Source organism: Coturnix japonica, chromosome Z, assembly GCF_001577835.2.
Source record: "Coturnix japonica isolate 7356 chromosome Z, Coturnix japonica 2.1, whole genome shotgun sequence".
NCBI classification, from domain to species: Eukaryota; Metazoa; Chordata; class Aves; order Galliformes; family Phasianidae; genus Coturnix; species Coturnix japonica.
In genome coordinates this window covers 60,180,360-60,252,448 of record NC_029547.1, presented here as the reverse complement: position 1 = coordinate 60,252,448, position 72,089 = coordinate 60,180,360, and the positions used below count along the sequence as shown (strand labels likewise).

The following is a 72,089-nucleotide window of genomic DNA, read 5'->3' as shown; positions in this document are numbered from 1 at the left end:
CAAAATATCAATGCATTCCTCTGGCATTTGTTAATGAAAAAACAAAAACAAAAATAACAACAACAACAAAAACCAACAAAAAATTGACTAAAAACTTGGTTCCTAAATAGATATTTCAAGGGAACTCACCATGGTTTTAAATATATTTCTTCCATTTGAAGAGCAATACTTGTCACTAATACAAATTATGGTATACCTTCTCAGCTCTTAGATGAAAACTATGTAGCTTAAATCTCCATCTTTCACTACACATAATTTACTGTAGTGCTGAAGCCCATATACAGATTTCACAGTCCACTGTGTAATTGACTTCAGCCTCTTTCCTCACATAATAAATAAATTAGATAATATTGGAGCCTTTAAATTAACAAAAGGTTAAATAACATTTTATGAGTTCCCCTGTTAATTTTCTGGCCAGCACCGCATTTTCCATAATACATCATTACACCAGCAGCACTCTGCAGTACTGCGGCTGTATTAATGCAGTATTATAATGGGAGAACTGCTGCTTTGAGATGCCCATAATGAAAGCTTCAACACCCCAGGAGCCTCCAGTCAATAAATTGCATGCTATCCAGCATCGCTTACTGTAGTATAGCACAGCTGCATGACCTAGAGCAGCTAATGATCCAAACAATATTGGTGGGCAAAGACTGACTCTCAAATATTACCTTTGAAATCATAGAAGAGGTGCCCAGCTCTCCATACTTCTAAACTGATTGTCAAGAGAAAAAAAAAAGTGTTTGCAGCTGCTTTTATTTTTCTTACACCTTATGGAGGCACACATTTTTTTGAATGACAGCCAAAATAGATTCCAAAGGGCAAAGAGAAATATGTTCAAAACACACACATACAAAAATAAACTATCAGAGTACAGAAGAGCAACCTGTAACCAAAATAACATGTTCAGCATAATATCAAGAAGGTGAGATGGCTGCCTGAAGAACTTTTTCTTTTGTTCATGCCCTGGCTTGATTTTAATTGTTATTCGTTTTCATCTCTGATGTTGTCTCTGTATTCCACCTACAGCTCATCAGTCCCAGTGATGAAGAGGAACACCTCCATTTGGGATGAGATACTGAATTTCAAGGGTTTGAAGAAACCAATATTTAGCAGACAATGAAAATCTAAATTTCACTAAATAGCAGTGCATAACAGTATTTTGTGATGGTGGCTTCACCTACCTCTGTGAAATTTTGTGATATTACACATAAAGAACAACTCCCACACAGTAAGCTTCCAATAGCCATTTATAATCAAGTGACATGAAGTGTCAATTACAGGCTTAGATTTCCAGCAGTTGCTTGACTAGTTAATATTTGAACACATAGAATTTCATGCCGCAGTGTTGCTCACTATAGACCATTTAGATCAAATATATATTCCTGCTTTGAACATTAATTTCCCTTTCTTATCCCACTGATCAAATAGTGCTGTGTTCAGACAATTAGAGAAAAAGAGAGAAAACTGCAAGGATATCTAAGAGAGGCTAACCTACCAGGAGCTATAATCCATGCAATGACTCAAATACAAAGACGTCACTGACTGCAAATATAAATGGTAATATTCTCCCTTCCTATGCTGACAAGAATACCATCAAACTCCACTTTTCCTCAGGCAAGATCCTGGCATGTCAAAGTTCTTTAACAACTCTAAACAAAGTACGAACGTGGATGTCAATTAATAATAAATTGCTCTCGTGGAGTTTAATCTCCACTTGAAACTCTCATCTTTTTGTTCAAGTAAAGATATACTAAATTACTCGTAAGCCACTGGAGATTTGTTTAGGCCATCACAAATGGTGTAAGCCACCACTTATCCTTTATGTTACAGAAAAAGTGATTATTCTCATTTCTGCTCATGCATAACAAATCTATTTCATGCTGAACAAGAGATAATAAGTATGAAATAAGCAAAGGAAATTTATCGTGCATCTCTCCTGTTTAAGGAACGACTTACTTGTAAACATATCTCCGAATTTCCTAATATCCTCTGAATCCTCAATTTTAAAGAGTTACACTGATTACTTATTCTACTAACTAATTAGGAGAGTAGGAAAACCATGTTTCTACTTCTGTGTGGGCAAAACCACACCATTTTCACTGCAACCAGAAAAAAAGGCATCAGACTTTGGCCAGCCGACTGTCACTGCAACATTTGGATTCTTCAGCTAAATATGGTCCCTAATGTACTTGTGGAGAAAAAAAATAGCGGACATGTTAAGGGTTAAATGATGCGCTACAAATTCAAATGGACTACTCCTGCCCATATATGAATACCCAAACCAATATATTAATGGAGAAATAAAAATGGTCAAACGACACCTTCTACATAGACTACTCCAAAAGTAATGCCTCCTATTTTATTACATCAGCCCACAACATCAGAGGCAGATGTGGGTGGTGTGGCATTAGAACCTGAACCTTCTCAACAACATTCAGCTAAATTTTCTTGCCATGAGACAGCTAACAGCAGATGGGCAGTCTGACACAATGGCATCTGACACGGAAGTGCGTATGGAGCAAAGGTGTGTCACTGAATTCCTCCATTTGCAAAAATTTATGCCTACTGACATTCATTGATGTTTGCTGAACATTTATGGAGACCAAACATTGTATGTGACCACAGAGAGGTAGCAGATGCTGTCTTTTTGAAGAGGTGACAGTGAGTCACCTCCACTGGTTCAGATTTTTACAAGTGTGATGTGCAGCTCTTATTCATTGCTGGTGAAAATGCCCAGCTAATGGTGGTGACTGCGTAGAACATCTATGTTTTGTAGCTGAGGATTTTCTCCACCAAGTAGTGCTCTTTGTATCTGTTGCAGTTTTCAGTGAAATAAACAGGAGGCATTACTTTTGGACTGATCCCTGTACTTCCACAAAATGCATATTAAAACTTAATCTTGTATCAGTACATACTGAAGATAAAGGCCATTGCTGACAGAAATGAGAAAGAACAGCTTTGACACAACTATGAGCAGAGATTTTAACTGGGTGTCTTCAGTACAGCATGGAAATTTAGTTGAAATCTTTCATGTTTGCCAATCACACATTAGATTTCCTTCAATAGAACTGAATATATGCTGCATAGAAGTTACTGGACTTACACAGGGGTTCACACACTTCTTTAGCCTTTGTAAGCTAGTGGCAAATAGATTCAAATACAGTAGCACATCTCAGTTGGTGTACACCAGTATAATTCCAGCAGCAGAAGGGAATGCCATCTACAGCAGTTATGGATTTACATCTGTGGGAGCCTTGGGGTACTTCTGAACCAAATGAAAGCTGAGCCCAGGGCTGCATGAGAAATCTGCAGACCTTCGGCGTAGAGAGTTGCTTTTCCCTTTATCTTCCTGAACAAGAATAAATGTGAATCAGTCTAACAGAATTAGAATTCTGGATTAATCTTCAGACTACCACAGAATTTTTAATTTGGATTTGCCCATTTGTAACTTCTTTCTATGATGAAAGAGTTCATAGCTGTTGACAGAAAATGAAAATGTAATAGAGTTGATGCTGAGCTTCTTGACCAAAATACACTGCCTGCTGTTGGATGATGTCTTTGTCCCTTACAAAATGTTTGTGAACATAATAAATAACTCTCTGGGTATTATGTCTCAGCAGACACATACTTAGGTCTGTACCGTACTGTACACTCACAGATCCTGTAGTCCTTCTTTAGGTCCAGAATGCCCTATGTGCAAATACAGATGGAGTATTAGCAGTGGTACCTCCTAACATACCACAACCATTTGAAAGTCTTGCTAACTTTAAAAGGTTTGAGTTCTGAGTCATATGAATCTTATATTTTATTCTGCTATCCCTACACATTCACTACTGGCATATTTTAATGGAAAATAAGTTCTCCTATTTTACCCAAATAAGGTAACTCTAAGATATTAACTTCAATCTTTAATCTTTAATCCACACTTCCCTCAAATTCAGGGATTTTGTTCACACAAATTTAAGTAAATTTATTTCTGTTCTTTGCTATGCAATTGACCTGTCATTTTGTCACAGATGACTCTCTGCACTTACCAATCAGCTACAGGTTCTTAATTGGCAGTGTTACGATCCACTGCAAAGTCTGAAATTTATTAACTGCCTATTATGCCAATACCAACTAGTTTAGCACTAATTAGCCCTAAAATCTGGGATGAGTTACTCCAAATGATAAAATTATTGTTAATGTCATGGCAAAAAAATAAATGAATAGTGTAGGAGACAAATTGATACAGGAAGTATAGATGAAAATTTATTTTGTGGGCAAAACAAATGATCCTAAATTGTTACTTTCTGTAACAGTGACTGAACACTAAGCAGAACTGACATAAGGGAGTTAACCTGATGCTCCATATTGTCTTACTGAGACATTCATGACATTGCAAATGCAAAGTTATAAACAAAGCCAGCAACAGCAGGACAACTACTTTTCATCATTTAACATGAAATACAAAAATTCTTGACTCAGAGGGAGGAGATAAGAATAATAGAAAACAAGAGGAAATGTCTTAACATTTAAAATGTTGGTGCAAAGCATAGTCTAGAGGGTACTTAGCATCAAAAAGAGAGCTAAAAAAAAAAAAAAGAAAACTGTCATCTTCAAATTTAATCCAGTCTGCTCTAGCTTCCTCAGGGAAAATATTTACATTGACAAGCAAGTCATGTAATTTCTATGTATTGCAGGTATTTCTCTGCACATATTTCACATATTTCTCTGAAGAAAAAAAAAGGTTGTTAACACTGAACTTCACAGAGAATGGTGAAGCCTCACTGTTCGGTTAACCTCTCTGAGATACATGAAAGAGGGTGTTTGATTGCAAAAAGCATTAGAGCTTCTCAATGACTGCACTGTACAAAGCAGCAGGAAGCTGCTGAAAGTCATGCTGGTGTTCATTGGTTTCTGATTAGTTATGGAAGAAAGGAAATATGTTTCTACAGAGTTTAGCTGCAAAAGCTGCAGATTCAAGGAATGTGTTAGAATTTTTACAAGGTGCTTCTTGATTTCTTTCTGTAACGGTAATAGCATTATATAGTTAAGAAATCTGCAATAGTATACTAAATTTAGGAAAAAAGTATAAGGATGGTTTTCTATTAAAAGCTCAGGCTTTATACTATAGCTAATCCTCTTACTTTGTCACAAGCACACAGATGTGAGGTACTGAAAATAAAACTTCCATCATAAAAGTAATAGGATATGTCTGATTCCTGTTATCTTTTCATAGCGTTTTGATTATAACGCTTGAATTTCACATTTTGGGAAGATTCTGAGAATGTTATGTGAAGTGTTCACTTACAACACTGAAAGAGAACCTACATTTTAATTTCCTCATGGTTCTGGTGAAGATGAATCCCTCTGGATTCATTTTTTGTTGAATTGTTTTGCATTTTTAAAATGTCTTTCTCTTTTCTAAATGGTGATGAGACTAAGATTCAAAACTCTGGTTTCATGTGTAAATTTAAATCAAAACTGGCAGCGGGAAAAAAGAAAATCCTACTCAAATTCAAGTATATATATATACACATATGTACGCATGTATATGTATATATATATACTTGAATTTATTGATATATACATATATCATTCTGGTGTTCATGTGAAAAACAAAAAAACAAAAACAATGGCAATACTAAATACTAGGCTCTGACATCACACTTGAACTACCCACCTTGCTCCTAAAATATACTCCTATGAAAAGGACTGCATTATAAATAAATGTTAGAGAACATATAGCACGTATTACACGTTAAAGTTATTAGATTGTTTTGAGTTACATTTAGCCATCAGTAGAAAACACTGTTTATAAGCCTCTGTGCCATAGTCAGTATTTTCAGTGTTCTTACATTTGTACATCAGTTATTTAAATGATAGGTGAGCTGCTGTCATTCAGACAGTCTGGCAAGAACAGGAAACAAGATTTCTGATAAGCCATATCCCTTTAATTTTAGCCCAACTATATTCTCTGTGTGATACAATATAATTTATCAGCACTGCCCAATGTCCTGAGAATAAGTCTGGGATTGTTAAATCTCTATACTCCGTATCTTGTCAGCATGCAATGGCTTCTAGCAAATTTTGTGCCTGACAGACATTTACTGTGCAGGTGAAGAAACTTACTGCTGAGGAATGTTAATTCATTTGTACTGTTTTTCTAGCATTATTTTCAGCCTTAACCTGTAACTCCCATGGCTGGAACAGTGTGTAGAGAAGCAAGTAAATGTTTACCTCCCACCTGCCAGCCTATCCCCTCCTTCAATCACATGAAAACCTGACAGTACGATGAAACCTTTTAAAGTATTCCTAAATTTATACTCTCTATTATGTCTCTTTTAAGCTGAAATCATGGAAACTACTGTAAACTTCACTCTCGAGTATGTCTGCTAAAAGTAAGACCACATTTTTTCAGACAGACTTCCAAAAACTGACAGGATAACACCTGAACAGATGTCCTCCTTCCTTGTGGGAATTCCTTTTTCATAAATCTTACAGTAGCAGACTGTGAGAACCAGGGATGCTGAAGACATAGGTATGACCTCCCTTGTCCCTGGGGTTGTATTGGACAAGCGAGGATGTACTAAGCACAGTGTACTGGAAAGAATCACATCACAGAAGCAGGAATAAGATACAGATTCTTGTCTGGTGCCCATGACAATCTGAAAAGATCTTACAGTGAGGAATGATAAGAAAGACAATGCAACCTGAAGAGCCATAACAAACTCCCTATTCTCCTTTGGACACAAGTATAAAGAATGATGCAAAGACATTTTTCACACCATTTTAGCAATAAAGCACAGATGATGTATACCCAGATGTAAACAAGTAAAGTGTGCTGCTTTTAATCACCTGCTGTGTATAGCTCCATGCTTTGCTCTACCAAAGGCTGTCAGTCAAAATCTAGTCTATCAAATTAACTTTTCCCACAGCGCCTGGAAATGTATATGAACATAGAATTAGGTTTATCTTTTGTATTTTTAACAATGTGTTTTTAAATACAAGAATATGAGAATATAAGCTTCCTAGAGTTTTCATGCAGAACTGGATGATCTTCAGGGTCTCTTCTAATGCAAACCTATGACTGTACGAAACCAATACATTTCTATGACTCTCTACATTAACCCTTAGTTTTCCAGACTGAAAACTGGTAAATTAGAGAAAAGAAATCAGCAGTAGAGAACTGATGAGGTGATACTCTGGGACAACCAGGAAGAAGCACTGTGCTGTAGAGTCACGGTGATCACTAGTATGAATATTGCAATGATTCTAAACACCCAGGCTGTGTTTATGATGCTGTTGCTACAAGATCCATAACTACACATGAGAAAAGATGAGCCTGCAATTTAATAGCATGACCTCGTTGTACAAGTGAGTAGGATGACACAAAACTACAACACAAAGCAGAGGGCTGGGTGTACAAAAGTATAAATTTACATCATAAGACCTGTTCCAGTGGAAAAAATGATTACTTGGAGAAGTTCCAGAAATACTGCTTTATCTATCTATCTATCTATCTATCTATCTAGCTAGCTATCCATCTACCTATTTTAGTTCAATGGGGGAATGTAGATGCTGGCCTGCTGATTCCCAGACAACTCCCTCAGCATTAGACACACTGAACTGGGTTTGTACACATACACAAAATAAAACATTTTCAATTTTGAATTTCAAGCATTTTTCACATATGTTTCCTGGGGACAGGATGGGGTAAGAGAAGACTGATGTGCATTGCCAACGTGCCTAACTTTATAGAATTAGAGAATATCCAGAGTTGGAAGGGACCCATAAGGATTGAGTCCAACTCCTGAGTCCAGATACAACCACCCCCCAAAATGGGGTAATGCATAAAAATAGAGGTCCCTTTATAGCTAATTCCCATTGTCCAAACAGTTGTTTATCTGTCCATTAGCAGAGCAAAAGAAAAGAAAAAGCTGTAAATTTCAAGGCACATTTAACTAAATCCCAGTGATGATCTCTGATACCCAACGGTGGTTTAGCATCTAAGTCCAAGAAAGCTGAATCCAAAAGCAAACATTTGGCATCAGAATTGGATTTTTCTCTCTTCTTACTGAAATACACACAGTGAAGATGTATTCTGTTTTGCTTGTGAAGTTGCAATTTTGTCCTTGTACTACAATGATGTGATGTCTTTTGTCTGCGGGTATGGGGGAAAACTGCACTTAAAAAACTGTTTCACTGTGATTGATGATAAAGTCTCTTTGATTAATCAACCAGTATCAAAGCTTCTGAGACTGGTAGGGAGCTGAAAAAATAAATCATTCTTTCATGAAAGATAAGTGGAGAATCTTCAATTCTTTTTCAAGGGGAATAAAATTTCTGTTGAAATAATATCTCTTAAAAGCTCTAAGAACCTGAGTGACTTCACTTTGACATTTAACATGCTATGCTGCAACTGTTAAGGGTTCTTCTTGCTTGAATAAAAATCACAGCTCAGCAGAGAGTCAGCACATTCCTATGAATCACTCAGCCCCTGTGGTCCTAAACATTGCCTGTAGCATAGCCCTAGCAATTGTTATCTGCACAGGGATAAACTCTGCATTTCCGTGCTCTATGGAGAAGAAAATTTTTGTTAGAAGCAGAGCCAGAATACCAGAATCAGTTTGAATATCCAGTACTAAAATGAATCAAGGCCCTTCAGAAGAGGTTTATTTGCAGAAGGAGAAAACTCTGCTTAAAGCAGCAAGTACAGTAATGCACACCACATTAAATGTTATCTATGCTATGAAGACATATTTAGATCTGCATGCAAGAAAGCTGTTTACATACTGAAGGAAATAACTCTTCTGCATATGAGCTTTTGTATATAAGTGGTTCATGATTTTCAGAAGTGAGAGCAGAGCTTCGTAGAAAATCTGATGAGAATGATTCAGAGTTATATAATTAGCTGTGGTTATGTATGGAACTCCAGAAAACTCAACCACAGAAAAACTTTTCTAGGTCATTAGGCTTAATAGCTCATTAGATTGAAGCAACTGTCTGCGGTCTCCCCAAAAGGAGTGTGCATAGGCTATCCATGAAGATCTCCAGCAGTACAGGCAATGTATTCTCCCTAGTTATTCTGCTCACTGCTATTCTTCTATAACGTGAAGCACTGCTGTAACTTAAGAAGCAGCTTCTTTCTTTTTATCATGAATTAATATTTTTTTTTCCCTTTTTTCACACTACCACACCAGCTTCACTGACACAGTGAAGCACAGTGTTTACAGTCTCCCTGAATTGTATCAAAGTGGGTACTCTCCACTGTAATTTTGTGGAAAGTTTATTTATTAAATTTAACATTTTTACATATATATGTATTTTTCATTCAAGGAACACCTTGGTTTTAACACTAGCAGTAAATATTTCGTTACTCTGCAGACAAAATAATTTGTTTTGTGGTGCAGATGGCATGACTGCTAAAACTCAGGCAGAATTTACTGAAGATAGACCTCAGTGCCCCAGTGCAAGATGTACACCTGTCTGGTTGCATTTAACACTAAACCATTCAAATTCAGCTTCTGTTCTTTGGCTATCTTCAGTTCACCTGAAAAAAATAAACAAATAGACAGACAGACAAAAAGCAACCTACAATGGAATATTCTGTTTTTGAATTTAGGAAAAACACCACTCATTTATAGGAAAGTGAATTTAGAATTACAGCTTTTCTGCTAAAGGCACAGTCAACTGAGACACTGCATACCAGTGAGCTACGTTTTATAAGGAGAGGCAGTGAGAGCGCTGCATTTTGAGGGACGCTGATTGGGAAAACGTACTTTGAAAATGCAAACCTGGTCCCTCCACTAAGATGAGCATGGATTCATGTGTTTGGTTAGGAATGGGTAGGTTTTGTAAAGGTCCCCAGAATCAGAACTTTTGTGCCTTAAGGAAGAGTAATGATGGCTTCAGTGAGTTCAAAAATTCAGCAGCTATAAGGAAAACTTGTTAAGAGTGAAATTTTTCCTTAGATAAATCTCACTTTTTACTGCCTTCAGCCACCTGAATCTCTCAGAGGCTCCAGCCCCAGACTCAGTTCAAAACTCAAAGCCATCTGTGCAATCGAATGACAAAGAAATAAATCAAATGAACCTAATCACCTAAATGGCAGCTTATCAGAGAAGGGCCAGAATAAGAATCATAGACACCTGATCAAATGTGAGAGGGAGTTCAGACATCAAACTGAACTACTGCCAGCATCCATGTCCTAAACAAGCTGCATTAAATAGCATAATTTAGCAGTATCCTGGAAAAGTCCCAAATGCTGTGAAATCAGCTAATCTCATTAAATTCTCATCTTCCGGAGCAAAGCCTAATTTGTTTTCACAAAATTTCTAATCTCTTCAAACCACTATCAAGAAATGCCATATTGTTATTTTCTTTTGTCCTTGTTTTCTGCTCCACTATCATATTGCTACAGGTATTCAGAAAGATGTGTGAACTGGATTTAGTCTCATTGTATCATTTCCTCCACAATTGATAACTATTATGCAAAACAGCCAGTCTGGTGGCCATTTCTATTTATTCCTTTTCAAAGCATTGCTGCTGATCTCTGTTGGAAAGAGATGATTAAGAACTTCTGGAGTGCTTGTAAGAAACCTGAATGGGTCATCATTCTAGTTTACTGTTTAAAACCCAACAATATTACCAGCACTGTGCAGAACAGAAAAATCAAGACAGTCTCTGCACTGGAGAGCTTACAAGCTAAAGTTACAGAGCACAAACAAGCACTTCTTTTTCACAAAAGGAAAAGAAAGTCAAAAGCCCCTTGTACCAAAAAGCTAGACGACTTCATGCTAAAGCACACCCCACAAGCAAGGGCTTGTGGCCCTTAGGTTACAGGCACCCACATTTCACAGTGGAATCACTGGGAGCTGCAAGGCTAGGGCACATATTTAGAGTGGATCATTAGTTTAAAGGACAGTAAAATCATCAGAGGTTCTTTACTGCAGTCAAATCAGCAAAGGTGTTTTACTGATGTATGTCTTAAAGTGGTGATGCTGAAATGGTAGAAATAGGGTACTGCAAAGTAAACACATCTTTGCCTAATACGTGCAGCTGTCCTCTACTGCTTGTCATTTATACTTATTTATTTACTACATAGGATAAGTTATTTGGGAACAAGACATATGGAACTCATTACATTTAAAGATACCATTTTAAGGACAAAATGCCACTGTCCATAGTTCTGCATCTAATTATAGTCTGTAGTACGAATATTACAACAGTGCTCATCACAAACATGCACTACAACAGCAGATTTCCCTTACAGAAGCGTTTGTCCAAATAGAAAAAATGTTCTTCTTTCCTCTTTGCTTTGACAAATCTATTGCAAAGGACCAAATGAATCCTATCTCCATAGCAAGTTGGAGGAAATCCTGTAAATATGATTTGTAATGCTCTAAAAACTATAGAGGAATCACTCAGTAGTCTGTAATACAGTATTCTGTAGAGAAATCAGCACACAGAGTTGAATCTTTATTGGGGATGGTTGCTAGTAAGTCCTGGGTATAGAATTTATATTGGCTTCTGTCACAGCAGCAAGACACAATATGAACACTAGATGTAATTTATATCCCCATTTAGGCCTTGTGTATTCCAGCAGAATTATATGAACAGCATTCTAATCTCGTTTCTATGTGACAGCTATCTTTTAATAACTGGACTCTCAAGCTCAAGCTTTTCCCACTGAAATACTTTACAGAGAGTTTTTACACATCAGCTGGATACAGCCTCACAATTTATAGTATTAAATTACAAGCAGAACGAAGGAAACAAGCACTGAGATAGATACTATAGTAATTAGTTATTATTATTATAGTAATTATTATAGTAATAATAATAATATAGTAATAATTATATAGTAATTATTATAGTATTATTATTATAGTAATTAGAGTAACAGTACTCTGTACTCATCTTTCTTAAAGAATGCATCACAGGAATTTGTGGAATATAAAATGTCACAAACATGAAACCACCTTGCACTACATTAGTCACTGCTGAAGTCTGCGTACATTATGAACCTAAAAATATGCTAATTATTAATTAGCTACTGACAAACCTTTAAAGCCCAAGGCATTTACTTGCCTAACACCCTGAGGACAGAGGTAAGTGCAAGGGGATGTAACAAGGCAGTTATGTGATGAGAAAGCATTTGTTGATAGGAATGCTGCAATGATAGTGTAAATTTTGTTTATACACAGCAGTGAAATGTACACATGCAAATTTCTGAGACATCTGTATTTCTCATTCAAATCTAGTTACTTTACTTCTGTTCTTCCCATGCGTCAGTTCCCTTCAAACTGCTTTGATTGTTTTGAATTTGTGAGCATTTAAAATACCCTCAAACTGATTAAAAACTGGCATACAATCAATCAAAGAAAGTGCTTTGAAGAAAGGACCGCTCAGATAGCTGTGGGTGCCTGCCTGTATTGTCTACAGCTGTAGTATTGCCTGCGGCCTGAAGCACCCCACACACTCAGAGGAATGTGCAACTAGCAGCTGTATACAGAGAAAAGACATCATAAAGACAGTATGAGAAAATAAGGATACCTGAAAATTACTGCCGGAGTAAAATCCTGTCACTGTCCATCTTTCCAAAATCAAGCAAAAACCTCACATGATGTAGCCTTCCCCAAAAGCCATGGGTGGCACTATTTCATCTTGGCTCGTGACAGCTGTAATAAAGTTCCAGTAGCACTGAACCAACTGCAGCTGCCAACCACAGGGTGCTCCTTCATCCACAAAATAGTGGGTTGCTCTGAGGATAAGGAGAGTGATTGCACACATGGTATCACATGGAGTGTTGCTAAATTGGTGTCTGCTACCCCTGATTTTGTTACCTGTTTTCCAACCGCAGGCAAGGTAATGTTATCAGACATTCATTCAGTAATCTTTTTCTCTTTAGACTATTTTTTCTTTATCTGGAGACTGGTATAATATACAATCTCCTTTTCTGTTCCCTGGAGCACTAATACAAAGATGCTTTTGGGGACAGCGATAAAATGCAGCAAAAATCACGGGTATCACTGGCTTTTCTGCACAGCAAGGGAATGGAAAATGAATGGGGCTTCACTGTGAGCAGACAATGAGACTGGCACAAAAGAAAACCACCAACTATTTTTAGGGAAGAACAAGGCTAAGAAGTAAGGGCTCTTTTTGCTGATATTTCTTAATGCAGTTTGAGCTTCCTGTTGAGCTAGAGTTACATCACAGTCTGCCTAATCACGTTTTACCAGAGGGTGGTTACAGTTTGTAAGCTCCCTTTATAAGTACTGTGTATGTGTTGCCTTGTGTAAGGTAACCTTAAGAACTACGTCCATCATTGAGAATGTGCATCTGACGGCCCCATGACCAAGTTACACGCTGATCACACCAATATGGTGAGCTGTAAAATGGCGTTTAATGAACCGTGTGAGACCCTTATATAGGGCTCCAATTTCAGCCTCATACATATACATTACCGAGCACGGGGAGGCCTATCGCGTTACATCCCGTGAGTTCGTGCCGCCTAATACATCAGTATGTGTCGTTGATATTTACTTGCAGGCCCTTTCAATATCTACTTTTGGTGGAGAAAACTAAAAGCAAAAAAACAGCTCTTTGCACACAGAGACTGCAGAAAGCAAAAGCCCAACAAAAAAACAATCTCCAAAATTAGAATACTAAAACAATAAAGTCAAACTACAATTGTATATGTGAAATTGCATACTCTAATTAGTCTAATAAGTAGCCTAATGAAAGTCTAACTGTTATTTTGATTTGAAAAGACACATTAATTTTATGATTAAGTACATCTCCTGAGACCCTGCTGCCTGGGTCAAACAGTGTGCTCTGGCTTGGTTTTCCAGGTTCCTGGAAGTAAAAGTTGTATTTTGGTAAGAACTTGCCCACATTTTTGGCTAATATTTGTCACTTTTTTTCCTTTTTTTTGTTTTCAGGATGAGAAATGCGAGATCTTTATACAGCTTTTTTCTTTTTTTCAGTTTTCTCAAAGCGTTTTGACAGCGATACAAAAGCTTCATTAAAGATGTTCCAGAAATCAGATATTGCTAACTCAGACTTTCGTTGTTCCACTTGTTTTTGGCAATGAAACACAAGATATGGATTAAAATACAGTTACCTGCAGCAGATGACTCCGAGAAAAAAAAATCCTTTTTAAAAATCACTGGTGATTCATTATAAGTGTAACAGAAAGTGAGGCTACAAGAGATTTTATTTGATTACCTAACCTTGAATTCTACCTAACTGGATGCGTCACTGCTGCCTTTTGCTCCTTTCTCACTCGTAACACAAATATAGGTATCAGGATATTGTATGAGAAGCTCTCTGTCTTCTGCTGGCTGCTCGTTTCAACATTCTTTTTTTCCTCAGTCACGCTTTTTATTTAAAGTGACTTATGCTTTCAATTCACCCTCTACATATCTTTTAGGACTGAATTTTAAAGGGTCTTTTTAAACTTAATTTTGTGTTTAGCTAGTGAAAATCAAAGGAGCCCTTAAAGTTAGAAATCTATTCATCCAGTTTTCAGAACTAGGTTGTACATAAACAATTCCTGAAAATGAGATTCCTTCATTTAACTATTTCTTTTTTTCTTCTGACTAACCTACCTCTTACCGCAGCAAGAACCACAATTGATTTGTGACTTAATTTCAGTGTGTTTCACTTCTGTCTTTACTGTCAGCATTTTCTTGCATATGACTAAAAAAGGCTCATGTGCCCAAAATATAACCCTTTTCTCTGCCACAGAAATTAGTGGAAGAAAATATACGCTTTCCCTCTCTCTAAATCTTGACTTACATCTGTAGACTATCATAGCTATAAAAACATTACTCAACACGCAGCTCTTTTTTGGCACTTTTATTTTAGACCAGTGTTTTGATAAAAAATCTCAATGTCATTTGCATTGTTTTGTATAATTTCAAATTCCCTGCAGTTCCAAAACTGAAATGTAATCCAGACTTCACCAGTAATGTGATACATAGGAGTGTTAAACATAGCATTAGGATGCTCTTTGACATGATCCTTATGAAATTAAATTGGAAGGAACAAGACAATATGCAACCCAGACTTCTCCTTCCTATTCTTTTTTCTTCCTCCGTCTTCCAAATATTAATTTCTACATTGGCTCTGAAATCCCACAAAAATAAATAAATAAATTAATTAAAATTTAAAAAAGCTTATTATATATAATTAAACAATATACAGTCATTCCTCTGTATTTCAAATTGCACAATAATAGATTCATTGTATTCTTGTTTCTTTAACAAAGAACCAGCAACACAGTCGTCATATTGCCACATTCATTTTCAGAAAAGCAGAACTAACATACATGGAATTATGTCTGTGTAATTTCCAAAAGGAAATGGAAACTACAGGAAACAAATTAATAAGATTAATAAGTTAAGACTAGCATTTTGAGATTCAAATCTCTTTGTCTCTCATATATCTATACCTGAAGTAACCACTTATTGACTTTTCGTTTCTTCAAGAATATAAAAGGAAGAAAGACGTCAAAAATCAGAATATGTATCTAAAATCAACATACCTGCAATTAATCTAACATATATGTCAGGTGGACAGGATAATAGGTTGCCAGTACTTCTATAACCGTTGCTTAATGTGCCAATTAAGAAAATATAACAACAACATAAAGATTCTTAGTAATAAGTTTGAACCAAAGAGGTGCTTTGAGGCCGTATTAATGCTTGTGAAATTCCTTTCAATTCTAGAAAAACAAATGTCACCTAGTCATTTTTTCTGCCAGCCACCTCTGCTTGCTGCTACTTTGCTTCTGTACTTTCTTGGACAGATTCTGGTCACAGCAGCTCATTCCACTATATTTAATTTTTATCATTCATAAAATGGCACTGTCATTAATATGAGTTCAAATGAGAAAAAAAATAATAAATCTGACCATAAATAATATAGATTCAATCCTAATACATTACTACTAAAAGAAAAATCTTGTAGTTGTTTTCACTTTTCCTTAGGGCTCAAAAGTGCCTCCTTTTAATAATAATTTGGTGAGAAATGGCTATGCCATTAATCTCCTGGCTAATACAAAAGCATATACATTTTACAGTTATTTGAGCTAAGAATTCAGGTCTTTTGGTTTACATAAACATGGAAAACCTGCAATATTGTGAGAAACTGGAAATATTTTTTAATAAATAACTAAGAAGATTTTTAGCTTGGAGAAGAGAAGGCTGTAGGGAGACCTCATTGTGGCCTTCCAATATTTGAAGGGAGCATACAAGCAGGAGTGGGTATGGCTGTTTACAGGGATGGATAGTGATAGGACAAGGGGAAATGGTCTTAAACTGAGAGAGGGAAGGTTTAGGGTAGAGATTAGGAAGAAGTTTTTCACCCAGAGGGTGGTGACGCATTGGAACAGGTTGCCTAAGGAGGTTGTGGATGCCCTATCCCTGGAGGCATTCAAGGCCAGGATGGATGTGGCTCTGGGCAGCCTGGTCTGGTGGTTGGTGACCCTGCACATAGCAGGGGGGTTGAAACTAGATGATTACTGTGGTCCTTTTCAACCCAGGCCATTCTGTGATTCTATTATATGATTCTATGAAATTATTTCAGCCAAAAGTTTTGCTACCCAGTTTTCAAGTTTGGCTGTTGATTCTGTCAAAGCAAGTTCAATGCATGCTGGGAATATTTCTAATAATGCTATTTTCACCTTATTTATTTAATAAATATCTAAAATAAGCACCTTTTATTGGTGGGATGAAAGATGAAAGAGGACTAAAAGCTTTTTAGGATACGCAGGGAAGCAGGAGCAGAACAGATGTCCTATATGTTAAGTGGAAAGATTGAAAAAAGCTGCCTCTGAGAAATAGCAATAACAAGTTGAAGGCTTTGGGGTAAAAATTAGGGTCTGAAGCAATAGTGGACATCCGGTGGTCAGAGTCTGTAGCAGGCTGCTTGATCAAAGGGAACCTGTTGGTAAGGCCTTCTTTCTTCAGCTACAAGAAGCACTGCACTCTCAGGTTCTCAACCTGAAGGGGGATTTCAACCACCTGGATATCTACATGGTGGGCTGTCATTAATCTGAGAGACTTCAGGAGTGTGTTGAGGATAACTTCCTGGTCCAGGTTTCAGACAAACTAATGAGAGGAGAAGCATTACTGGACCACTGCAGAGGCCAATAAAGGGGATAAGACTTGAGACACTCTGGGCTGTAGTCACCATGCCTGAGTTTGTGATCTTGAGGAATATGCATCTGGAAAGCAAAGTCAGGAACCATGAACTTCAGAAGAGTGAATTTGTGGCTGTTTAAGGAATAACTGGATGATCCTCTTGCAAGATGTTCTTGTTCTGATACCTGATCTGGTAGTGACAAGACAAAGAGGAATGTTTTTAAATGCAAAAAGGAGATTCAGATTATCTTCTAGGATGAAATCTCTAATTCTCTGCAGAAATAAATGAAAAGCTACGTTCTTTTTGCGTGATTCTCTACTCACAAAGTAGCAATCAGTGGAGTCTGCTCTCTAGCTGCATTTGTTGTACTCAATACTGATGTTAATTTAAAAAGCAAGCATGACAGCTTCCTCACAGATTCTAAACAGCATTGAAACACTAGCAAATTTGGCAAGGTAAAAGCAACATTTTCATCATTTTAAACAGATGAATTGCTCTTTATAAGCAGAAAGCTGGTTTGAAAGTATGTCTGCCTTACGTGGAAAAAAAAAAGAGAAATAAAAAAAAAGAGATCTATCCAATGCTGTCATTTCTGTGGGACATGCAGAAAACTGTGATCTTCAAAGACATGCACAGAATTTAGATGCAATGTGCTGACTGAAATTCATAGGAACATGTGTCCTACCTTAGCTTGTATCTTGAAAATTTGTCTTTTACTTTGTTCAGTTTCAAATATAGTTCAGAATACCTCATCTCTCCTTTGTTTTTTCTTCTTTTTTTTTTCTTTTTTTTTTTTTTTTTCCTTTTAACATAAATTGCCTGAGTATGCACAAACAGAATAAAGACACCTTGAGAACCAGCATGCATTATACTGATGCTTGAATTGATATGGATATAATTAATTCATTATCTTTGAACCACCCGGAGCTAAATGTATTTGATTTTCTTTGTTTTACATGTAAAAGAGAAAACCTATTATTTTCAGCTTAAAGAGAAGAGATTGCCACAATAGACAGTCTCTTCTTAGAGGCTGTTTCTTGACAATATCAATATCATTGATCACATTTCAAAATCATCTGTAAAAAAAAATCAGGTCTTAATCTCACTGTGTTTTATGAATCTGAAGAGGCTCAAGAGCACAGCAAATAATATCATCGTTTGGGAATCAGAGTTTGATTTCTATCTCCTTTGCAAACGTACAAAAGCTGCAAGTAAGAGAACTGAAAAATAAACCAAAAGTTAATTATTTACATTACAACCTGCTCCCCTTCCCACCTTACCCTCATGTTTTTTCTTAAGAAAACCTTTGTTCCTATATTGGTGTAATCCTATGGCCTGATTATTATGACATACTGGAAAAAGAGAAGTCCTAGAGATGAAACTTTGCATACCTATCACACAGCAACAGTATAAGAGAGATGTTATTCTGATGTACTTTAAAATGTTATCTGCCTGTCCTTTTTTAGACACATTTATCACAGTGAAGTGAACCATGTTCAAAAGGATCTAATTGACCATAAACGGAGCATATGTAATTAAACATAAGGATAAATGCTGCAAATGCAAGACGAATTTCACTTGATGATACAGGCAATCATAGAGTAACAGAATATACCAAGTTGGAAGAGACCCACAGGTATCACCAAGTCCAGCTCTCATTTACACACAGGATCCCCAAAAATCAGACCATATGTCTGAGTGTGTTGACCAGACACTTCTTGAACTCAGCAAGCTAGGTGTTGTTACTGCTTTCCTGAGGAGGATGCTCCAGTTCCTGACCACCCTCCTGATGAAGAACCTTCTCCTGACATTCAGCCTGAACACCTGAAGAAATAAACAGGACCTGGCAGTTGTTCATGCTTTCAATACAAAACTTAGCTTGTGACAATAGGTTTTAAGATATTTTTTCTATATTTGTGCTGGAAAGCAGGAATGAACTGCTTTAATTAAAAAGAAACAAATAGTTTATGTAGTAGTTGTTTGCCTAGAGAACAAATTATTCACTGAAAACAATGCTGACAATGACTTTTCTCCCCTAACTCACTTACAGATGCTTTTTCCACAATCTAACTTCATAGGGCCCTTTACAGTATGAACTGCATATGATTAATATTAGCAAATACAGTAAACTTACTTAACTCCTTCATTATTTTAGCTGCCCGGGCTTCTTGCTCCAATTAAAGTCCAATTTCAAATTCAATTTTCTCATCACCTTTTTTTTTTTTTTTTTTTTATTTCTTGAGGCCTTTTATACTCTTTCCCTTTTCTTGAGACCTCATCTAGTATCATCTGTAATTAGGTCATTTATTTTTGTCTCATAATCCTTGGTTATCAAATCTGATGAGTCAACTGTGTCAATTTCAGTTTGTTACTTCTACGTAATTCACAATTTCCAAGGCCAGTCTGTTGAGCCTCACTCCAAAAAAAAAAAAAAAAAATAAAAAAATCCAGAGCTTAATTAGATATCAATAAGCTCTGTCATTTAGAGAGGTACTCCTCACTCACAGAATATGGAATTCTGTACTCACCTACCTACATAAGCAGAATCTCACATGCACATGTAGCGCACACACACAGATGCCTTCAGTCCTCTGCCTGCATCTATGCCTTTTATCAGTCCATTTATGTTATGTTATAAGTCTAACTGTTCTGAAAGCCAAGATGAACATGAGCTTGTGGCATGGTTTTTATTCTTTTAGTCAGCCTGTAACAATTAACACATCATTCTCTTTTCTCTCTAGTAATGCATGAGCAGCTCAGCACATGCCTCCATTAGTCTTTCCCACAATGTCTTCAGAGGCTTCTCTTTTCCTATAGCAATGGTGCTCCAAAATTAATGCCTCCTATATTATGCTGTTGGTCTGCAACACCAGAGGTGGATGTTGGTGGTGTGCCAGTGGAAGCTGAACATTCCTGCCAGTATCCTGTTATGTTTTACTGCTGTTTGACAGATGGCAGCAGAGGGGCAATATGACAGAACGGTGTCTGACATGGAAGTGCGGACATGGAACTGAACTTCCCTTTGTGGGGAAAAATGGTACCCACTGACATTCACTGCTGCTTGCTGAATGTTTATGGAGACCAACCAGTGGATGCGAGCACTGTGAGGCAACAGATGGTGCACTTCAGCAGTGGTGACAGTGGCAGTGGGGCAGCTCCGCTAATGCAGATCTTTATGAGTGTGGCATGCAGGCTCTTGCTCATTGCTGATGAAAATGCATAGTTAATGGTGGTGACTGTGTTGAAAAATAATGTCCTGTATCTGAAAATTTATGAAATAGTGTTATCATGCTGTTTGTTCCTGTTGTAGTTTACACTGGTGTAAATAAGAGGCATTACTTTCAGAGCAATCTAAAGTTGGAAAGACAAGCTTTCCTTATTTTTATCTCAGTTCTACTTATGGCAACATACTGATAGGATGAAATGGTCGTGTCAAACAGAGATTATGCTATTTGAATACTTAAATGTTGCTGTTCATACCAAGAGAATAAATAAATGCAATTAATGTTACTTATTCTCACCTCTCTAGTAATTATTTCATTAAAGTAATACTTATGCTGTCAAGTGTCAGTAAAATCTGCTGACAGAATCTAGATATATCTAGTGCTAATATACTGCACCCACTGACGGCTGTGAAAGGAATATTAGCAGTAACATCAATTCAATGTGTATTTTATACAACTCTTCAGTGCACTAAACTAATAAAAAGAAAAGTAAAAGGAAGCAGCAACTCAAATGATGGGACTACATCTATTAAGCAAAAATTAGCAGGCCAGCTATGCAGCAAATATCCTGCAGGTCCTTCACCCCAATCCATCCCCTTCTCAGAATGCTCCAAAAAGGTGGGCTTGCATGGTTTTACGTGACATCACAGAAGTCTGGAAACAAGATCTTCATCTTCTCTAATGAGACTGGCTATCTTTTCCAGGTAAGAATTTCCTTCAGGCTGACTCATGAAGAAAACATTAGTTAACATTTATCTTCCTTCAAAAAGCTCAGAATTGGTCAGCTAGAAACTCTGTAAATACCCATTTAGATTCTTAAAGTGTGATGACTACATAAACACATTAAAACCACCCAAGTGGGCCTTGCACCTTGAAAGATGACATCAATGAACCTACTATTCTGAAGGCACTTATCACCCCAGTTTTAAAGCTGTATGCCATGCTGTATTTTTAATCTTGTTGCTTGTTGACCTCTGGATGACCCTGCTTCACAAGTACTCAGGAAGGCTCCTATCAAAAGGACAACACATACATATGCATACATATACTACCTACAAATATTCAAGTGGAATCTGGAGAGCTGTCATCATTAACTCAAAAATCTGACCATGTCTCTTTAGTATACTTCCATAAGATCTGTCTTACCAGAGAAAAGCACCTCTCAGCTCACGTCCTATTCATGTCATTACTTCTGGCAGTATGCACATTTATGAACAGCTAGTGGTAAGGATCAAGTAGAAGAAGAGTAAAGAGAGCTCACAAAAGAATCGCACAACCACTTTCTCCGAAATGAATGAATGCATTAGTTCCACAAAAACATGGTGAAATAACCCACAAGTTTTATGTTTTTATTGGTTTTTAAAACGTAAAAAGGCAACAAAAAGTAAGTTTTGTTGCTTATATACCTTAACTACAGTACATATTTTATGTGTGGCCCACAACTCCACTCAGTGCAGCCCAGGCAGACCGGAAGGCTGGATGCCCATGTTGTAAATCGTTATGAGTATCAAACACAGTATCCTTTAAATATTCAGCGGGTCATTCGTGTAACACTCAATTAACTAGCTTCCCACAGCCAGTAAAGCACGGTGCCTTCCACAAACAGTTTACAATCTGAAGTGCAAACACATAAGCAGAGTTCCAGCACCGCCCCGCCGCAGTGAAACCCCTCCTCTCATTGCATGAAGCGGCGCCGGCGCGCCGCGCTCTTTCCTCCCCTCCGTCCCTCCCTCCTCCCGCGGCGGCAGCAACCACGGCGGCGGCAGGACCGGCACCGATGAGGCGCACGTGCGCGGTGTACGGCCGCTGGGGCTGCACCGGCTCTTTGCGGAGGGGCCGAGCGTGGTTGGCAGCCGGGATCAACCGTGGGGGGCGCGGCGCCGGCGGGGCGCGGTTCTCGGAGTGGGGCGGCGAGAAGGGCTGGAAGGGTCAGTCGCAGGGTTGCCCGCAACAGCTGGCGGAGCGCTACGCGGACCTGGCGGCCAGCCACTGCGAGGCGGTGCAGCAGCGGGAGGAGGGAGAGTGGCACAACGCGCAGCTGCGCCTGGAGAACGTGCGGCTGCGACTGGAGAACCGCCGGCTGCGCCGCGAGAACCGCTGCCTCTTCCACCAGGCCTTGCTCGGGAACGGCCCCCACGAGCCCGAGAAGGGCGAGCGGCAGGGATCGGGAGGGGAGGCGGAGGCGCTGAGGGCGCAGCTCGAGAGGCTGCACGAGAAGCACCGCCTCGCCCTGAAGCATCTGCGGCGCTGCCAGGAGCGGGCGGAGCTGGACGACGAGGAGCTGCAGGAGCTGCTACGGGACGACCCGCTGCCGCCGGCTGCTCTCGAACCGGAGGAGCCCCGCGCCGCCCCCGTAGGCGGTCCCGAAGAGAAGGAGGCGGTGCTGCCGTGCTTGGGGCTCGGCGGAGATGGGGGTTGTGCTGTCCTTCCGCACAGCCCGATCTGTGGCAAGTTGCTTTCCGAGCCCGGAGATCGGTGCAGGGTGTGATCCCATCGCCTAAACGTGTGCCACAGCAGCGCTGCAGAAGCCGGGAAAGGGACATTTGGAAGAGGTCGACGCTGTGGTCGAAGAAGGTTTTAAAGCTGCCGTCGTTGTGGAGAGAATCGTCCCTGTTGGCCCCATGTCATCTCAGAGCAGTCAGCTGTTCTGTAGGCAGGATCGTGTAGGCCTCGTAGCACAGAGACTATCAGAAGATGGCTCTGGCCAATTCCTAGTAGTCTGTTATTTCATCAGCTCTCTGGTGAAAGCCACTGGTCCATGGAGTACCACGTTGCCTGGGCATTGAATGAGGAATGGAACCTGTGTCTCTAAGAATGGACTTTGTTTACCCTCACATAAATACTGATTTTTATTTTGCACTTACATAAAACCACAACTGTTAAATAAAAACAAGACCCAGCAAATGGTTATCTCAAGTGTGATTTGTGTCTAGCATTTATTTGGTAATTGTGGGTGAAACATACCTCAGGCCTTTGTAATGCAGTTCCCCAGAGTCCAAGAAACCATCTTTCAGACCTCTCCTCCTTCTGTATCACGTCAGCATAAACCTCTCATAAAGTGCACTAACACTCATGGCTTGTATCAGAAATGTTGTTGCCAGCAGGAGCAGGGAGGTGGCTGGCCCCCTGTACGCAGCACTAGTGAGGCCATGAGTCCTGTGTTCAGTTTTGGGCCTGTCACTGCAAGAAAGTCATCCAGGCCCTGTGCTTTAAGGGATCTGGAGCACGAGTCTTATGAGGAGCAGCTGAAAGAGCTGGGGTTATTCAGTCTGGAGAAGAGGAGGCTCAGGGGAGACGTTATTGCTCTCTGTAAATCCCTGAAGGGAGGCTGTAGTGAGGTGGGGTTTGGCCTCTTCTCCCTTGTAACTCATGATAGGATGAGAGGGAATGGCCTTGAGGTGCACCAGGAGAGGTTCAGGTTGGGAGTTAGGAAAAAACTCTGAAAGAGGGATCAGGCACTGGAATGGGCTGCCCAGGAAGGTGGGGGAATCACCATCCCTGGAAGTATTCAAGAATCACTGAGGTGTCAACTAAGGGACATGGTTTAGTGGGGACATACTGGGGATAGGTGAACAGCTGGACTGGATGGTTATAGAAGGCCTTTCCAACATTGGTGATTCTCTCTCTGGATTTGAAGCATACCATTGCAGAAGTGACCTCATTTGTCTCTAAAGCTGACATTTAGCCTAAACCTTGTGTTGATGGCTGGCAGAAAATGCAGAATAACTTTGAAATTGTCTGGTAAGTTACAGTGTTTATGCATATGAAGTGATTGCAGAAGTGAAAGTCTTTTCTTTTTTTGAAAATCTGTTTCAATGTGAATGAGTTTGTGATCCTGAGTGGCAGTGAGGGACCTGGTTTAGCTGTGAGTCTTGGTAGGGCATGCTGATGGCTGGACTTGATGATGCTGAAGTTCTATTCAACCTAAATGATCCTATAATCTTATGAAGTGCTAGTACAATTGTATGAAGTACTTATATTTTCCTCGACATTTTATTGTCATCTATTTGTTCCTCTTAATTTCTGTTTGCTACCAGATAGGAGTCAAATCTTGAAGTTCTAGCTTTTGTCTGAATGCTACCTCCCTGGTTTGGATGGGAGTGCCTTACGGAGAAGAATTCCTACATTATAGTCAGCATACAGCACCATGCTCTCCTGTTATCTTCCTTTTAGCTTGATCTTTTTAATTCAAAATCATTGCAATTCTATTCCAACGATTTTCAAAACCATGTAATTCAAGCCCGTTTGTTTTTTTTCAGCACAATGTATAAAATCATTAGGCAACACTGGCTGCCTGATCACTTTATTAAACTGCAGTGTTTAAAAACATGAGCATATATTCCCTTAAATTTATTTGTCAAAAAGATATGTATATATTTATACACATACATTTATGTAGTTGAGCAGAGCCCTGAATTCAGTAACATCTTGCATATTTGTTAATATGGCAGAATTGTTTTGTGTTTCTTAAATGCTTAATCTTTTTTGCAGACTTTTACTTACCCTTCTGTCCTGTGCCTCATGTAAACAAAACATGAAGTGTATGTTAACATGGAAGCTGTATGCATGACTGTATTAAAATACCTGACTAAAACCTTCTGGAGCACTGAATGAACTTGATGGCAATTACTTTAAAGCACATGCATTTGAATAAAATGGCTCAGTGTCGGTGTGTATATATGTATATATGCACTCCATTGCTCTTTTGAGACCTAATTTAAGTTTCATTAAGTATTGCACTTTGAAAGAGCCTTTGTCCTCTATACTCATCTTGAATATGTGAGGGCCTTGGGGTGCTTTAGCTGTCCGCAGAGAATAATGAAATAAATTAAATGTCTCTGTATGATAAACTAATGCCATTCAGATCACTCTAATTCAGCTATTTTCCTATCAAAGCAGGCATCTGCTTTACTTTCTTTTCCATGTATCTCCCCATGTTCTGTATCCCATTTTGGTTTTGTTCAGTTCAGCCAAGACTGAGCTGAATGAGGTATTTATGAATTCCAAACTTGGAAATTAATTAAAGAAGTGACTTAGAAGCAGATCACAAAGTAACAGAGTCTCTTTTTGAATGTTTTGAACTGCTGTCTGGTGTCTGCATTGTTGACTGGGAAGTTCAGGTGTTAGTGCCAGGGGAAGTCGTCTTTATGTGTCATATCCAGATTGAATTGAATGATCACTCTAGTTCTGAGGGCCCACATCACAGACAAAGCTGTGGCAGTTAAGAAGTGCGTAAATACAGTCACTCTGATAAGTCAGTAGTCATTTCTTGTGCTGTAATAACTGCCTACAAAAATTACATGGGCTACAGCAACAACAGCTGGTGTGTTTGTATGCAAATTGCTAACAATTAGCTGCACCTGTGCTGTTCTCATTGCTAAATACCCTTTAGTGTTGTCTGTTCCTCATTCAGATCCATGACTCGGTGTTCATGTGGTAATTCTGTTTTTTAGATAGTGACATTCAGTCATTTTCAACCTAATATTACAACACCTTGTTCTCAGCTGAGATTTCCATGACTTCTAATCTTGACTGTTGGAATTGTTTTTAATTCAGGACTGATGCTTTTTTGAGAATTAATATTAAGAAAAAGCTTTCTCCTGATTTTGTAGGTAGAAGAAGAGTCAGTTTTGCTGTGCTGCGCTGGTGAGCAAAAAAAATGTGTCTTTGCTCTTCACAGTGATTGACTGAATCTACAGAAAATCTAAAGAGTCTGAAATAAGGTATGATTTTACATCAGGAATTGGTTCAGTAAAGGATTTCCCCCTCATTTGAAGGGTTTCCACATCTTATGTGGGTTTGCTGGAAAAAGAATGGTAATTTTTGTGACACATTTGTTAACCTGAGGGTGTTGTTTGCTAAAGCCAACACCTTAATTTTTTGTCATATTATTTGTAATTGAGGTCCCTGCTATTACTACTGCTTCTTCAGTAAGAAAAGAATGATGCAATTTTATGGGAGTTTTTTATGGCAGTTGAAAGTTTGTAATTCTAACCATACTGGAAAAAAAAAAAAACAAACAGCGAAAGCACTTATTGACCACTGAGCTTTCCATAAAATGAGCTGTAACATAACTGCTGTCCAAATCAGCTGTCAGTTTACATTTCTGTATATTTAGTTTGTTAAAATTTCTGGAGGAATCTGTACTGAACCGAACAGTGTCATGTACCTTTCATTTATGCAGTACTCAGAAGCGTCCCGGTGTGTCTTCTCTATCTAAAAAGATATATTTTCTGGTCAGGTTTTGATTAATCCGCAAGGCCTCTCTTGTTAATTAGCTGCTACTGGTTGTACCACTCTGCTTTTTCAAATCTTCCTTAATACTGTTTCAAGTTTGATGCAGAAATCTAAGTTACTTTCAGTCTGTATCAAGTACTCTTACCAGAGTTGCCTCTCTTTCAGACCTTCCAGGAGAACTGAGTATTCCATATTAGCTGTTCTTGAAGTGTCATTTCCATGTCTCGTATAATAAAACGTCTAATAAGAATGTTCTGGTCTTGTAGCAGTGTGAAATATGATTCATATTCAGACCAAAAACATGTCTATTTTGGACCAAGAAAGCTTCCAGTTCTGCTTTATAAAAGCTTGTGGTTTTGTGCCTATGTGTAGATTTAACACATTCAGAAGTAATAATCTTGCATTAGGCATAGGACTGAGTCTTTGCAATCAGATGTTGAATTAATCTTTTTTTGTTTTTCTCTAAACATACGTATGAAAACTTATCTTTGTGTTTGTGCAGAGTCCTTTTAGTGCGATGATTATACTGTATATTTGTGTAGTCTCAGGCTTTTTACAGCAAATGCTCTATTTTCAAAGCAGCTATTTCAGTAAATTAGAAAGTAGCATTCCTACAATGAAATTTCCTTCCAGCTAGTAAAACAAATTCTATTGAATAAAATTAAGGTTGATGATGCATTTCATTAGGAAACTGACCTAGCTTAATTTGTCAGGCTATTCCCGTGTTTTCAAAGTTAACTGCAAATTGCAGTGCTGCTGATTCACTTGAAAATTTATAGTGTACTACTGTGTTTTTGTAATAATGTTCTGTGGAATCTTAAGTCAGCATATGGTGCCTTTTTGGTTGAAATGGCAAATGGGCTTTCTCTGGTTGTGTGGAAAGTATTACAGAACATTGTGTGTAGATATGAATTTTGGGGAAAACAATATGGTATTACACTGACATGCAAATTATAGAAGTAGGGTGGATTAGTATAACTTCATTGAGTCATGGCAATTGGAACTGTGAGCTGAGTTCAGCCCATCAGTTAAGTGTACAGTTTTGTGCATCAGTGGACACAACTTATTTGTCTGTAATTATACTTATCTGCATCTTGGATTTTTTTTGCTTTTGTTTGCCTTTTTCCCCCTCTTGCAACATACTGGCTGCTGAGTATTATCCTTTAGGTAACACTAATGTTTTAGAACATATAAGGAAAGAATTAACCATTTTACTACTACCCTGGTTTTCTGGGAGGAAAAAAATGGCTTTGAATGGGAAAGGAGGAAGCAGTACAGAAAATGTTGGAGGCACCGAGTGTGCAGAATAGAGAAGAAATGTCATGAGCAGTGGAAACATTTCCAGGACAAACTGAAAAAGTTGTAATGAAATGATAATGCAGGGTTTGGAAAGTATTTCCTGGGTAAGAAGAGAAGGAATGAACTTAAAGGGTATCTGAGCTCACAATTCAAAGACAATGTTTTAAAAGTTATGAAAGCAAACGGAAGCAGAAATTGGTGGACATAGAAGAATCCATTACAGAGTGACAAGATCTATGAATTCTTCAGAGTGTTAAGTAAAAGTGAGTGCTGTAAGAAGGTGTAAATAAAATCTTTAAGTGTGCAAAATGACCTGTGTGACTGTGACAATGTGCGGTTACCTTCCTGTATGTTCTGTGAGGTTGATAATGCACTTTTCATGTAATGAGGTGGAGACAGACTCCCTGTGTAGTCTGGTAATCTCCAGAAACTGTACTTCTGCAGTCAGTGGAGATAATCATCAGGAGAGGCTCTGTGCTGTGTAAGGAAGGGCAATGCAGCTTGCCCTACTCTGAAAAACTGGTGACAGGAGAACAGACAAATCAATACTAAAAAGAAGATTTTTTTCGCAATAAATTCAGTTATCATTGGTGATGAAGTAGCTTATCTAGATAGTTGCTATAAGCATGACAACTGTGGCAAGAAATGATTGAGTATTCACTGAACTGTTGCTTGTAGTGATTGTTTTTTACAAAGAGATCTTGCTGTAAACCCTGCAGATCCCTTCCTTCACCTGAGAAAGAGTGTGTACGAAGGAACAGATTATTCTATCTAATAGGGACTATTTGCTTTCCTCCTCGTGCTGAGGTGGCTCATGGCACTACCTGAGCATGAGTCTCACTTTGCAAAGGACCACCAGCAAGGGTCTGAAACCATCCATCACTGGAGAGGCACGGCAAGTGCTGTGCCATTGCAGATGTGGCCAGCAATGCTGCATGAACCCTAGCCAGTAGCAAGGGCTGTCTGTGGTTTCCAGTGTTCATCTGACTCATTTCCTCGTGGACAGCGGGTACTCTCAGATAACCACAACTGCTTTAGATGGAGGTAGGATAGCAACTAATAGTGATGGTGCATGCTTGCTGGAAAACATTAAGTGCCAAGTGGTGAGCAGTTCAGCAAAGATGAGGATGCATGGAAAAGATCTGTCCCCACATCTACCTTGTGCACAGTGCTTTTTCACTGTGTGTGATGTGCCTATGTCAGTGAGCAGGAGGAGCTGCCTTCCCCTCCTATTAAAAAAGCCTTTTGAAAATGGAGGTGACAATTGTTATTAGTAAGATCATTTCCCATTCCTACTTTTTTTAAATTTTTTTTTTTTTTTTTTTTTTTTTTTTGCCTTCAGTCTTAAAAGGAACTGACATGATGGAGCCAGGTATTTTAAATGAACAGCACAGGACAATTAAAGTTAGATGCTTTTAGTGGTGGAAAATTACCGTTTTTATTGATGTTGGTCTGAGCTGTTTCACAGGATATCTTTTCAATACCGCCACATAATTTATCTTCCACAGCTTGGCGTGTTAGCTCATTAGTTTGAAAGAAGTGCTTTCGGAGGCTCAGTGTTTTGAAGGCAGAACTGAAAGATATTAAAGAGCTGGAAGGTAGCCTTTTTTAAAAAATCTTGATTTCCAATGGAGGCAGCACAGTTAATTACTCGTCTTCAGGTGTGCCTATATTCTCCTCTATTTTTCCTGGTTCTACACACATTTGAGACAAGCTATTCTGCTTGTTGTGTAAATGAGTACAAGAAGAATTTCAGTCCTCCAGTTGGAAGTGCAGCCTTTCAATAACCTTCTTTAGTTGCAAAGGAGCAACACTACATTTCGCAGTTGAGAATGGATTTATTAATTTGGCCTTTAGGCACTCCAAGGAAAGCAGGTTTCAGCCACTGAATCAAATCCCTTGGCTCAGTGGGTGTGAACAGCATGGTGACTTTGTTACAATGGGATGGGCTGCTGAGAATACACACAGTAGTTCATAGATTGACAGAATCATTTTGAGTTGGAAGGGAGACACCTGCAGCAGATCACAGTGCCCAGAGCCCAGCCCAGCCTGGCCTTGGCTGTCTGCAGGGACAGAATGTTTCCATAATTATGGGTATATGCTAAGTTTGTTTGTCTGTTCGTTTGTTTTGGGAGGGGGGAGAGGAATGATTTCAGAGTATGTTGATGTTGTTAATATTTTATTATTGAAAAAGAAACAAAATGTTTTGATGTCTCAGAAATGTTACACTGATTTCCAGTGAACTTATTATCTCTTAAAATCTCTGCTCTGAATCAGAACAAAAATGTTGGATGATGCTTTGCTTTAGAAGAGATGTCTTTTGGTAAGGTTGTGTCACCTGCATGCTGAACGTGATATCCTGGCTCCACTTAATGTGGCTCTGCTTTAAAACAAAGCAAATAGGTAAAGCAAACAGTGACAGGCTTGCAAACAGAAAGCTTGCTTGTTACCAGCCCTGGGGAAAGAAATCTGTTAAACATTATTTGGTGTTTTATTTACAGTGTGTTATGTTGTCCTATTTGACAATATCTTTCTTACAGAAGGTCATTTTTATTAACCCTATTTGTTCGCCATCCTATCAATCTCGTTGCCAGCAGTCATGCTGCTATTTATGATTTTCCTTCATCAGCAGAGAATGTGAAATTAATGTGTGCAGGTGCCTCAGGCACCTTGCAATTACACATTAACGTGGGCTGAAAAAATTCTAAAATATGTAAGGAATATGACTTTTAATCATTTTCATGTTAAATTAATACTGGGGTTTGTTTAAATATGTAATATACTCTTAAACTGTTAGAGCAATTAAGCAACTTCAGGACACACTTTTAGCATGGAGTTGATTGAAAACAAAGCTGTTTTATGTTCCAACCTGCAATATTATCCTTGGTCTTGGCTAAGGTGAAGGAAGGACTCTATGTGTCATGAAGTGACTTTTGTAAAATACTCAATGTGTGAAATAAAATGATTTTGCAAGAAGTCTTGGCACTCCTATTTGCTGCTTCTGGTCTGTGGAGCTACTTGTAGCCAATAGAAAAGGAGCGCGAGAGAAAGTATTGGACAGCAGTAGTCTAAGTTTTGAAATATTGAAGAATGTTTGAAATATTTGAAATTTGGAGAAGGAAGGATTACATTTTAGATTATTGAAGATCATATACTTGAAAGAAAATAATAAAATAATAATCTGTGAGGCAGACAAAAAAGCAGAAGGCCTGGGCTGCACCAGCAGAAGGCTGGCAGCAGGGTTAGGGAGGGGGTTGCCCTTCTGCTCTGCCCGCATTAGACTCCAAGCAGAGCACTGTTTGCAGGCCTGGGGCTCCCAGCACAAGAAGGGTGTGGAGCTGTTGTAGTGGGTCCAGAGGAAGGCCATGCAGATGATCAAAGGGCTGGAGCACCTCCCCAGCAAAGATAGGCTGAGCTGAATGCTAGAAGGTATTTGTTTCTCAGAGGATGGTGAGGCACTGGAATAGGTTTCCCAAAGAAGTAGATGCTTCCTCATTGGAGATTTTCTAAGAGGGGGCCCTAAGCAGCCTGATCTAGTGCTTGCTTTAGTGGTTGGTAACCTTACCTACAGCAGATGATCCTTAAGGTCTCTTCCAACCCAGACCATTCTATGATTCTATCTTATTAGTGGCTGTGGTTTATTGCATTGCCATTCACAGTGCGAATGCATTACATTTAGTTCATGCCCAAAATACCTGCCTAAAGGTCAAAATTTTCTGTTGTATGCAAGCGTTGGCAGGAGCCATATTATATGTAATGTTCTTTTTTTTTTTTTTTTTTTTCCTCTCGCTCTTTTTTCTTTCCAGATTGAGATCTTGAGCTGCATAAGCATATTTACAGAGGTGAGAGCAGTCAATGGATAAATGTGATATGCCAAAGTGTCTAAATGACTCTTTCCTTTTACAGGATAAATGAATCTCTTACCTTCATCTGAAACTCTTGGTCAGAAAATCTACTACTTACATTCATGTCTTCTGAAAATAAACAGGAAAAGTTAACCAAAAGCACTGCTAAAAATGGAGAACAAAATCAATCATAACATAGAACTAAATGTAAGTATAAATACAACAATTTTTTCTACTTGTGAGCAGCAACTGTTTAATTTTTACTAGTTACTGATGTATGTGACAAGTTGTAACCAATGAAGATACATTTGGTGATATCAAGGTTTGTATCAACTACACATTAGGGTATCACTGATAACAAGATTATACTTTAAAAACATGTTCTTTGGAAACCTATAAACATTGGTAGGATGAGGAGTGAAAGGTGAACAGCTTATCCAAAATAATGAATTCTATTTAAGCCTTTCTGTTGTCTTAATAAGCCGTTCAATTTTGTTGTAAAAATGTTTTGAGAAGTTTATAGGATGACTTCCATGATGCAAAAATTTGCCTTTAGAGCAGCAAAATATCTATCAGATTAAAACTCCTCACTCTATAATTGAGAATGTTTTTCACACTTGTATTTGACCTCTGTAAGATTTTAATGACTTTTATTCTACTCAGCCAACTCTACCATTATTAAGGGCTTATATTAAGGGCAGCTTTGCTGCCATCCTGAGGGCATCTTACTCAGTACTGAATTTAAAGATAATACATTAGTTTTGAACACAGCCTGTAGCTAAACTGGGTGGAATTAATGTCTTTTTCTTGTGGAAAAAAACAAGGTCTAACACATTTAATTTTTAAAAGGTTCATTTTCTGTACTGACATCCTGTTTACAGGTAGAAGTTCAAATGTTGAACATCAATATTATGATCACTTAGAGAATGTGCTTTGTTTTGATAAGGCACTGAAGTTTGGATTGAGCCATGTCACTGACCACAGCTAATTACTGCCATTATCCAGTAGTTAGGTTCTAGGGATAAAGGGAAAGAAAAGCAAATAATATGACTCACAGTTAACAATCAGTGTACATACTGTTGCTCCACTAAAGCTATTCTTTTTTTTTTTTTTTTTCTTAATTTAACTATGTATTAAAAATAAGAACTTAATCAGTAATGTAATTTATAATACATAGATTATTTATAAGGTTACAGCATTCAGTAACATTTGATGGGTAACCACCACGTAAAGTTTATATCGTTTCTTTCTTTTCTCAGTTTACAAGTTTTCCTCTCCAGGTAGCATGAGAAAAACAGCACGAGAGTGCCAGTAAATAAACAAATGCAATGAGGACTTGTAGCACAAATTATCGTTTGCTGTAATGTGGACTGACAGAGTCACATTTTCTAGATTATATCCTGTTATAACCTATCACTAGCAAGAATGGATCGAGGTGAGTAAGAATATATGTAACTTTTTTGCACTAAAAATCTCCTTCCTAAAAACCTGAAGATGGTACTTTTCTTTCTAAATGCCTGAACTCTCCCTGCAGATAACATCTAAATATCTGGAATGTAATATCAGAAGTTTTGAATATCATTTACTGATGTTGGAAAGTACAATCTGTTTCTATCTGCACACCAGCATGTGTGCCTTCACTTCTGTATTGAAATATATGTTTCTGATGTGATTGCTGCTATATAACAGCATTCCTGCAGCACCTGAGCACAATATACTTGCAGATGAAATGAGCACTGTGCTAGAGATGTGGGGATTGTTATGGTTTGTATTCAGTAGCCTTAAGTTTCTTGCTCATCCTTGTTAGCATTCTGATTGCAGACATCTCACTTGTCCTTGTATTCTGTAAAGCTTGACTTTGTGTGGTGTTCAGTATACCCTAAAATCTGACTAGGTACAAGAGGGAGAAAAGGAAATGAAAGAATAAATAAAGGTAACATCATGAGTATATCTGAATATATTCAGTTGATGTTAAAAGTGTGAAGTTATGAAATCTGCAAGTTGGCTGGTGCTAGTAGCTCTGGTTTGTGATATCTATGTATTTTCTGCAGAAATAACCAGACTCAGACCAATCTTTCTTTTGAAAACCTGTGCGTCCTTTAGGTGCATCCAGTGATTGCTGTGTTGGAGAGTTTGCAGGACTGATGACTTAAGTCAGATTTAAATTCCAAAGAAATAATTTAGTTTCTTAGCAGCACTACCAGTGATAGAAATCTGTTCTTAAAAACTCTCATCGGAGGTATGAGTACGAAGCTGTCAGTCTTCCACACATCCTAAATGAGCTGTGAAGACGTGGTTCTGAGGGGATGATGCTGTATTGGTAGGTCAGTTGATTTGCTGTCATGTGAATATACAGGTCTCCAGTATCTCCCAGACTGGATCGTGCATTGGATAAATAAGAGTCAGAGGAAACTTTTTCTTACTGTGGCCAAGAATTCCTAGCTGAAGGCTGATGTGTTTAGACTATTGCCCCTACTTGAAAGAGGGTTTCCTCCATTCCTCTAAATGCTTACCTTGTTTTCCTTTGTCTTTGCAAGCCTTGTCTACTGAGAAGGATATTCGCACTATTTGTCATTTGTGCTTGTTTCATCCTTTTACTTACAGCCTCATCCATACAACTGCACAGACATTTTGCCCCTTTGGTGGTTACATAGTTCACCTACATTTGGAAAACTTGTTGTGCCACCAAAGTGTGAGGATATATTTGTGTACTACTCTTAGTTTGCACCTTTTAGTACCTTTGTAATGATGTTCAAGGTTAATTACATCTTGTTTTGTCCTTTCATAATTTAGAGGTATCAGCAGCCTTTGCTTTGTACAGAACTGTTTTTTTCCAGCTCTGGGTATTGTATTATCTCTCATGCCAAGCAGTATTTGTCAGCAGCCTTGGAACACTTTAAGATTGTTGTGGTTTAACCCAGCAGGTGGCTGAGCACCACACAGTCATTTGCTCACTCCCAGTAAGATTGGGGAGAGAACTTTAAAAAAGAACAAAGTAGAATTTGTGGGCTGAGAAAAAGCCATTTACTCAGATAGAAGAAAAAAAAAAAAAAAAAAGGATAATAATTATGACATATATATATGCAAATATATATATGAATGTATATAACAAGTGATGTGTAAGCAATTACCACCCCCAAGCTGATGCCTAGCTCACCCCACAAGCAATGAAAGAGAGCAAGATGAACTTCCACTCCCTTCAAAATTGATTCTGCATGATGCCGTATGATATGGAACATCCCTTTGGCCAGTTTAAGTCAGCAGTCCTAATTCTGTCCCCACTCAGCAACTTGGTCTCTTCACTAAGAATGGCTTTGGCGTTGTCCAGCACTGCTTAGCAGCAGCTAGAAACATCAGTGCATTAGCAGCATTGTTTTTCTCCTAGAGCATCATACCAGACACTGTGAAGAAAACAATTCCACCCCAGCTGAAACTAAGACAAATATACTTACACACAGCCTACTAAAACAAATAAGCGTTGTTTGTTAATATTGCTACAGGATGCCTGCCCAACTGTTATTTCTACATACACAGCCTCTGGAGTCTGTGTTCTCCTCAGGAGCTGCAAGAGGAAAGAATTTTCTCACAGATACAACGGCAAATTGGAAATAGCCGTGCTTCAGATGTTTTTTCTGCTGCTGTTTCATGACTGTGCAAAGAAAACTAAAGAATTCAGAGCTGCAGTACTATAAAGTACTAGAATTATCCCATTACAGCTGTGTTTCATAGGATTCAGTCAGGGTTTATATGTTTGTTATTTTTTCCAAACAATACTTTAATGTAAGGTATTTTGGCAGCACAGTTAGACAGTGTTCTGTGGAAGTCAAAAGGAGCAGAAAGCATTGTGCAGAACAGAGCTCCAGATTAATTTTAGCTACTTTTCTTTGGAGTCATTGTGGCAGCAAAAGAACTGATTGGTTTTGCTTTTTCTGGATTGCAAGCCCTGTTATTTGGTTATCATATGTTGATGGTGTCCTGGGTTTGTTAACAATGGAGAGATAATTAGGGATGAAAATTCATTGAGTGATGGACAAGGTACATTTTTAATAATGTTAGTTATGTATCTTGACTTAGCTCTAACCTAAATGGCAGACTCACTCAAAACATAGTGCGAAAATCAACTAAAGTGATATTAATCACAATGAGAGAATGAGTCAGCTGGAGTATTAATAAGCTTGTGACCCTTCTCAAGCTGACTGGTGTTATCCTGATATTGTCCCTCATACAGTTAGGAGAAGCACTAATTAGTGCTTGAAAATGGTAAATGAGACACACTTCAGCCTTTAAACACCCCAGTGAACGAGACAGGGAAAGAAATGGCAAGTGGCAGCCCAAAGCCTCAGTCAATGACAGAAAGTAGAACATTTCTTGCTTTAGTAGATGAAGCAGCTGGAAGTAACAATTAAAACAACAACAACAACAACAAACCCAAATTTAACAAAACATGTTATTGATTGCAAGGGTCACTTTCAAACTAGTGAGCTAAACTTTTGTCTTCCATTTTCTTTTCTAGTTTTTTCCACCCATGACACAATTTACCTTGTTTTTAGCAAGGTCTTTAAGCTGAGTAGGACACAAGATCCTACTGGCTTTTCCTGAACCCCTGTAGCCTGATGCTGTGTTGTCTGATATCTCAGCTGTTTCCCATACCTGCTCAGATAATAAATTACAGTGGGCACACAGAGAGAGACTCAAATGCAAGCACTGTTAGGTGTGTTAAGCTTGTACACGATCAAAAGAACTGCATGCACCTGTCATGAATGCTAAGGCAGTGAGGTGTACAGGCACTGCAGGCAGCTGCAAGTATCAGGGACTGACCCAGGAGTATCAAAACATGACTGTCAGCCAGGCCTGACCCCAAGGGAGCAGGACACTCCTGGGCATCAATCACCTCTGTGCTAGGGCACTAGGATTGGTTTAAGCAGCATAGCCTGGGGCATAGAGATCTGTGAGTGCACTCAGTGCCCTGAACATGAATTTGTACTGATGTAACTGAAGTAGAGTTTCTCAACTGTGTATTTGGATGCTGTCTTTGTTTCCTTCAGAAATGTTGGTCTGCAGTCAGCATGCCAACCTGTTTCATCTCAGTGATATTTAGGATTCACAATGATCAACACCAGGCCATGTAGGGACCTCACTGTTGTTGTTTGTTGGCAAAAGAAATGTGATCCCAAATTGGCAGACAAACCAGACTTGCAGATGCTCAAGGAAAACCAGCTTATGAGGGGAGGGGGACCACTGCCAGCCCCTCTAAAAGGTAACTGGATGAAACCTGGCAGGTGAGCTGCTCAGCACACTTGTTGTGTGATAGTTACAAAACTGTAATTCAGTTCTAATTGGCATGAACAAAGTATTTATTCATTACATAGAAATCTCAATGTAGTGTATATATATATATATATATATATATGTATGTACATATACATACAAAGATAACAGTCTTCGGAATACCAAGGCTGAAGTGTCACTGTTCTGCTCTCTAATCTGCTCAGCATCAATTTGGGGGAGGAATATGCACGTTCTTTTCACTGTGGTTTATGGATAGTATCTTGTTTGTTAACCTGCAAGCAACAGAGATCCAAGAAGAGATCAGATTTCCTTTCCTATCTATATACAATTAGACACACACCCCCATCCCTCCCTTTTTTTTTTTTTTTCTTTTTCTACCAGCAACATCTAATTTGATGTTATTATGAAAAGAAATACGTTTAGAGTTGCAAAGTCTGAATGATAAATTAGCTGAACAAATGGGCAGGTAAGCTGAAAAGAGCAGCAGATGGATGTCGAACCAGATTCTCTCTCACTGACATGTCGTTGTCTCATGAAGACAGGAGAGAAATGGATGCCATGTGCAGAGGCAGATAGGAGAGTCTTTGGGCTGTATTTTCTTACTGATCTCTACATTACAGGGTAATAACCACATGAATATTGTGGACCTTCATCGTCATTTTAATAGATTTTGCTGTGAGGAAAAGCAAGTTCTTGGGCTTATTTTTCTCCACACTCTTTACAATAATGGCTAAATCATGATGCAAGCTCCTACTCTGGACACCCAGGAATCTTTTTCCTCCACAGCCCATTCTTTGTGTGAGATAGTCCTTGTTCACTACGCATAGAGGCAGCAGTTTAAGTGATTCTGTGCGCGTGACGAACTAAAGATAAATGCAAATTTAATCCAAGAGCATGAAAAATAATCAATTAAGAATTCTCATTAACTATATTTGGTACCTTAATTGGCCTTTTTGACTGTGTAATCTCAAGAGATAATTATTTGTGGTGCTGGCCCACTCCTTGTTGAATATTGTCTTTTAATTAATTTCAGAAACTGATTTCACACCTTTTATCCTTCCTTTCTACACAGTAGTGCTTTCTTGTTGTGTTTTTTCTTTTTAAATATAAGCAAAATATGTCCAGGTTATTTAAAAATTGTCAGTAAAGAGAAACTGCTTTCATCGGTGACCAAAAATAACAATTCTGTCAAGAGTTTTGTCATACAATTTCAGTCCTGAACTGTGCAATCTTGCCTCAGGACGGTAAGTGTATGTGAAATCCCATTCCAATGGAGCTCTGTGAGATTTAAGACCTGGATGTCTGCGAAACAAGAATTAATCCATGTACTTGTTAAAATCAGTGGACAGGAAATGTCCGAAGCTTTTATACAACTTCAGGATGTAATTTGGAAATCACTGGTTGGTAATTGTGTAAGTTCTATGTTGCTTGGACAGTATTTGTGTTACAGCACTCTTATAGCAAAAATATCTTTTCTAACATATTCAGAAGCTTAACCAGCTTTATAATAATAACTTGTGCCAAAACTCCTTTCTGGGTTGGAATTCAGTGTTGTCTGAGGTATAAAACATTTTGCTGTAACTTTATTTTTATTCTTTTAAGTATTATTTCTACCTTCATTGTACTTCCATCCTGGTAAAAGCTGAAGCACTGCATATGAAATTCTATCCTCATTATTTCCACTGTGAGTGGAAGCGGGATGCTTAAAACCTGGCAGTATTGATAAACAAAAGATTTCCATCCAAATTTTGCCAATCTGAGAGTCTGCCACTACCACATAGTACCCGGTGCTATTTATTTATTTGTTTGTCTGTTCATTTCTCCAGTCATTCAGATAGTTTCTCATGCTTTGGATCTCTGTGAGTTCACGCATTTCCTTCAAAATCTCAGCCACTATCAGGCTTCAGCTGCAGCAATAGCTCTTAAGTATTTCTCAACATGCATCTGGATACCGAATGCTTTCATCCAGAATAAAATTCTTACAACAAAAATTGCTTGAGCACTGCCCACTTTATTCCTAGATCCTCAAAAGGCAAATATAGGCAGCTTTGCAATTGTTGTAGGATGATCAATGTGCAAAGAAGATTCCCGTGTATGTGAATGTGTAAGCTGTTGTTTGAATAAGGGTGGAATAGCATGCAGAAAATACAAATACAAAGTGGAATTCTGATCCTAGTCACAATGACTTTCTTTCATGCGATGTATGATGGGTAGCTCACACGCAGCTGACTGAAATTGTTTCTAAAGAGGGAAGTATTGACAGAGGAAGGACAATTGTTAGTTTTCTGAAAAATGTGTGAGGATTAATTTGCAGCCTTTATACAGAAAATTGACTTAACGAGGCAACAGTGGGTGGAAATGTCACTTTCCTAAGAGAAGTGTTCTTGTCAGAACGAGGAGGTGCCCTTGGTTTGAATTCTGCATATGTTGTTCTGTGGGGTAATTCAGTAAAAGAGATTTTACTTCTGCAAATGTTGTTACAGAGTTCAGGTCTTGTGACTCTACAGGACTTGGCTTACCTGATGTTCCAAAGGCCTAATCTTATGTTCTTCTGGGCAGTTTTGGACTTCTCTCAGTTCTTCTGCCAAAGACTGATTTAAACCTGCTTGCAGATTCCAGATGAACATCACAACTGCCAAATCTTTTAGAACGACTCTCTGCCCTCCTGTCCTTCTCTGCAAAAGAATAGACATGGCTTTTCCACAGCTGCCTGCATTTGTAGGATGGTCTTTTGAAATTAGCCTGACCTACATAATTAGAAATAATTGAATTAGCTGAACTCTGGGAAAGAGGTGAAATCAATAAATTAAAGACCACGTTTCTTTGTAATTGAATTTGAAAATGAATTCTCCAAAAGAAGGAAAATGTTTCTTACTTTTTAGAAGTAAATAACATTTGTATTGTTTTATATCTAAACAGTCGTAAGAACTGTACATTTTTATACCATCTATCATCTGCGTTAATGTCATCAGCCAGTTCTGTACGGACTTTCAACAAATGTATTCATTATAACCTTTCAAAGACACGGGACCTTGCATGGCTTTGTGAACTATCTGCTAAAGATAATGAGGACCAGATCCTGCAGTCAACCTGAAATGCAGACAGTAGTTCTCAGTAGCTTTGCAGCTGGCTTCATCAGCTGGAGATGCTGGGACATTTTATTTGTTTTGGTGGAAGCAGAACAGTCTCCTAAGCATTTAACTTCTTGTTTGGCTGTGTGGCTGCACTTCCAAAGAAAACAGATTAATTTAATGCAAGTTCCCAGACAACTGTATTTGTGATAGATCCATCCACTCATCCATCAATTTATGTATTAAAGGTTTGCTCTAATCCAGTTAGAGAGGGTGAATCCTTTATCATTTCTGATTGGACTGTGGTAAAATTTCCACTTCACTGCTTGAGCTTCTAAATCCAATTGAAACAACAACAACAACAAAGTCACAAAGAATCACTAAATGAAAATGTTTTCTCGTCAGAGCAGAAGTGTTTATTTTCCCTAAAACAAAAGCTTAATTTCAAAGCCAGGTTTTCTGTTCTAGCATTTAATGAGCAACTCAAAGCATTTCAAAATACCGTGTCTGAAAGAGTCAAAGCAAATTGCTGTGTCTTTCTTCCATTCCCGTCCAGATTTTTGTTTACAAACAATGTGTGAAACCTAATGGAGCATGATTTATGTTTGGTATTTCTTACAGGCTTTGAACTAGGTGCTTGGGATCTCAGTTCTCTGCTGTGTGAAATGAAATCCCACAAGTGCTTCTTCAGTGCCAGAAATGGGAGCTTGGAGGATGTCTGAAATCCAGACCCATTTGGAGGTAAAATTTACATCTGCTTTAATAAGAGTTTTGTTTAAGGTTATGATTTGATTTTTTTCCCTGACAATGAAGAATCCAGCTCCAGATTACAGTTTTGTGTTGCTTTATTTTTTATCTTTATTTTTTTTTACTTCTATCTATATTGCTTTTCATGTGAACGCCCCCCTCTATTCAATAATACTTTATCAGTGTGTTCCACTGTGATTTATTACATCATGCATCATTAGAATGATAGCTGACTCTAATGATGCATGATCTAATACATCATAAGAACAACATATCATCTGGATTATATAATAAGATTAATATACATAGACTGCCTTTTAATCTCCCTCCTCTCTTACTTGGCTGTGGATATGCAATGGCATTAGAATTAAGGTGAGGTAAATAGTATTTCCAGCTTTACTTTTTACTTTCTACCTTCCTTCTTGAATACAGAATACATATACAACTGTTTTCAAGGGTAGATAATGGCAGGACAAGGGGAAATGGTTTTAAGTTGAAGGAGGGAAGATTAAGGCTGGATGTCAGGGGAAGTTCTTTACTATGAGAGTGGTGAGGTGCTGGAACAGCTGCCTAGAGAGGCTGTGGATGCCCCATCCTTGGGGGCTGGATGGGGCCCTGGGCAGCCTGGTCTAGTGTTAGATGTGGAGGTTGGCAGCCCTGCCTGTGGCAGAGGGTTGAAGATTCATGATCCTTGAGGTCCCTTTCAACCCAAACCATTTTGTGATTCTATGATAGAACTGAAAAGTATGCATCAGAATAAACTTAACTCTAGTAATAATAAGTAAGAGGAATGTAAAAGAAGCCTGACCCTAGCTCAGTCCACAAAATACAATGCTTACCTGTATTAATCCCTCAATGCAAAGTTTTTCAAAAGAACTGTGTTCCATCTTGGAAAGGAGGAGAAACTGAAAAATAATTTGCTGAAAAAAATGCTAATTTTGTTCAGTAATTATAAAGTAAAAAATCCAAGAGAAAAGAAACGTTCATATTTTAATAGCGGTGCTTTATAACCCCTAGGGGGAAAAAAAAATGAAATTAAAAAAAAAATAAGTTAGATTCATGCCAACTTTTATTGGTTGAATTTATTCCATCAAGACTGAGTAGCTTTGTGGAATGTCCAGAATTTGGTGACATGATGCTGGGAGTGGTGAGGATGCCTTCTATGGTTCACTGCAAGCAAGACCATGTGTTTGCTTTAGCTTCATAAAACCTAACAAATCCATGGCAATATGCTGCCAAAACCAGGAAACTAGAATTGAGCTGTGGATGGTTAACGTTCTTTTATCCTTAGGAAAATTATTCTCTCGAGTAGTAACGAGCTCTAGGCATTCCTTTTCCGTGAGACCCATAGACAGACATCCGTCCATCTACAGACATCTTATCTGGGCTGATCCCACACGGCTTGCAGTGATAACCATGTTAGCCTTTAAAATCAAATGACTTCTTCCCCTTTGCATATCCACTCCAAATAAGTAATTTATTTTACGTTTGTTTCAAAAATTTGGACTACATACAGAGTTGTATGTTAAATTCCTAAACCCAGTGATGTCTATATGGTCACTCTTAGGCAGCCAGTAAGACAAATTTGTTCTTTCAGAGCAAACACTGGCTGTATGTGATTTGTCATACTACAGGATGCTGTAATGTACAGGGCTGAAGGTCACCCAGCTAATACATGAGGAAGGGCTTTCTTTTCACTCTTCTCCTTCCCTTTCTTCATCTTGTTTCTCCTTTCTACTTGTCCCTCTTGTTTGTCTTCCTGCACTCCTCTTTCACCCTCTTCCTCTCTCTTTGGAAGCCTTTTTGGAACTTTTTTTCAAAGGCTCTCACTGGCCAAACACACATACTAACCTCTTCTTTGCCTTATTTCCTGTTGTAATTGAGTGTTGAAGGTTACACATTGCTATTGGAGCAGGACATGAGTGGCAGCAGGGGTCAGGGACTCTGTGGTTTTCTATTAAAGCAATAAAAACAAAATGGAATGATAATTTCACCTTCTCTAACCCCAATTTTTCCAAGATGTGATAGACATTGACCTTAGTGTTTGACTGCTATTGACTATGTAAACTGCAGCGGCCCTAATTCTGCTTACTAAACAATATATATGCCCTCCATGACCAGGAAGGGAAATAAAACAGTAAAACATACATGTGGAAGATCCAAACAAATAGACTAATCCAGGTGACATAAAATGATAAAATAATGCCTGACTGGGGAGGTCACACCCTTTTGTTTGACTGTTGTGCCCCTGCAATTATTTCTTCTACCAATTTTCAATTTCTTTGTTTTTTGGCAGCACATCGTATGTCTTTCTCAGTGTGTTGGCAATAAATCTTAATTGTTAGGGAAGCCCCTTCCATGTCACCTGAATGTTTATGGATCTCAAAGGGAGTGAGTTGTTTAGTTCTGCGAGAGTGTATTTTGGAGAAACTGGGGGAAGTGTTTCATTTATTTTAAGGAAATTTTCATTGAAATGCAGGAATATTTCTAAAAAGATTCCTGGCTGAAGATTAAAATCAATAGAATTAAGTATCCTTCATGAATGTCTAACCTGGAATTTTCATCCTTATTCCTGTCCCTGCCAGGTCAGCTGAAATACTTTCTTTTACATCAGAGGTCTTTGATTCATGTCCACAGTGAGGAAACCTCCACAATTCAGTTCTTTGCTTGTTTTTAATCTGAGAATTACCGTTAGCCACAGGGGATAGCTGGTGTTGAAGACCACCAAGAAACAAGAGTTTAATTTCAAATTCATTAATAATTAATATGAGAGAACTTCAGAAGCTGCTGAGATTCGTCGTCTTTTGAACTCTTCCTTCTAGAGACCTGTAAGAAGGATATTTAGTAAAATAATCTACTTCCTTCACAAATCACGCTAAAGTTTAAGAAACGCCCTAAAACCGTGATCAATTACAAACTGTTACTTGTTCTACTCATCCCTATAGAACATCTTTCCTAAACTGTAGTTTTAGAATCAGATACGCAAAACAAAAGCAGTGACAGCTTTTCCATAGCAACAGTGAGGGACTCCAGTGGGTCAGAAAGGAGAACAACCCTCTTTCATTTTCTACTGATGTTGGTATCCATGGAAACCCCTTTTTAACAGTATCTGCATCAGACCGAGAAAACAGGTAAGCTCTCTTTCAAAAGGGAGAGCATTAAAAGAACACAGTCCTTTGCAAGGTCAGCTCTTGAAAGCCTTGAAGAGCCCCTTAGCTGAGAAAGCTAGAGGACTGTAAATCCTCACTTCCCTTGTTAAGAGGCTGAGCTCTGAAGAATCACATTAGCATTCTCTAACATGGAGAGAGGAAAGTAAACCCTTCATTCCCGGCCTAAGATGTTGCACCCCTGAGAACTCATCTCCTTCACTAGGAGAATATACTGCAGAGATGACTGTGTGAACTGGGAGATTAATTATGAATGGAATTTGATGGGGAGAGACTGGTGGAATACACTGGTTTAAATATATGCTGTGTATTTAAAAGAAGGAAAAGGGCTGAAATACAGGAGTACCAGTGCTTGTAAACTAAGAATATGTGTACAGAAATATTATTTACACGGTAAAATATTAAAAAACTTAAAATTTTTGGGGAATAAGCATGTATATGAACAGTGTACTTTTAAATAAGTGAGAAATAATCACAGAATTACCCAGATTGGAAAAGACCTTGAAAAGCATCAAGTCCAATAATTAAACACCGTCCACATTTTTTTTATAGCGTAGGTAGATAGGTGTTGTTTCTTAGTATATACGCTTGCCAGACAGCTTTTGGAAAATGACTGAATATGTTACATTTTAAGTTATGTGTGCACATGAATGCATGCATGTGTGAATGTTCCTGTGCTTATTTGTAGTCAAGGTCAAAATAAAAGATCTAAGGTTGCTACTGGCATTTAAAATTATTTGTCTGAACTTGCCTTTCTGACCAAGTTCAAATAAGAAAAGAGACTTATCTCTCTAGGCAAGAAGAACTACTTCCGGATGTGAGTTCTACCCTACTTTTAGTCACTGAGCAAGGTCACTTACAAATCTCTCCTTTTCTAAAATGAAAGTGCAGGGAATAATGACTGCACTCAAAGATGTCATCCCCTATATTCTATTGAAAAACTTTGTTTCAGAGTCCTGTGGACAGTGCCTTAATTTTTCCTCTTGAAGAGCAGTAACTTGAGCAGTAAGAAACATGTCCCAGTGAGAAAAATGTACTGGAAGTAGAGAATGTTTTGTTGTTGTTGTTGCTGTTTGAAAATACTATATTCATCTCCATGTAGAAAAGGATTTTCTCAAAACATATCTATAAATATGCATATCATTGGTGTGTACCACAGCACTCCAAAAGTTCCTGTCCTTGAAAGCATAAGGTGTATAGGATAACGACTTTGTTATCCTAGACATTTCTTTAAAGAAATTATATATTATTGTAACAAAAGTTTGACAAAAAATCTTCCTCAACATAGCACAAGACATTTCCCTAAAAAGCATAAGTTTGAGGCACTGTGAATCTTAGCCCTCTGCTGACAAGCAGAAGTGGCTGAGCAAAACCAGGCAAAGCCAAGCTTGGCTATCTGTACGTCAGTGTAGTTTTTTAGCAGGGCTACCAGAAACAAGCAGTGTTATATACAAAATATCACCTTAATTCCTCTAGTTCTCTGCCTGGATTCTTCATGTCTTTGTTGCATTGGCACGGCTGCCCAGAGAATCTGTGGGTACCCCATCCCTGGAGGTGCTCCAGGCCAGGTTGGATGGGCCCTGTTCTAACCTGACCTGCTCGGTGGCAGCACTCCCATGATGCAAGCTCAGGGCTGGGAGGACTTTAATGTCCCTTTCAATCTAAGCCATGCTATGATACAACTACACTGAGAAATGAAGGGAAAGAGGGACAAAAGGGGAAGGCAGAGAGGTGTCGGGAAGAGATGATCTGATGTAATCCTTAACTACATTTTATTGGCCAGAAAAATTACTCAGAATCTGACTAGATGTGAGTGCAAACAGAAATTTGAAGTAGAGCATCACATGCATTTGTAGTTCTATCTCTACTCTATAGATAGCTCTAGGTTCTCTATTCTCTTAATCTATGTCTTCTATTAGTATTATTATTATTTCCATCAGAGACTGATTTCTCATTTATATTTGTTTAGAAGTTTGTATTTTAAAATCTTAAACATGCCTCCAAAGGAGCTGACTAAAACTACTGATTTCTGGCACTGTGCTACAATTCATGGCATCCTTTGTCTTGCTGACAGAGGCCATCAAACACATCACATTAAATATTTTATTTTATACCACATTAAATCTAATCCCATGTTTTTTTGTTATGGCTGTTGCTGATAAAAACAAAATCTGACTTCGTAGTGTTCCCCAGTACCATGTTAACCATGCATCAGATTAACAAGTAATATCACTTCAAACAATAACTAGTGTTCCTGAATATAATACATTGTGATTGGAAGGAGCAGCAGAAAAATGAGTCAACAGAGAAGAAACCTGTTTAAGGACTAATGTTGTATGAAGACAGATGTTCCACTAAAGATTATCTCTAAAGGCAGGCATTGCTGTTTTGTTTGTTGCTGTTGTTTGTTTGACTTTAATTATGATTTTATTTTATGCCTAAGTGTATTTTACTTTGGAATAATGAAGAATTAATATTAACTTAAACTTTTGGGTCATTTATATTTTCCATTAACAAGTGCATGTATTACTTAGATCACAGATATCTCAGCCTATTAGAATATGGGCTTTCTATGTTCATTTTTCTTCTGCTTCATACAAAATTTAGTATTTCTGGCATATTTGCTGGTTTCTGGCAGATCCATCTGTTCCTTGCAACATTAGGTATTGCACAGAAAGTAACATTCTTGCTACAGATATTCTTAAGAAAAAGAGAAATTTGAAGGAAACAGAAACTTAAGAAAAGCAGAATCTGATGTAATGCTTTGTAGTAGCACTTTCTTTCTCTTCTGTAGCTGTTCCCAGGCCTTCCATAAGAAAATTTGTAGAGTTTGCCTGCAAAAAAATAATGTGACAGTAAAGAAATAGTGATAGGGAGTGTCTCCTATCAAGCTATACTTAGCAGCAGTAGAAAGAACTGTTAACTTGTCAGCAGATCACAGACATAGGGTGTGATTTTTTATTTTCTTTTTCCTGATATTGAAAATGGTTGCAAAATAAAGCTAATTCTGTGGAGCACTTTGTCCAATAATAGATTTTGCTAGAGAACACCTGACATATAAATGGAAAAAAAGTTGAAGCCAAGAAAGAAGGCATGGACCTACAAACAGCCGTGCAGTGCAGTGCAAAGTCTTGTAGTTATAGTGGTACTGAATTATCTTAACTACTCTGCTTCTGAGACTCAGAGACAAACCAAGTGCCTGCAGGAAACATAACAATTTTACTTCTGGCAGAGCAGAAAGCAGCAATTTGCACTTAAGTTGATGTCTGTACATATACTAGGGATTGCTGAAACTCAAAATGTAGCACCTTGCATTTGGCCTTGTTCAGTTTCATTTGATTCATGTAGGACCACTTCTCTATCCTGTCTAGGTCCCTCTGGATCCTTCCTTCTGCTCTACCAACCATACCATGCAGTTTGGTGCCTCCAGCAAACTTGTTGAGGGTGCACTCAATCTTATCACCTGTGTCACTGCTAAAGATGTTTACAAATACAGGTCCCAGATGGACCCCTGCAGGACATCACTCAACACTGGGCTCCACCTGGACACAGAGCCACTGACTGAAACTCTCTGGCTGCAAGCATCCAGTGAGTTCTTCAACCACCAGAAAGCCCCCTCTTCAAACCCCTACCTCTCCAATTTAGGAACAAGGATGATCATGCCAATGACCTTGCACAAGTCCAAGTATGTGGCGTCAGTTTCCCTCCCCTTTGTCCACTGATGCTGCCACTGCAACAGAGAAGGCCACCAGATTGTTCAGGCATTATCTGCTCTTGTTGAATTTGCCTTCAAAATTGTATATTTATTAATAATTTTTAGACATTTTAAATTACATTCAGTATCTCCTTTTATATTGTCTAACATTGAAAATACTGTTAAAATTAAATGAGCAGTGTTTCATTAGTTCTGTTCAGACCACAGATGTTAGATTTGATTTTATTTCTTACACTGAGATTGAAATTCTATTTTAATATGCAGAAGTACAGTCTGGGGAGTCATAAAATGCAGAGTGTTTTCATTAGATGATGGCTCTACACCTCTAGTTAACAGGAAAGCTGATTCATCAAACAGTAGTGATCAAGATGCTGGAGCCTAAAAGGGAAATGGTCCATAAAGAGGCAAGAAAGATAAATCTGTGTCACAATATGTAAGTGAAACTTAAAATCAGAGATTTAAAACTCTACAGCTCTACCAAGAAAAAAGCACACTTAAAAATACAGACTTTTGTTACAGTTTGAGACAATCAAAAGGTTGAAGCATGCATTATTCTTCCATCTACAGACTATTAGTTATGGAGTTTTAGATTTGGTTTCTAAATGGTGACTCAGACTGCTCTTTTTCTTGATGCCTGCATAATTTAGGGGCTAGGTTGGTTTGAATAGTATGTATGTACTATGTAGATTTAAAAAAAAAAGTCCTGCAGGAAAATGAAAGTACTAAATTATTCCTCCATATCATGTTTAGTAATTTAAGCAATATTCTGAATAAGAATTTGATCATTCTGTTATTTTGATTTCACAGTTTACCTGAGATATGCGAGTTAACTGTCATGGTGAAATGTTCCGTTCCTTTAACAGGCATTCTTGTAACCAGAATTTTCAGTGGTAGTTGTGGTCTGACTGACATTTTGTAGATTGTAAGATAATTAATTGCAAACCTCTGCTTCAGGGTCTGAGTCACCAACTATGCCATGCCCGAGTACTGCACTCTGTGTTTTGAAACTGGGATCACATTTCTGATTCCTGTTGATATTAGTCTGGCTATTAAAAAGAGATCAAAAAGCATACATGAGAGAGCATATCTCACTTGCTGAATAATAAGCAATTACAAAAGGAACAAGAAATCCAGGAGGAAGAAAATCCTCCATGTTTACTGATAATTCTGTGTTGTTTCTTTTTACATTTTATCAGATTTATCCCAAATTTTGCTTGCTTTGTTTACCTAAGTGGGGTTTTCAGTGTTCCATTTTCCAACTGTATTTCCACAGACTGCTTGCATGCCGTGAAGTGGTATAAAGAAGCTTCAGGACAGAACAGGTCCTCACCTGTCATTAGTTTTAACCAGAAAGATATCACATCTTTCTTAAGCAGCTGTTGCTCCTCGTCACAGTGTTCAGAGTGGAGTGTACAGCTAAACGTAGAAGCATTGTGTGTTGTAAACTTATGTCTTTCAGTGAAGAGACTCTGAGATCAGTGTGCAAAGATAGCACAGAAAAACACATCCTTGTAATGTCCTGTTAAAAAAATAAATAAAATAAATAGATAATTCTTCACCCCAGTCCTTTCACCCAGTAGGTCATATGAATACATACTGCATCAGTAACTGAGGCTATGTATGTCCAGACTTTCAGATTCTCTGCAGGAATTAATCAGCAATGATATTTTAATTGATCCCTACAGTATAAGCCAATTTACAAAAATATTGGCTAGGCAAGATATGAAAATCCTTTGAAGTGAAAAAAGCTGAATTTGTATTCTCGCTTCTGCATAAATTTGTTTATTAATGAAAAGAGATAATCTCTCTCTCACTCCCTCCTCACACGGCAATGCATTCCCTTGATTTTCCCACTGTTTCGAAGTTGTAAAACAAATGATAATTTCAACCAATTGTAGTTCTTTTTTAAAAAGGAAGACAACCAAATCCACCTCTAGGGCCTTGAGACCTCCAGAAAAAATTGCATAGCATTTGGCTCAACAGCTTCATGCTGTTGAGTCAAAAGTGAAGTGAAGAAAAAAAACAAGATATTAAAAAAATAACAACAACAACAACAAAATTAATCCATTATTCTCTGAATCTTCTATATTATATATAATCCCATTCCATTTTATTTGCTCATGGGTCTGATCCACACATTCAAAAGCTGATAACACATTTAATCTTTGAGTAAGTGCTTCTGTTACAGTTCTTCATTAGAAATGAGAGACAAATTAGGATCCCTACAAGTTTTGTGATTTTTTTTTTTCTTTTTTTTTTTTTTGTTCCATTTTGGACTTTTGTTCCTAAAGATGCACTTACACAAGAGAGTATAGTAAGAACTTTGTCCATATGAGAGTTGTCACAATGATTGAAACGTAGGTATTATATATAGTGTGTCATGGAATCATGGAATGACTTGGATAGGAAGGAATCTTAAAAACTACGTAGTTTCAGCCCCCCTTCCTGTGGGTAAGTATTACCTGTCACCAGCTCAGGCTGCACAGGGCCCATCCAACCTTGAGCACCTCTGGGGATGAGGCACCCACAGCTGTGCCAGGGCCTCACCACCCTCATAATGAAGAATTTCTTCTTCATATCTAATCTAAATCCTTTAGTTTAAAGCTGTAACCCCTTATCCTACCACCACACTCTTCCTGCTAAGATTGTTTGAAGTGCATTTTAAAGACTAAAAATCATAGAATCACCGGGTCTGAAATGGACATCTACAGATAGTCTAGTCCAGCCCTTCTGCTAAGACGCGTTCCCTAGAGGAGACTTCAAGGGGAAGTGTCTATAGAGTATCTGCAGGGAAGGAGATTTCACAGCCTCCCTGTAGAGCTTGCTCCAGTGCTCAAAATAAATTTTATGAATACAAAACATAGAATAGCTGAAACTATGGCTTCTTAAAGCTTTTCTTTTGCTTAGCACTGACCTTCAGGTGTATCTCTTCATATACCTCAACATTTCAGTCATATGAATAATGAAAATATTTAGCTATTGAGTGTTTACCTCTGCAGCTCAATCAGCTCTTGGCTGCTCACATTCATTTACAATATATGAATACTAAGTACTGGGTTTACTTCTGGAAGATGCTTAATCCCTGACTGGTAACCAACTGAAAATGCACAGTCAAGTACACATTTTTGAGGGAAAATTCCTTCACTAAGCAAAAATGTTTTGGCAGTTTCAGTATCAGCTCTGGTGAGCAGATGGCATTGCCCAGCAAACAGTGAAAGTGCTGTGAGCATGAAAAAATCTGACATTGTCTTGCAGCAATGTGGCTGCATCTGACAAATTACAGGAATGCATTTGTCATGGTTTTGTAATTTTTGCTATTGGTATTCCACATCATAACATCATGTAGAGCACAGAAAAGAAGAACTACACGTCCCAGAGGACCTCACGGTCAGAGAGGGAAATACATCACAGAAGTGATGCTCTCTTTTCTCTCTCACTGCCTAGCAGCAGGTGTGGGTGTGCTTCCAAGTCGTGTGCCTTCAGTTTCAAAGTATGCTTCCTGGTTTTCAGAAACCACTCTCTCTTATCTTACTTGAATTATTAGCTTCAGTTTCAATTGTATTGTTTTGTATTGTGTTATCTTGCATTCCTCCTTAGATCATTACCACTGCTCTGTTTGTTTCCTTGAATCCAGCTCCCATCTCCCTACCCCTTTCCCTTTTCTCTTCCCATTTTTGGAGGCCAGTGAACCTACGGGCCCCCTGTCATGGACATAGATTGATCTAGTTAACTCTGTGACAGCATGGCAGTACAGCTGACCAATTCATTCTATTTTGCTGCTCTCCTTGTGTGTGCTGACCACAGCTTTCTTATGACAAGGTCATTCCTCACAGAGGTCTTCTAAGATTTTGACATGACTGGAGAAGAAAGCAAAGGAGTAGCTTGGTGAAGGGTGACTTTTCCCTACTTGTACCATTTTGGAAATCCTTGAAGTTACGTGACATCAATATACATCAAAATAGGAACAAGAGCAATGGAGAGGCTGTAACTCCTGAGAAGTGCATAGGTCTCAAGTGCATCCATCTGCCAGGCTGTGGGAGATTCACGGCCAAATTGCCGTTAAGGCTTGCTCAGGGTGAGTAGGAGAGCTGCCATGATCAGAGAATGGCTGAGTCCAACCTTGACACACATACAAAACCTTGGGTGTGCCTCTAGATTTGGTAATCCCTTGACTCCCCTATATGGTCAAATGTGTAACATGAGCTTGGTAGATGCTGGTGGTCTATATGCACTGTCTGTGTTGGTCGTGATGTGCATTGATATTGGATCATAGACAAAGGAGACTATCTTGCTATCTCAGGTAACTGGAGAAATTTTCATAAACCTCATCCTCTGGACAGTGGTCCATAGCCTGTATTCACTACATTTTTACACCCCTGAAATGCTTCCTTAGACTTGATTTTTTTTGTTGTTGTTTAGTTTTGTTTTTCTCCTGATAATTTCTATTTGGGTTAGAGAACTTGTTTACGCACTATTGTTTGTTCACACCCTTGATGCCAGATGAAATGGAAATGAAAAAAAAATCTTTGCCTTCCAGTAGAAAACTACTAGAGCATTATTAATTCATTTTAATGACTTGGAGATCAATTACAGAACACTGATTTTTACCAATCAACAAGCAAAGGGACAAAGACAATAAAAAAAAAATCAAGGGTAATGTACCACTAAAGGTACACTGCTGCTTTAGCTGACAAATGTAATTTGATTTGAATTATTTATGAGAGTATTGCATTTTCTAGTAGACTAATAAATATTATGTAGTACCATTTGTAAAAAATAAAGACTCTGATAAAGCAATATATTACATTTAAAAGGAAATGCACTAAATGTGGTGTTTCATGTACGTGCAGTGACCCATGTGTACCACCAACACATATAACATTGTTATATATACCACCAACACATACAACATTGTCTGTACAATAGTAAGGTGTGCTGTTTAGAGTTCACTTTTCTGACTGTTGGCTCTTTTTGTTTGCTTCTTTGTTTCTTTGATTTGTTCTCACAAAGTATTTCTCTTATACTCCACCATTATTTTTCTTTTCCTCTGCTTCACTTACCTTGCAGATTGTTATGAATGAGTGAAAGCTTTTAGAAGGCTCCTTTGTGGATGGGCTTAAGTCCCTTTGGAGCACATTTTCCACCTATTTTGGTTTTCCTAAGTCACTGAAGAGACTTGAGCATCTCTTCTTTCTTCCGTCACGTGTAATGGCAATAAGAACAAATAAAACTGAATTTAAAATGCTGTCAAGCACAACAAGTAATATAAAGAACTACCTGCACAAAAGTGCTAATTTTGGACAAATACCAGCTACTTGAACCAGGACATGGCAGGGATTTAGAGAAAAAAGTATTTTAGATATATGTAACTTAGTAAGTCCTTGAAAAAGACTCCAGTGCCCAGAGCTATTCCAGTGCTAACAGACTGGGGAAATATCTTTATTTTAGACACTATATTTGTTATGGAGGTTAATACTCAATAGAGCACGACTACATGACATGAAAACTCTTCGTTCTGCTTCGTTTTTTTTTTGTTTTTTTTTTATTGTAAATTAATCCTCTAGTTCCACTTGACCTGGACCACATTTCCTGGCATATTATTTGAGGAGTTCTACATTTTGTTCAGCGTATGCTTTTAATACATATCAAACATTAATAATTTTATTCCCCTCCTTTTTCATGTTGGAAACCTAAGCCCTATCACATTGTTTGGACATGAGAAGCAGAGTTGCAAGACCGTGATTCTAAATCTTCTTCTTACACTTCGTTATGAAATAAGATGTATTGTCTCAGGCAGTGTGGTGTTGGAAGTGTCCACTGATTTAGCATCTGGCACAGGGAGCTCAAAGCTCCTTTTGCCAGTGGGACCATACACTGACATTGTTACCAAAAGGCCAGTGTTTGTAGTTCTCTGCAGGCAGACATCTTTTCCTATAATTATATGAGAGAAGCTCTTAGAAGATGATAGTTAAAAACAAATCTCTTGTACTAACCTAGATGAAACTGACTAGTCAGCCATTATGTTTTATCTGATTTTTGGTGTAGATGCTACTTTTCGATTATATTTCTTGTTTTATCTAGGCACATATTTCCATACCTTAAATGTGTTGCTGACTGTAGGGTAAAATGTCTTGGAAATCAATAAGAAAAATAAGGAGCACACTGTTTTCCAAATATTAACTAAGTAAAAATAATGTGATTTTATTTAGCTACTCTTTAGGCATCTAGGGGAAACAGATATGTTTGCAACATCATTCCTTTCGAATTTAAAAATCCATGTTCTAATGAAAATGTGCTACAGAAAACTCTTGTATTTATCTTGTATTTATTATTATTTATTTCTTCTCCTGAAGAAACAGAAAAAATTGCTTTGATAAAAGGTCCTTATTGTGGAAAAAGCAAAGTATTAGAATCCAAGGACTAATAACACTGTGTGTCATGATGGACTATTAAAAAAAATAATAATAAAAGAAATCCAGGCTAATCTAATAGATTACAACCTTTGATCTATGTTATCAAAATTTCACAGTCTTGCTCCACCCCAGATTGAGCACTGAAATATCTCCCCACTGGCTTTATAGTTGCCTCAGAGAAGAGGCACATGCACCTTTATTGCTACTCAACACATGTAAGGCTTGGAAACTGTAAAGAAGGCAGCCACATCAGCTAAAGAAAAGGCAAAGTAAGCAAAGGAAAAGAATCCAATCATTTAACATTTGTATTGCTAAATGGCTTTTCTGTCAAAAAGAGCAAAAAAGAAGCCCTTCCTTCCTCCCTTGCCTTTTTAATTGGTTAAGTGTTGTTTTCTGGCTATCGCCAAAGTTGCCTAAGGAGGGAGTTCAGATCTGGTGAAAGTGGTTCACTATACCATTGATACAGGCAGGCAATAAGCCGCTCCTTCTCTGTAAAAGTGATGGACCATTAATATGTAGCTATCTTTAAAGCATATCTTCTTTTGATTATCCTTGGGAAAAATAAAATGTGATTCTAGCTAAGTGATCTAAATACGTCCGGAGTGATTCTAGAGGCTGTTCAATATATGTGCATTCGAAACGGTATTTTACAAACTACTCTGTTCTTCGATATGTACCAAAAGCTTACCTCTATTTTTCCTGTCTGTTTGCATACTCTGAGGTCTGCAGATGTTTCTCTAGTGAAATCGTGAACAACACAGATACAATCCTAATTAGGAATTTTCAAGTTCTGCTTACAGGTGGTAGACTAAAGCATTTATCACCAAGATATTTATATGTTTATATATAACCAAAGTATTTGTCTGTCTGCTTGTCTGTTTGTCTACACACGGATCTATCTATATTCAGTGTATTTTTTTTTTTCCTGCACTATTTATGTGTTTCTCAAAAAATGCATAGACTGACAACTATGCTTCTTATGATCTAGGTTAACACTTGATGTGGTTCATCACAAACTTTCACACAAAAGCAGAAAATCATGGCTTTAAGATGCAAGAATCAGGCCTTCTATTAGCTCCTATTGAGTGCAACTGTTCTCTGCAGGACAATGACAGACTCAAAAGTCAGATGAGTACACCAGGGCTTGTATGAGCTCATTTGAAAAGATATACCACTGATAAGGTTGAAGCATATAGTACAGACTATGATGGAATTTACCCCATCTCAGAGCTAGATTCAGGCTTTGCCTGAATTTCATTGTAACATTGACATCAGCTCTGTTCATTTCAGGGTTATTTGGGTTTCAGCCAGATGTTGGAATCCATTACTGATGGATACCTGAAAGTACAAAAGAAAAATATGTGAACTCTGTATGTCATACCATTTAAGTGATTTTTATAATTGAGACATTTAAGCTGACAAAAGACTATGTAGAACTTGTCCTAAAAGATTTGCAGAGCTTTCTTACAGCAAAACACCAGCTGTTTATAACTTCAGTGATGTGACTGAGGGTGTCACCAAGACTGAACACATGCCCTGTATGAGATGTTTCTGTAAATACTTAGCTGAACCAGGGAGTGAATGTTCCTGAGACATTCTGTGCAGCATCTGAATCCTAGAACAGCCTCCAATAAAGCCAATAGGTTATACACACTTTTTATTAATATTATACAATATGTAGCGTTAGCCTTGATGTTTTATGTGTGCATTACTGCTGATATACTTTTGCTGTGAGAGGTGTAATTTAGAATTTTTCAGACCTTGCACATCTAAAAATCTCAGCCACAGCATTAAGCTCATAGATTTCTAATCATATTTCCGACTTTTTAAAAATCTGGGTGTTGAACCATATACATGATTTTTATAGAGATGAGTAAAATAAAATCAACTCTACCCATGATACCCAATTATTTGTGTGTTTCTACCAAGGAATGAATTAACTCTTAAGGATCATATCCCCAATTAAATTGTTTAATTCAGATTTTATAAACGTTATCTGTTCATTCTCTTCTGAACAAAGATAGGGAGCCAGGAATACTTGTTCATAATATTTCTTCTCAGTAAAATATTAAAGCAATTAATCTCTTAGCATCATTTTCTGAATGTTTAATCACATATTTCTACCACATTATTCTGCATACCAAGATGATGAAGCTGTTCAGATTTCAGGTGAAAAAAATACTGTCAGTGTCCTTCACAGTTTAGAACAACCTTCAGACATACAGTGTAAATAATTGATGCCATCAAGGCTTATGTCAAGGTACAACACAAACAGTTAAGGCATATTTGGCTTGAACTAACTCCAAGACAAATTGTATTAAATAGAAATGATTTTTTTTTCATGTCTGTTGTCAGCTATACTTTCTTATACAAAAAGTTGAATCAATACAATCAGGTCATTAAGTGGTTGCTAACAACTTAAAACATTTAAACTCTGCTGCAGGCAGACTCCTCACACGCTGCTTCTTGGTCATTACAAGAGAATGACCCAGATCCTTCCATGTTCACCTGGGAAAACTGGCAGACCTATAGAAATAAATGGTGGTGTTGACTGCTAGTCATAGCAGCAACAGATCTTCTGCCAACTGCTTGCATGCTAGGTCTGGGGGCTTGCTGTTCTGCCAGCCTGCTGCATTTGACACCAGCTTTGGCACGTGGCTTTGGCTTGGAAGGTATCTGAAGTGTCCAAGCTGCTCTGAGGTTTCATGATCTAGCCTTGCAAAGAAATCCCTTCACCGGTGTTAAACTGGGAGAAGCAGGTGGAGAAACAAGGATGGAGAAGCTGGCATAGAGAAGAGAAATACTTTGTCTGAAAACTGCTGAAGAAATTCTCTCTCCACTTGTTTGAGTTGTGTCCTGAAGCAACAAGATGACCTTACTCTATTCACTGTCTCCTCCTATGATTTGTTTTGTCCAAAGTGAGATATGTGGGAGAAGGGAAACCCTTGGAATCCTTCTCACCTGTGGTATTTACTGATAGATTTCATGCACTTAATACTTCTCCTTGACTACTATTCCTTAATCCCTGAAACTGAACTTAGTAATATTTTATTCAAGGCATGGTCTGGGAACAAGCACCTAGCTGTAACTACCATGTGATAAAAGGCATGACACAGGCCTTTGCCACAGGAGTGCAAAGCATGAAGATGGGTAAGCTGGAGAGGTAATGCCTGTCTTGTGCTCTGTTAATGAACTGAGGCAAGCTTCAGAGGTTTGGTGTCTCACAGAGCAAAGTACTAATACATAGAAGTCATAAATTCAGACAAAGAAATACATGTCACTAAGTAGTATAGCTGCAGTGCACACCCAGCAATGCTGACATCCAGGATAACTACTGAAAAACAAATATTATTTGTCTTGTTTTCTTTCACTTTTTTTTCTTTTCTTTTTCTTTTCTTTTTCCTAATAGGACATTTCAAAATCTACATAAAATGTGTGCAATTAAAGAAGCAGCATACAATCTTGAACCAAAACAGCCTGCTCTATAAAGTAATGCTGGTCAGGCTTTCAGCTAGAAATTCTGTTAATAACATGTAGTTTAAGTACAGTGATTTCAATCAAAATGAAACTGTGTCTAATATTTACCTTCAAAATCATATTCAAAATATTTGTTGAAAAATACAGCATAAATAAGTCTCTAATTTTGGCCTTTTTCTATATGGAACTGAAATTTATTATTATTATTATTATTATTATTATTTGAGAACCTATGTTCTCAAGACATAGGTGGGCTTGAAGCAGTGGGCTGATGAGGTTAAACAAATCCAAGTGCAAGTTCTTGCACCTGGGTTGTGGCAACCTCCACTTCCAATACAAGCTGGGGGACAGAAGGGTTGAGCACAGCTCTACCGAAAAAGACCCAGGGCTACTGGTGGATGACAAGCTGGACATGAACCACCAGTGTGCCATCATAGCCCAGAAAGCCAACCGTGTCCTGGGCTGCATCAAACAAAGCATGGCCAGCAGGATGACGGAGGTGATCGTGTCCCTCTGCTGTGTGCTGGTAAGGCCTCACCTGGAGTACTGCATCCAGATGTGTAGTTCTCAGTACAGGAGAGACATGGACCTCTTAGAGTGTATCCAGAGGAGGGCCCCAGGTATGATACAAGGGATGGAGCACCTCTCCTAGAACAGGCTGAGAGAGCTGAGGCTCCATCTGAAGAAGGGCTGCAAGAAGGAACAGGATGGACTCTTGAGCAGGGTCTGCTGCGTCAAGACAAGGGAAAGTGTTATCAAACTAAAAGAAAGGTGATTCACACTGGTTATTAGGAAACAGTTTTTAGAACTAAGGCTGATGAGGCACTGGAATAGGTTGCCCACAGAGGTGGTTGATGCCCTATCCCTGGAGACACTCATGGTCAGGCTGGATTGGGCTCTGAGCACATGATTGAGCTGTAGATATTCCTTGCAGGCAAACTGGACTAGATGAGCTATAAAGGTCCTTTTCAACTCAAAAGACTCTATTATTGAATGTTTCTTTTAAAAAGGATGGTGATTTAAAAGAAGTTTTAGGGAAAGTCTGGTTAGGATTTGAATGACTTGTAAATATTCTTCTTCCCTTTCTTTCTGCAGCCAGAAATGTTGCTAATTTTGGTTTAAAGTACCTATTTATCCAGGTATTTTTGCATTCTCCAAATAGATCCCTGCAATACACTATCTTTCCTTTCATAATCTGATCTAAAGGAACCACATTGTACCAGAGATGACAGTCTGGTGCTAAATTCAGTGCAGTTGATGAGACTCTTCACTTACTCCTTTGTAGATCTATGCTCTGCCGTATATTTATAGCAGGTGGTAAGTTGCTATGTGACCAGTGGAATTGGGCTGTTCGTATGCACTGGTCATTCCATGCCAGAATGCTTTATTGTGCTATTTCTAAAAGTAAAACTTGTTGCTGGCCATAAGAGCAGTCTACTGTTGTTGATGTTCCATCTTCAACATCCCCAATCTATTTTGTACTGAATGAATTTGTGTGTGGAACTTGGATGCTTATACTCTATTTACTGCTTTTGGTTAAGATTCTCTCCAGAAAGCTTCATCTTAACTGCATCCAGACAAATCATATGAATGTGCTGACTTAAGTGACACATACAATCCTGACTGTGTGAACGTGGAAGGCTCAGGAAAAGAAAAAGGCACAAAATATGCTGAGAATCATGGAATTATAAAACAATATTCGATTTTTATGATATCTTAAAAAGACCTGTGGGTTATCAAGTCCTAAAAGTGTCCTGCCATGTTACTGAAGTGAACATGGTAAAGGCACTGCATGCACTCATCTTGATACTGAAACCAAAAGAATCCTATTTTCAGCAAAGCACAGAGAGCTTCTGGCTTTACGATCTTTATGAGAAAGAAAAGGGAAGAGCTTCTGTTAAAAGGAGAAAATACATCATGTCTGAGATTGACCGCAGAACAGTACCTCTCTGTTCTTCTCTTGTGTCTCGCGGTAAATAGCACTTCTGTTTTATCAAAAAACATGATCTCTGTTTTACAGGTGGAACAATACAAATGCAGACATGGATCCCCAAATCCTCAGTGATGTTCTAGCCATCCAACTGTTTGATACCTTCTGACCCCTAGCACCTGACGATGCTCAACATCCAGGGTAAAACTGACTGATGAAAATCCCCCAGCAGATCAACATCAGAATCAGAGGCAAGAGTACAGACCATCCTACCCTGAGGTTCAGCCCAGACGTGCCGTGTTCCCATAAGTAACCAAGATGCTCGAGCAAAGCACGTGGTGTTTTCTCCTGGTGGTCTGTATGGACTGAACACCTACCAACCACCACCCCATGGAGTAGCCTGACTTTTGCATCACATCCTTATAAAGCTGTGCTCAGCCCTAAACGCACACCCTGATGCTGTTACACAGGTCGTCGCTTTGTTATGGGCATCAGGTGGCAAATATCTATGCAGTTCTGTGTCAGGGTTTTCACCTGGAGGAGTAATTAAAATCAGTATGTAAAGTTTTAGCTGTCCTCAGTCTGGAGCAGAAACAGCTGCTGCAGCCACAGGCTGCTCGCTGACTGGGCTGAGCTCAGCAGCAGGAGGGACTCCTGTGTTCTTTTCCTTTCCTTCTGAGCAGGCAATTACAGCAGTTACTAGGGGCACGGAGAAGCAAGAACAGAATGATACAATAAAGCAGAATGAACTAAACATGAGAATAACTCTGCAAGGAGAATGTATACCCTTTAAGAATATAGAAGTATTTATACTAATATGTAACTATGGATAAGTAATCTTTTCCTTTTTCCTAGATGCTGCATTCCAGAGGGTTTATCTCCTATTTTCCTCTGTTCCAAACTGTACTGAGCAGCAGCAGAGCTTGGAACCTGGAGCAAGAACTGTCGCTTTGATAATAAAGCTGAGTTATCAGGAGGAGAGATTTGTGTTCTGCACGGAATGTCTGATGTGGTGATTTATTTCTGTTCTCCCCACAGCGTCTTACAGATTGCTATCAGAAGCCATTCAAATAAATAAAGAAGTAAATAAATAAACAAATAATTACACAGAAACTGACATACACATCACAAAAAAAGCAGGCATTGGTTTTGGAACAGCTTATCCTGCAAATTAAAGGAAGAAAAATCTCATTATTTCTGTGACTTGAAAAAATTTAACACTCAAGTGTACTACGTTCTTATGTTAAAAATGTTTTTAAAGTAGCAGTAAATCAATTCTATTTTCATGCTTAATGCAGCTGTAGTATCTGCAATTCCAGTTTTACATTCTGACTACAAATAATGTATGTGATTTCAACTGCAGTATTTACAGCAGAAAGCCAATTAAAAAGTTACTTTCTTCTCCGTTGATGTGGCAAATATTTTGCAGTGTTTAGCACTGACACGACATTAACGTTCAGCCTGTTTTCTTTTTAATCACAGTCAATTTTCAAGGCTATATCTTTCCTCTTTTTTTTTTTTTCTTCACAGGGAATTAACATTGTTTTTGTGCAAGACTAGAAGGGAAAAAAACACAAAAACTGCATTCCTGTTTTCTCCATATTCTCGTGCCAGATGCACCGACTCTGTTATCTTACTAGGGAACCATCTGACACTAGCATATTCTTACTACTAAAAGGAATCATAAGTACAGTCTGTTATTATTTACCTCTTCACACAAGACTGTGCTCAAACCAAGATGTGTGTTTGAATATAAGGAGAGAAAAAGAGGAAGAACGTTTTGAAATGAGGCTGTTTTGTCATTCTGCCAAAGAAGAGAGTGAAAATCTGCAGACACTCAACTGTTCAGTTGCTCTCAACATAAACTTTTTAAAACCCCCATGTTTTAACAACCAGAATATCCCCAGATTTACTTAGTTCCATAAATAATGCCAATGAAAAAAAAGGATAGAAACATGTATTTGTTGGTGCTGATAAACCTGCATGAAGTGCTTCTTAAATGTAACTGCATGAATTACACCTCAGTAAAGCATCAATGGCACAGAGAACATTGTTCATTTATACACAGTACTTTGTTAGTAGTGTTGTCTCCAATATCTCAAGCATCAGAACTACTTCAGTTGCATCTAGCTTAATATCGAGATCTCCCATGAACAAATAGTGCAAATCATTGTGCTTTCTTCTTGGAAATGAAGGATTTTATTCATTAGAACTTTGGATGTTTGGGTTTTTTTACGCAACATTTACTTCAGTGTCAGAGCAGTAACACAAAGTACTGGAGTATCAGTGAGAACTTCATATTAAAATTAACTTCCTCCTAAGAGCCTGTAAGGAAGGGAAAATATAAGAGCACTTGAAAAAAAAGAAAGAAAACTGTTTATTACACTTCTGCAGAAATGTACTTTTCAAGTAAATTACAGTACCACAACCCATACATAAGCATAACCTAACTAAGATAATATTAAAAGGTATCCTAAATTAATATAAAACACAGAAATAAATACTTTGGATTTTATTATTATTTATTTATTTATTTAAATTGTTTTGGAGACTTATGAACCTATTTATGATCTGCAGAGAGATCTGGTGGCAGCTTACATGCTGTTCACCTGTGTCTGGCTTCAAGGTTACCCCCCCCACATCTGTAAATTGTTCTCCCTACTCACTCCTCCTCTCCTCCCCTTCTAAAACCATCAAGGAAGCACCCGCAAGAGAACACAGCAGCCAGGTAGGATTGTGATGGAGACTCAAAGCAAGCTCAAACATGACAAGACCACTGAATGGAGGAAAGCAACACAAACCCTCTCAGTGTTGCAACATCTGTGAGCCCAGCAGCTCCAGCTCCAGTGTGTTTTCTCATGTAAATCCCTTTTCAAGACTAAGTTTTTCTAAGCTGTAACTGAAGCCAAGCAAGCTGTTCAGGTCATTGGAAATTTTTGAAGGTTATTAAAAATTTTGTAATCAGATGACACAGAGAGGTCATGAGAGGTTGTATGCAGCTCTGGAGAAAAGAAAAGCATATGGATCTAGCAAGAAGATTTGAACATAGCACACTAGGAAATGTTTCAAGGCAACTGCAGGCTGTCAGCAAGGCTGTGACAAGACTAACCAAAGGAAGTTTTGGCTTTCACAGCAAAGCTAGATTTAAGAGAGGAGATGTGACCAAAAGTGAGTTCACAATGTTCCTGATGATACCTGACATGGAATAGGAACAAGGAACAGAAATGACTCTGGGACAGTTTTATGTCATTAATGTTCCTAAAATGCAGTTTTCTCTAATTTGTATGTAACAAAATTCTAATTTCTCAACGAAGGTGGATTTTTCATTCAAACCGTGAGAAACTGGAATGAATTATATATTAAGTGATAAATTATAAATGAAATTGTAGGGACAATAGAAATAAATTCAGACTTATAAATGTATTTCAACCTTTAGAGTTAGTATTATTTACTACACTGAAAAGCATTTTCAATCACAGAAGTCAAAACTTCTCACTCTGAACAAGGCTGCCAATGGCCACACTTCTTCTGATGATTCCTCATTTTCTGTAGATCTCACCCTACATTGCCTTCTTGGATTTTCAGTTCTATGGCCAGTTCAATACCTGCTGTCTGGTACTCAACTGTCAACATTTCCTAGGCATTTTAGATCATCTTGATGTAACAGATGGTCTAAAATGCCTGGGAAAGCTCACAGTCATGGATACTACAGATTATAAACTATTTCTTTTTGAAGTGGAAAAAAAAGTAGATATGTATGTGTGTGTGTGTATGTATGTATGCATGTACATTAAAAGTTAATTATAACATTTTGTTATATTGTAATAAAATCAGGTATTTTACATCTATATATACAATATTATATTTTATACATTCACATAATACTATGTTTGTCTATTTATTTCAGGCATGAAGATATTTATCAGAGTTATTTTACGAAAAGAAATTGGATTGCATTTCAAGGTTTTGGGCTGTTTTTGTTGGGTTTTTTACTACTATTTAAAATTTACTAATATGTGTTCTTATTCTGACCATATAGAAAAATAATAGCATTTTTATGGCCAATTTATTACTGCTTCAGTGTAAGTTCTCTAAGATTATTCATCCTGTGCTGCAAGAATAAGACTATCAGCACTTTCAGTGCTGTCAGGAAGAAGTGCAGGTTTTTCAACAAGAAAAAGAAATCTCAAGTGTACCCTTTATACCTTTTTTAGGGTTTAACCCCCACCCACTTCCTTGAGGATTTGGGCATATTTATTTGACTTTCAAAGTAAGGTGCATAGGCCAGCCTTTGAAAAAACTTCTATGTGACCAAAGCTCTCCTTATACTTTAGGCTTTATTAGCTCATTAGTCTTTAAAAGTCAACAGAACTCTTAAACTTTATATAGTTGGGCTCTTCTGAAGATTGTGCTATAAATATTATGAAGTTAAAAGGATGAATGTTGGAGGAAGATTTTTTTTTTCACATTATATATTTCATATAATAAATGTTACTGAAGTGTCTAAAAATTCCTCTGTGATTAGCGATAAACGTACATGTAAGTTACTAAAAAACTAATAGAACAAATATCTATCCTACTCACATTTCTACTGTTCAATATGATAGGATGAATTTTGTTCTAAATACTGAAATTATTTAGGGCCAACAAGGCTGACATCCTGGTGGGGCTCCGTTATATGCTACTTAACCAGGATGAAGAGATGTACAAGACCTGTGAGCAGCTGGAAGAAGGTGAACAGTCACCTGCCCTTGTTCACATGGGGCAATTCATCTTCCCTGATATACGCTGGAAAATGCAATACAGCACAGAGAAAGCAGTTTAGGAGGTTTCTAGTGTGTATGACAGATGATTTCCTGACTCAGCTGGTAAGAGAGCCTACCAGGGATGATGCTCTGGAGATGTTCAAGAAGCAATTAGATGTGGTGCAAAGGGACATGGTGTAGAGGGCCAGTATTGGTACTGGGTGGACGGTTGGACTCAATGATCGTGAAGGTCTTTTCCAACCTTAGTGATTCTGTGATTCCATAGAATACCTTTCTTCCTCCATCCTGCTCTTCAGAGGATTAAGTATAATTCGAAACGTTTGCCTCCACAAAGAGGGGAATTTAGATCTATGGCTATTGAACTAACACAGTGTTAACATGAGTTTGTAGTTTACTGTCCTCAAACTAATTATTTGTCAAAAATAAAAGCATTTCTATTCAACTTTTCCACTGCATGTCCATATAAGTCTGAAATCCATCCACAACTGCGTATATATCACAAAGACATCGCACTCTGCAAAAAAGTGAAAGACATCTGCAGAAAAAGTCACATTTTCAAACCTGGTTAGTAAAAAAACCTGAACAAACATTGAGAAGCACACTGAAAATGTTTGGAATATGTAAAGAAAAGCAGCCATATTCCAGAATCCTTTAATGGCACTTTATTTCAGCATTTAACTTAATAAGAAAACATGCTAAATTGTGAGAATTTGGAGGAATATTTTTCACTTGACTATGCTAAAATCAGAAGAAATAATAGCAAGTAAATAATCTTCTGTGAACGTGCGTAGAGACTGCGTACCTCACTTCAAAATGAGTATTTCATACCCATACCATTGTTTGAGGTACTGTCTGGCATTGTTGTGTGACCCCACTACTGCTGAGTCATACTAAGAGAAAAAGTATTTCTTCCAAACTTTGATAAAAAAAAAACCCTTTCTGCTCTGTTGGTTCTGTAATTTTGTAACATTGTTCTTATTAGAGTTTTAAAAATGAATTGTTGTCTGTAATATTCTGTACCTTCCAGATTTCAGAATGAATTTTATGAGATGAAATTTTGAATTTGTTGGCTTTACTTAGATGATCAACTTTAAGCATCTACAGAGATGATCTATGGTCTGAATGGGCATAACAAAGAAATGAGAGGGAGATAAAGACAACCATGGATTTAAGTTGAAAGAGGGTGGATTTAGGTTGGATGTTGGGGGGAACTTCTTTACTAGGAAAGTGGTGAGGTCCTGGATGGTACAGGCTGCCCTGGGAGGTTGTGGATGCCCCGCCCTTGGCCAGGCTGGATGGGGCCCTTGGCAACCTGATCTAGTAAACATGGAAGTTTGGTGGCCCTGCCAGGCAGGGGGGTTGGAACTTCATGATCCTTGAGGTCCCTTCCAACCCAGGTCATTCTGTGATTCTGTGATTCTGTGATTCTGTGATTCTGTGAATGTACTTTCCCAAGAAACAGTTTGGAAACTTTAGCTTGCTAGACAACATGTAACTGAGAAGTTCTAATGAGACTGAAAAACCAGATGGAGGAATTAAGGGCTCCATAGAAATCCAGTAAAAATTAAAATCTATGTTTAGCTATGGATACCCACAGAAAATGTATCATCCAGCTAAACTACGTGGCTGTGTTTGCAGCGCAGCTTGAATCAGCTCAATATTTTCTTAGGATGTGATGAAACCCCATCTTCTTTCACTTCATTTCTTGAATTACCTTTGTGTAGTTAGGTCCACATTCATTGTGTTTTACAGATAGAGCGCAGACAGGTTAGGATTTTGCTTTTTTCTGCAGGAGTTCTTTAATTCATGGCATGTTAATCTGAACACAGCTTCCCATTCCTTCAAGGTTCATCCATTAAGCTAAGAATTCAGTTAAGCGCACGGGAAAACTATCCCCGTCTTCTCAGCTTCACATAAGACTCAGAGGGAAAGACAGCATCAGTAAACCATAATAGAATTGTGATCAACAGCTCTAGTGATTTTGAGGATCTCTGCCATATATGATGCACCTGATTGAAAGCCATAAAAGTGGTTTGGTTTTCAGAGAGTGCTCAGACTTTCTATTGTCCAGTCACAGGTTTTTCCAAATGTTTTTGCTAAAGGAGACTCACGCAGAAACATCTCTTTTCATAAATAGACGTCAGCATGTCTTGGCCAAATTACAGCTCTCTAGTCATTTAAATTAATATACTAAAATCACTTGCACACATATTCCTAATTTGCCTTTTAATTTTAATGACTAAAGAAAAAGTTTGTACCATCTGGAAAATCTTGCTTTATTTTTCCCCACATTCCTAAGGTAACATATATAATTACTTGGCAAATACTCTGCTCTATGTCCCTGCATCTCATCAATAATTTGTATGCAAAAGATGAACTCCTACGTGACTGATGGCTCCTCTGAGGCAAGAGAGAGCAGAGGAAACAGTTGTGGCTCCATGAATGAGATCATCTTGTAAATATGTTGCCTAAGCACTTGTTCCAAACTGCTTGTCCACAAAGACTTATTAATGACCTAAAATACTGAAAGAGTGTAAGAAATACCTAGAGTGCTGCCATTATTGTACAGCCTGCACTGTACCGACTCTTAATTCTTTCTAAAGCCTCCTATGTACAGTTTTGTTAGGAACAAAATCTTGTCATTTAAATTTGAAATTTGATTTTTGTTTTGTTTACCAATATAGTTACTAACTTATAATTTCTGTTTTATCAAAGGAGCTTCTCATTTGCCTAATGTGAATCTCATGCTGAAGTCCAAATTCTGAAAAAAAAAAAAAAAAAAAGGGCTATTCATTATGCATTTCATTATAACTGTTTCTTCATTTAGGAAATGTTAATTAGCTGTCCTGGACTTGTTTTATATCTCTGAGTCTGCTGACCTAATGTTAAGAGAAAAAAAAAGAAGGGGGAAAAAAAGTAAAAAAGAAGTTGGGAATAACCTTTACTAATGCAGAGGGAGGAAATAAAACTAATACTATGGTTACTTTTTGTGTCACAACATTAAAAAGCAATCTAATTTAATTATTAGTCTGTCACTGTGCTAATGACTACATAGCCTTTACAAATGACAGTCTACAATAAAACAGGAAGCTGACCCATGCTTTTAATACTAAAACCATTTTTCTCCTGTGGTAATTTCAATCAGAATGGAAAATTGTGTGTGATGCTATTACTTTGACTGATTAGAGTCGTATATGGAAATCTTTGAAGTTTTATGCACTATATCATAGAAATAGAATATTTTTGGGAATGGAGATTTTTCTGCTAATAATTGAAACACAAAGATTTTTAAATTGGTTTTAAAAATAGAAAGCTGAAGCAGAAAGTCTACCTACACTATATTCCATTTAGAAGACATAAATTATTTTCAGCTAAAGCACTGAATTGTTGCAGCAGGACCCCAACCACTACAGATAACACATTCACACTGCAAACATTTCCATCTACATATGTAATGAAAAGATCACACATGGACATGCCAAACCTCCATGGTTCCCATCTTTACAAGGTTGCTGACACAAACACGTTTCCTTAGGAAGAATGACAGTGTTTGAAAGAGAGAAGCAAAGCCCAGGGCTGGAAGTAGCACAGAGCAGGAGCTTTGCTTTCTGGACCAACAGTTTCATCTGCGCTCTGATGCTGGACAAATGGGACAGTGGCAGAGATCAGTGCCTGTCATTGCTTTTGCAATCCTAGCAAAATAACGCATTTGTCAGAACCAAAAACTGATGTGGTAATATAAGCTATCCTAGTTGGGAGAACATGAAACCTCTTGCACTGCTAGAAATCAAGAGTTTGGTGGGTTTTTTTTGTATAGTCATTATATAGAGACAGATAATATACTTGGTTACCTACAGGGTCATGACAGAAGAGTTACTCACGCAGAGATAACAGTTCAGAGAAGCAGCAAGAATTTTCTGTGCTTGGCTGAAATAAACAAACAATTATGTTGGCCTGATTTTCTTATTTTCTTCTATTTTTTTTACAGTGTTTAATATTTGAAAACATTTGCTCATGTCATTAAACCAATGTGGGAAAAGGGCAACTGACAAAAGATGACCTAATCTTAGTGCTCAGGATTTGAAGTTTCTTCTTGGCAGCTTTGTTTTGTTCTGTTTTGTTTCTCTTGTTATTTGTGCATATCGGTTTCATTAGTAGAAGAAAAGTCTCCAGACTTCTCTCAGGGTTGGTAGTGAATTAGCAGAAGAAAGTTTCTGGAGTTTCTGGAAAACCACAGTTTTGGACATGATTAACTTCCTTGGCTTCTGCTTTCTTATAAATTTTTGCTCATACATCAAAAGTGGAGCAAACAAACAATATAAATTAAAAAGCTAGAACTGGGAAGATTTCATCACAAATATTATTTATTTGCTTTGGGGAAACAGTTGTTTTAAGCTCGGCATACTTTTCATGTATAAGCCTGACCAAATCTACAGGAGAATCAAGCAGCTGAAAGAGTTTCTTATAAATTTTAATGTGGTGATACTCCTACAAGTTACAAAGAGTAAGCAAAGAATTTCAAAAGTACATCACATACCTTGGACCCAATTTTAAAAACTACTTCTATTTTTTGCCCTGCAATTTCATTTACTAGAAATTACAGCACTTGGGTGTTTAGTTACCAAATAAGAGTTAGTTACAAATTGTCTAGATGTCTAACTATTGTCAATTGTATCTGGGCTTTCCAGGAAATCCAGTTAACTGCAGGCACAAAACTGCAAACACTTAGAAGCATAGCTGAAACTTCTGATGAAATAATGAAAATATAAAACATTTAGTCATTTTAGAAGTTGATATTGTAAAAAGACTTCCAGAAACTTGGGGATTCTGAATGGTGTTGTACATGAAAAAGAAATTATCTTAATGTACCATTTTAAAAAGAAAAAAAAAAAAAGAAAAGAAAAAGAAAAGAAAAAGAAAAATAAAAGAAAAAAAAAAGCAACAGACACCCAATTGTTATTTAAAGATAAATCTTTAGAAGTCTAGAAAGTAGAAGTTAAATCTTCTGAAGTTTAGACTTTCCTCAGAAGCCCTTGACACTCCCTTGGCAATGATAGTATTTCAGTTTTGTCAGAATCACCAGTGAATGCATCTACTACACCATATAAAATAATCACATTATCTGGCAGATAAAACAAGGGGTTTACATCAGATCATAAATAACTTAATTTTATAAAGGAATTTTACATTTTAATCTGTTTGACCATCACTTTCACTTAGACTCCAAAATAAAATTATGTTATTGTATTCCTTGCTATAATCTAATATTTTGCCCATAAAGAAATGTCAGGTCACATTTATAGCAATCAAGGGGCCTCTAAGCCAGATTGGAAGGTCATTTTGTTTGAGCATTGTAAATGAACCTATCCAACAAGGTTTTGGCTAGGGACAACCAAGGACTCGTTATATAATGAATTTACCCAAATGCCAACAAAAGCAATGCCAAGACTGTTACTGTTTATCCTTTGAAATTTCAAACATACTGGAATTTATCTTTTATTATCAAGTCCAGTAAAAAATTCTGTTAAATATACGTTTTTGGTAAATGCTTATTTTCTTACGGTGCAAATAACATTGAAGAGAATAACATTTTGCTAAAGCAGAAGAAGCAGTAGTTCAATTCCAGTGAAGATGGATGGATGATACCTTTGCTCACATAAGCTATGCTAGCAGGCTGGACGGCCTTCTATAGACTTCCTAAGTTGTTGTGTATGCATAGTTAGCAGTAGCAAAACGTACTGCAGCAGCAGCTGCTAGTGATTTCCTCTCTCATATATATGAGTGCATGATATATTTGTGTTCACTGTGCATGCCATTATGGAACATACCCACAGCCTGTGGTTTTCAAGTGGTTTTCACAGGCATAAAACTTTAGAAGCTTCCATTTAGCTGGAATAGTGGAAGAGAGGAACAACAGACACAGCTGGGAGCCGTTCCAAAATCAATCATCAGTGATTTTGTCACTGATTCCTCTGTATGTAGAAAAAAGAATGAGATTTTCATGCACATTCATTAGGGGACAAGAATGAGTCAACTTTGGCTATATGCAACACCTTTTGTGTTCTGAATACTGCTTTGCAGCAGTTTTTATCTGTTTGGTGACACTGTGACAGCACCTTAGAATCACTAAGTTAGCTCATCCTTTAGCTGAGATTTCTCAAATTGATGAGAAAAGCATTTCCAGTGATAAACAACATATTTTGAGTTATATGCTGGTAAACTGAGCCAGAGAATTTCAGTGCTCTCTTACTATTTAGAGATCATACTCTTTCTCACCACAGTCTGCTTTCCTGACTTATATGAAATCTTTGTCTGTAGGATCTGGAGGATAATTCTGTTTGAAGAGAGACAGTGTACTAATAAAAGAAGAGAGACAGTGTACTAATAAAAAAATGGAGTTATGTACTCCAGTATGGGCACTGGAGAAAAGGTTGCAGGGATGACAGTTTTCCATTCACCATCACCACAGTCTATTTTGATCCATGAAAAAGTTTAAGATAGTTGCACAGAGTTCATACAAACAACTGCAGCTGTCAGACAAAAATTATCTCTTTGTTCTCGCAGTCAAAGTGCTACATAACAAGTAGGTTTCTTTGCTTTGTTTTTTGTGTGTTTTTTGTTTATTTTTATTTCTTTTCCATTATCACTGATTTTCAGAAGATGACACAAAAATTGTCATAGATGCTGCTGAAAAGTACTTTCAGCTTCACCATTATTTAGAAAGGAAACAATATATATTTATATATATAAATATATATGATTCTTTAACTAAATGGTTCTATGATTCTTTGATTCAATTATTTTCTGATTCTATGAAAGAAGCTTTATTCTGCTGGACTGAGATTTCTGATGTGAAGAAAAATTAAAAGGAAAATGAATTTTATATAGATAAGACCACATGCTTGTGCTTAACTCACTATGGAAATTTCATCATTCTGTGTAAGTCCAGCACAATGCACTGCAATGTATTTGATATACTGCACAGCACAGTGCTATGAAACTCCCATATGAAACAGAATGACCTGTTGTGGTTGGTTGTATTTACTCATCTTTATTATAACAGCCTGTTTTCTTGACTCATATAATGCTTCTTTCTTTTCCTTTTTCTCTAGAGAGTTGTCTTAAGAGACCTGTCAGGATGTCAGAAACACCATGAGTGGTAAAAGCAATGCACCGTTCTAAGAACAAATCTTTGGCAAGAATTTCTTCTGTTATTTTCAGTCCATCGGGACCATGATTGTTAGTAAAGCAGTTTGACATAAGAAGAAGGTTGTCACAGTACTCCACGAGCCAAAGACTCACTTGGGATCATGCATGAGTTTCACTAGAGTAAGACGGTTTAATTTAGTGTACTACTACTTCGGTGTAGCAAAGACTTTTCCAGTTTCTGTTAGGACAATTTGTAAGGCCTACAGTGAAGTCTGGGAACTTGAGCAGAGTGATATACAGGCAGAATATCTTCTCTGGAATCTTCACCCCTTGCCTTGAGAGAGATTCCTTTGGCCAAATGAGCGTGCTCTCATAGCACTCAACATGAACTCACATGTTTAATTATCCTTCACTGAAGATAATGCTTCCAAATATGGCAGGTACCTTTTATGAAGTCAAAGAGTGAAAAAGTATGCACAAGTAGCTGCTCTGGAGTCCTGCAGTATTTTCCCTCTGCAAATCTAGGGTGATTTCCTCAAATCAAGGAGAAGCAAATGGATGATTTTATATTAGGTAACCTCCAGCTGAAAAGAAAAAAAAAAAAAAAAAAAAAAGAATAAA

General features: G+C 37.8%; 1 protein-coding gene and 1 long non-coding RNA gene across 3 annotated transcripts; both read left to right on the top strand.

Annotated features, from left to right (window-relative positions):
- Window positions 1-21,784: 21,784 nt before the first annotated feature.
- TUSC1 (tumor suppressor candidate 1) lies at window positions 21,785-23,279 on the top strand. The gene has a single exon (XM_015849910.2). The coding sequence runs from the start codon at window positions 22,141-22,143 to the stop codon at window positions 22,849-22,851; it is 711 nt and encodes a 236-aa protein (XP_015705396.1). The 5' UTR covers window positions 21,785-22,140; the 3' UTR covers window positions 22,852-23,279.
- Window positions 23,280-31,810: 8,531 nt separating this feature from the next.
- On the top strand, window positions 31,811-60,529 carry LOC116652525. 2 transcript variants are annotated; one of them, XR_004305649.1, is made up of 5 exons: window positions 31,811-31,951; window positions 33,004-33,179; window positions 40,726-40,845; window positions 59,644-59,754; window positions 60,409-60,529. It is a non-coding gene; the product is annotated as an uncharacterized LOC116652525 (long non-coding RNA). The 2 variants fall into 2 exon arrangements; XR_004305648.1 differs by having other exon boundaries at window positions 59,644-60,529.
- Window positions 60,530-72,089: the final 11,560 nt, after the last annotated feature.

Bases quoted from the DNA above. Each gene is read 5' to 3' on its own strand.
- TUSC1 (XM_015849910.2), top strand. From the start codon at position 22,141: ATGAGGCGCACGTGCGCGGTGTACGGCCGCTGGGGCTGCACCGGCTCT.